Genomic DNA, 72,089 nt, shown 5'->3' with positions numbered 1-72,089 from the left:
ATGGGATTCTACATGATGCTGAATGTCCCTTTTGCATAGCGTGAGAACATCCAGTGTAAAGTGACCACAAGTCTCCTAACAACCTGGAAGTCCCTCTAGTGGTAGACAGCCACTAGTGATGGAGTCAACCCTCAAAGGTAATTATTGCAGTTTATTAAAAACTTCAATAATTACCTTTGCAGAGTTAAGGGACCTGGGACACTGCACCCAGACCACTTTAATGAGCGGAAGTGGTCTGGGTGCCCATAGTGTCCCTTTAAACTCTTTCAGTTCATTATGATTCAGTGTTTAGTGAATAAACCCCAAATTAGAGGCAGAGCTGCTCACCATCTGTAGGGAATGAGGACAGGTGAAAACCAAGGGGTGTTTATTTACTGATCACAGGTTTGTGAATGGAAAACCACATTGCAAAATTGAGGTTAAGATAACCAAGCTTTGAATAAAGATGAATTATATATATATATATATATATATATATATATGTGTATTTTTTTTATTATTATTTTACAAATCAGATATTTCAGCAAATATTTTGCAATTCAGGTTTCATTTTTCTATAGTATTGATTTGAGAATCAGCCTTAGTACTGAGAGAGCCCTGTCCACAGGCTTCCAATCTATGAAATAGAGACAGGTGAATGTATCAAACAGCCCTGCCCATAATCTTCCAATCCAGTGCTATGGAATCAGGTGAAACATGCATAGAGCCCTGTAAGAGATGAAGTCTAGAAGCAATTGGAGATTTATATACTCACAAAGTGAACAGAAACAGAGAAAGATATACACAAGGTATGTGTATTACAACATTAACTTACTTTATTCATTATATAAAACCAAATTCTATCCAATGGTGGTTTTTCTATGCAATTTAGGAATGTTTAAATAACACCAGTTACGTTGTGATGCAACAGTTTGCAATGTCGATAACATTGGACACACTAATTATATTCCATCTACCTATGTATCTGTATTGTGTGTGTGTATATATATATATATATATATATATAGTGTGTGTGTATATGTAAACCTTTCCCTCTTTGTACATTATGTAGATGGTACATTTAAATAATGTTTCTGCAGCGCTACTAGTTGCCATATCCACAGTTTGTTTTATTCACTAAACACTGTATTGCAGTAAAATGAAATCTCCATGGCAAGAGTCAGGCAAACATAGGTGATGTGCAGGTGGGGAAAAAAAACTTGACCAGGCTGTAGAGTCCTAGACTCGTCTAGATTGACCCTGCTTGGCTATTTTAGCCTCAGTGTTTGCTATTTGACTTTAGGCTTGTTAGAAGTCGTATTAAATTCCTTTACACCATCATGTTATAGTCTCACAATGAACTAGGAAGTCTTTGCTGTTTTTCCAAGATATTTTCCAGCAAGTCACAAGGTTTAACTCATAACATACCAAATACACAGAGCCACCTGATTTTATCTTGATACAGTGGAAAATCCTGTAACAACTCGCAGAAATTGTAAATCCATGTTTAACCTTATATCTCATAAAAAAGATAGAAAGTATATTTTGTGGATTTCTGGAAGGTAATTAAAGGCCTGATATATTCCCACTGCTCAGGCTGACTTTTGTCTTCCATGCTGAAACTACGAAGCCTGAAATAACCCCAGTTAAGGCTTTGTATTTATCTGATAAGAATTTCTGCTTACTGAAGAAAACCGCAGTCTTGGTCATATTCTATGATTATGCAATATTGCCGGTTTTAAGCCAAACATGGTGTGTCCTCAGCATACCCTTGTAGACGAGGAGATCTAACTTAAGACAGACATTGGCACTTCTTTAGGGCGCAATTCTGAGAAGCCATAGGCTCTTAAAGACACAGTATGCAGACGTGACAAAGGGCAAAATGAACTACAACTCCCAAAATACTTTGCCAAGGGTTCAACCCCAAAAAAGTGCTTAGAGGGAATTTTTTTTAGCAACACTCACCATGACTCCCTTATCCAGTTTTATTTATTTTTTGGAAGCTGTAATGGGTAGTACTCAAAACGCAACACAAAAGTAATCTGTAAAAACTGAAATTAAAACCCAGATGTGCCCAAATAGGTCCAGTCCAAGCTGATGATGAATTGCATTGATATTCCGTCTGGTGTCATCTTTGCTCACCAACGTCGAGCAATGTTGTTGTCATATTACCAATAATTACAGTTACTGGGAAAATAAAAGTGTAGATTGCTGCCAAATAATTGGCACCCGGGTCAAGGACAGGCAGTGTGAGGAGCGATGGGGACCTGATGCACATGCACGGTGAGTCCTGCATATGCATCCAAGCTTCCCCATAGGAAAACATTGCAACAATTTGGTCCTATTGATAAACCAGGTTATTCACGTTGGAAACTATGGCGTCCTCCAGATCACGTGAACATTTTAAGTGCCTCTATTTAATCCTGCAATATAAATATTGCAATTCCTTAAAAAAAATGTTTTACATGGCAGGGTTAAAAGGACAGTGGCCTGCATACCTACAACTGTCCTTTTAATAAACAAGGTTATTCACTTAAGTGTTAATTATTGGGAATTTAAAGTGATTTTCTGTTATAGTTGTAGCGACATTATTTAACAGACTTTCACAGTTTCCACCCATCATAATACAAACTGTGTGTTTATAGCTGCGAGAGCCATTCAAAGTTAAATTGAGTTATAGAAGGAAGGCTATTTTTAACATGTCCTGGGAATTTTCAGAAAGCGGCTTATTCTGTGCTAGGATTACCCACAAGACACTGCAGCTATTGGCAAGAAAAGCCTTTTTTGTTTGCCTTACAGTAGCTATAAATGGCATTATTACAATTAACATTTCTACGTTGGGTAAACACTGCCACCTTCCTTGTTTTGGAAGAGTATTAAATTAGCATTCCAGGTACCGAGATAGTTACATTGGGTGAGTTTATATTCTAAAATAGACCATTCAGGATCCCACACACCATAGATACAGTGTCGGTTATAGTTAATTATACTGGGTCCTTTTTTATTTTAGCTCTGTGAGTGCACCTGCTAAGAGACTCTTTACAACCTAACCACAAGTCTGTAGTAGTTATGGTGGAGCTTAAAAGTTTGCATAACCTTGGATAATTGGTGATAAATAAATAAAAAAAACGAGTGAGCAGGCAAAACACATTTTCTTTTATTTCTTATGGAATTTATATTCAACTGTAGGATTTAACAGATTAACACAATCACAAAACAAAACATGGCAGAAAAGAAAAATGAAATAAGGACCCCTGTTCAAAAATCTGCATACCCTTTGTTCCTAATACTGTGTCTTGTCCCCTTTTGCATCAATGACAGCGTGCAGTCTTTTGTTATAGTTGTCCTTGAGCCCCCAAATTCTTGCAGGTGGTATAGGTGCCCATTTGTCTTGGCAAAATGCCTCTAGGTCATGTAAAGTCTTTGGTCATCTTAAACCGCATGTTTTTTTTTTTGTTTTTTGTTTTGTTTTTTTTTATTCTTTATTTATTTTGTGCATAGTTTGACAACAGGCGTGCAGAGCCACGACCGCATCTACAAGCATTTTCTTAACATTTCAAATCGTGACAGTTTAGACGGCACAGTTTTATATTATATGAAGATAGCAAGCTATTAAACGTAATTTTTGTTTGGTATATCACGCTGAGCTAAACCTGCAAATATCAGTGCTAGGTGTGCTTAAGATATGGAACAGGTTAGTTGTTTAAGTGTATGCCTCTGTAGCGTATCAAAATTAATAAACGAAGAAATAAACCAATAAACAAACATTTACAGTACATGCTTATCTGGCCCCAGTGGCATCTACAAACTCAGTTAGAACAATTATTGGTGAGTACCAGTATGGCATTTCTAGTGACAATACATTTTTGTTTTTGTGAGGAAACATTGTGAAAAAACATGTTTAACATAAGAAGAAAACTTAGTCGTGCTGTAGGTGTCTTCTGAGTTAATGCCAGCACATACGTCAGATAGCATGGTATTGGCTGCGTCTCAAGTGTTGATGAAAGCATGATATAGGCAGCTTGCGTTGTACAAGACACAGTATAAACAGCAGTAAAAATACAATTACGAATTTGCCCTATTCTTTGAGCTAGGCCTGTATGTCTTCAGGTTAAGAGTAAACTAGTATTTGTAGGCGTAGGCGGCATGTAGTGTGTACGCAGAGTTTTAAATCAGTGGTTAACAACAAAATGTAGAGGTAGCTCCCACACGCTTCTGGGTATATTCCTGGGTTTGCAATCAGGGTTATATAAGCTTCCAGCAATTGGGCTATGTTTGTTTTTCACTATATAGTTATTTTTTAATTACTATATTGCAGTATACTGAGTATATAACATGTTGTATATTCAACATTATGCAGACTTATATGATTCGACTTACTGATTACTTAAGTTTTTGCTGGGATGTGTGAGTACTAGTCAGCTTGCTAAGGTCGTGGTGCGTCTGGCTAAACTTTCTTGACATAGATTATGTAGAGTAGAACTTGCCAGCTGCTAGACGCTTCTAATCTATCGGTATAATAAAAATGAACATGGTAAGGACAGGATGCCCCAACCTGACATTGGCTCTGCGTTAAAGATTATGGTTTGTCAGTGTTACGTTATCAGGATTGTAAGGTACAGGCTGTCCTGGTCGTTAGTAAATACAGTAGGCATCAAGATTCACTCTCAAATTACATGTTAAGTAGATGAGCATTACTCATTAGAAGATGCTACACAAAGTCATGTTAGGGGTGCGTATCGGGCAATACCAGATCATCAGTATCTGCAGGAAAGAGTCCCAGCTTGCGAGTATGTGGGGCTTGTGCGCCAATATTCCGCCCTGTCTGCATCTCGCAGTGTGGGGATGATTCCTCTATGGCGCGGTAATTTCAGACGATGCCCCGTTTGTGCAGGGGTGTTGGAGCTGGAAAGCGTGTCTGACTGGGAGCCGCTTTTAGCGTGTGATGCAGGTCAGTTTCGTGGATGGGTGTACGGCCCGGTTCCATTAGCTCCTTGTGTGGGTTCTCCACATGTCTTCCAGGGTGTGATGGGGTTGCAAAGGGGTAGCCCCCGATGGGGGGTAGGACGGCTCACCGCTTGTCTTGTACTGCGGTGTTGAGGGTTGCATCAAGTCGTCCGTCTCCTTCTTCCCGCCATTTTAGCTTTGCCGATACCCCGGACGGGGGCCGCCGGTCTCTGCTCGGCCGCTTCCCGGCACGCTGCTGGTGGAGTCTCCACTGTTGTGTCTCCCTGTTGGTATATTTTAGCCCAAAAGGCGGCGAACAGGCGATCCAGCCTTTCTTCCAGAGGGGGCAGTGGGGCGCTGTTCAGAGGGTTACTCTTGGTGCCCGCCATGATTGCTGGTGCTGTTCTGGCTGTGTGGGACAGTCACCGCTGTAATTTTGCCTATGTATCTCACGCTGTAGTTGCCGGGATATCCCTCACCAGTGGGGGGGGGGACCTCCAGATGAGTGGCTGCGGTTGGCGTAGGGATCAGCCGCCTCCCTCGCTTTGTCCGAGTAGGCCTCTGGTAGGCCTCAGGTCTATCCCCGGTTAGAAGCCCCTGATTTCGGTCGGGATGCTTGGTGCTTGGCTCTGCAGCTTAGGGCTTCCCTCTCCAGGTCGCTTAATCATATTTTGCTGTTTTTTTGCCCTGATTTGAGCTAATTTAGAGCTTTTTTGCATGGAGCTCGCTTCACGTGCGACCGCTCAGTATGGCAGCTTAGCTCCGCCCCCTTAAACCGCATGTTTGCGATCTCCCCAGAGTGACTAGATGATATTGGGGTCAGGAGACTGTGATGGCCACTCCAGAACCCTCACTTTTTTCTGCTGTAACCACTGGAGGGTCAACTTGGCCTTGTGCTTGGGGTCATTGTCATGCTGGAAAGTCCAAGAGCGACCTATGCGCAGCCTTCGTGCAGAAGAATGCAAATTGTCTGCCAGTATTTTCTGATAACATGTTGCATTCACTTTGCGATAAATTTTTGCAAGATTCCACGTGCCTTTAGAGCTCACCCCCACTCCCCCCCCCAAAAAAAAACCCATGAGTGAGCACCCAACATGCTTCACAGTGGGAATGGTATTCTTTTTACTCTAGATATTGTTGACCCTTCTCCAAATATAGCGCTTATGGTTGTGACCATAAAGCTCTATTTGGGTTTCGTCGCTCCAAATTACAATGTGCCAGAAGCTGTGTGTCAAGGTTTTTGTGGGGCAAATTGTAACCAGGCTTTTTTGTGGCATTGGTGCAGTAAATGCTTTTTTCTGGCAACTCGACCATGCAGCTTATTTTTGTTCAAGTATCGTCGTATTGTGCTCCTTGAAACAACCACACCGCCTCTTTCCAGAGCAGCCTGTATTTCTCCTAAGGTTACCCGTGGGTTTTTCTTTGTATCCCGAACAATTCTTCTGGCAGTTGTGGCTGAAATCTTTCTTGGTCTACCTAACCTTGGCTTGGTATCGAGAGATCCCCCAAATTTCCACTTCTTAAAGGGACACTCCAAGCATCCAGACCACTTCTGCCCATTGGAGTGGTCTGGGTGCCAACTCCCTCTACTCTTAACCCTGCAAGTGTAATTATTGCAGGTTTTTATAAACTGTAATAATTACCTTGCAGGGTTAACTCCACCTCTAGTGGCTGTCTACTAGACAGCCACTAGAGGGCACTTCCTGGATCATAGCACAGGTAACCTGTGCTAGAGCGTCGCTGGACGTCCTCACGCTGTGTGAGGACCTCCAGCGTCGCTCAATTCCCCATAGGAAAGCATTGAAAAGCATTTTCAATCCTTTCCTATGGAAAGCTGAATGAATGTGCATGCGTGGCATTTTCGTGCATGCGCATTAGGTTTCCTCAGCCGGCAGGCGGGATCAGTCTCACCCACCGGCTGACGTAATCACTGGGAGGAGCGGCGGCGAGCAGAAACCACCGGCGGGGTCTCCGGTTAGTGACCTGAAGGGGTTTTCACCCCTTCAGCTACCAGGGGATGGGTGGTGGGAGGTAGAGGTATGCAAACTTTTGAGCACAACTGGATGTTGCTTAGACTGTCCCTATTAAGGACCAACAGCAACACGAAAAGGTAGTAAATAATTGAAATAGCCATCCTTTGATGACCATAAAGGGTAGTATTTACATGGAGCAGCTTTCCAGGAGAAGCAGTTATCTGTGTGTGTTTATTACATACAAGGTTATTACTAAAGTAAGACTTCAAATTTGAGGCCAAATAGTGGAACTGGAAAAATATTCTTCAGTTAATTTTAGTCTAAAATTTCTAAATTCTCTTTTAAAATTTCACTTTAGTGAAATGCCCTGATGTATTTGCATAGATATCAGGAATAGCCTTTCAATAGACGTAAATAGGTGAAATTGTAGAGCTGTGTATTAGTCTATCTTAGAAGAATAGTAGAACCTTGTTCACAGAACAATTTAAAATAAATAAAAAAATCATTTTGGTTTTTTTCTGCTGTGGGAAGAGACACATTGCCTGCAAGAATCTCTCTCATCTGAGTTGCCACAGGCCCAGTGTGGCAGCGGCGGCTCGGGGACGGAACACGCCCACGTACCTCTCATACCGCGTAAGGATCATGAATATCTGAAGTACTCTTCATGCCATGGTTCACCAGCTGTAGTGGACTAAAATTCCCATCATGCTAGACAATAATATATATACAATTTAATTCTCATACACACAAATAATGTGGAGGGCACAGATCCTCTCTGGTTACACATTAATTTAGGCTTTTATAGAACGATAAATAAAGATTTGTTTTGCCCGCCCTGTACTCTTTTTTTATTTTTTTATTTTAGCAGAATGTCAATACTTTATTCATTTTTGATGTGCAGCAAGATAACATGGATATTGTACATATTCAAGATAATAAATCATATGGAAGGTTATCCACCTTACAGTACAAGGAAACTGCTTTTTTTTTTATTTTAATTTTTTAAAGTGAAAATAGTGACAAAAGTAATTCAATGCATAGAAATTGCCATAGAGAAAATGATTGATTTAGGGCAGGCTTCCCCAAACTCTGGCCCTCCAGATGTTGCTGAACTACAACTCCCATGATTCTCAGTCTATTTAATTCATAGAATCATGGGAGTTGTAGTTCAGCAGCATCTGGAGGGCCGGAGTTTGAGGAAGCCTGGTTTAGGGCATATGTTTTGGATGTTTAGACAGGTAATAGTAGTTTTAAACAGGCTAGTTAAACAGATTAAGATGGCGTTACTACACACAGGAGGCCCCTGCAATTAGGAAGCCAGACCACAAGCAAACAAGTTATTAGATGGAGGGAGTTAAATCTACAGAAAAGGTACAAATACGTTGCTTAAGACATACATAAAATGAATAAATACAATAAAAAAGGCTGCGCACAAATATAAAATCCAATGGTTAAACAAAAAAGGAGAGAATAAGTCCAGCTATTATGTCCTTACAAGTGTCCTTGGTTGTTGAGGTCTTCTACTTGTGTAGTGGTATCACTTAATATGAAAGATAAAAAGGAACAAGGAACAACCAATGGTGTAGTACGTAAAATTCAGATATAGACGTGAAAAATAATAGTATAAAACTCACATTTACCAGAGCTAATGTCCAGCTCTGGAGTGAAGTGCGTACAGCGGTTTAATCCCCGCTTATGGGATATAAAGCAGGTTCCTCTCCGTGAGTGGTTTTCAATTCTCGGGATAAAAAGAAGAAACAGCCAATAGTGCTCACTGTATGGCAATATAAATAAGAATAATAAAAAAATGTACTTACAAAATAAGAGCAGACACACTGCTCTTTGATGACAGCTTGGGTGGATTGATCCCCACCTAAGGATTTCTTTGGGTACAGGAAACTTCCAGGAGTATTCAAGGTTTCTTATAAAACCAGTAAAAAATGATAAAAATAACAATAAAAAGCCAGGGTAAAAAAGAAGTTATGTGTCTATAAAAAAGATAATTGGCACAAACAAATGTCCAAAAAATACTTTAATATATAAAACACAATATTTTAAATATCCATAACGCGTTTCGTCACACAAGGACTTTTTCAAATGGAATAACATGTTTTAACCTGGCAGGTAGATATTATATAGGAACATAATTACTTGAATTTTGGCGCCAAAACTTGGTCCATCCAATCAGAATTAAAAGCACGTTTAAAACTTAAAATACGTTAATAACTTAATAGAAGCTTTGTTTATAATATAGCAGCATGATTCTAATTAATATAAATCAAAAACGAGGGTGGGAAAGTATAAATTTAAACGTTTCAAAACGGTCACATGACCGGCGTCACTTCCGCATTTCGGAAGTGTAGCCGCAATGCTCAGTGGGAAATGTAGTTCAATTTGGCCGCGAGCAACGGCCGTTTCCAATCACATTAAAACTTAGACATATATTTACCCATATTCGTCTGATGTTAATTCAGGGATAAATTGTAGAAAACGAAAATGCCAAATATTAGTTATGGACAGTTGAAAATGGTCACGTGATTATCGGCAATAGAGGCCGAAATGGATTATGGGAGATGTAGTTAAAACGGAAGACTAAGAGGCAAATACCCAAAGGGAAATAGTAAAATAAGGGGAATAATATGGGAAGAAAACATAAATACATTTTGATAAAAGGAACAAATACACCTTATATTAAAAAGGGGCCAATACTAGTAAAATGGGCAGGATAAATAAAAGATTATAATAAAAAATTGGGTTATTAACAGGTAGCAATAAGACCATGATATATGTAAATAAAATAAATGACAGTAAAATCTTGCTTTAAAGGTACAGGCATCAAATTATATAAATATTTATAAAAAATTATGTAAATCAAAATCTGCATTGAGGCCATGGGGTATAAGAGTCTGAAGTTTATACACCCATTCCATCTCTGTTTTTCCAAGTAACTTTTTTATATCACCTCCACGCCAGGAGGTAGAGCATTTTTTTATACCGATACATTTTAATAGGCGTGGGTCTTTATTGTGCATAATAAAATGTTTGGATACTGTATGGTTTAGGTATCCATTTTTAATATTTCTGCAATGTTCGCTCAGTCTTATCTTTAGGCACCTTGTGGTCATCCCCACATATTGGAGGCCACATGGGCACTCGAGAAGATAGATAACATTTTTAGTATTGCAGCATATAAAATCATAAATATCATACACTTTTTTAGTTTGATTAGACATGAATTTTGTAACTTTAGATGAAATAACATGATCCACAGTTTTACACACAATACATAATTTGCATCTATAAAAACCTTTAGTCTGAGGGAAAAAGGATAGATTTTTTTGAAGGAGATTTTTTAGTAAAATTTGTAGTTAAAATTGATTTAAAATTGGGTGCTCCTCTAAAAACAATATTTGGGTGAGCGGGTATAATGGGATTGAGTACCTCATCGTGTTTTAATATGTGCCAGTGTTTTCTTATTATTTTTTTAACATCGTTGCTTTTATTATTAAAATTAAAAATAACTGGAAGTGATATATTTTCATTATTTTCTTTGTTTTTGTATATCAAAAGTTCATTTCGTTCCTTTTGTTTCACTGTATTAATTGTGGTATTTAGATCTGATTCTGAATATTTTTTTTCCATAAATTTGTTTTTTAAAACCTCTGCTTGTTCATTAAAATCTATGAGTTCTGAACAGTTTCTACGGAGGCGTAAAAACTGACTCTTAGGAGCACTCTCTAACCAAGGCTTGTAGTGGCAACTGGATTTGTCTATCACTGTGTTTACACATACTTTTTTGAAGAAAGTTTTTGTCTGGAGTTGTCCTTTATTAATAAAAATATTAAGATCTAAAAAATTGATGGATTGTTTGCTGAATTCATGTGTAAGGATAATGCCTCTATTGTTGGTGTTTAAATGATTGATAAAATCAATAAGATGTTTTTCTGGTCCATCCCAGATAAAAAAAAGGTCGTCTATGTATCTAAAATAAGAGACCAGGTTTGCCCGCCAGGTATGATTGCCCCAGATGGCTACATTTTCCCAGTCAGCCATGAACAAATTGGCATAACTGGGGGCAAACCTGGTCCCCATGGCAGTACCTCTCCTTTGTAGATAAAAAGAGTCTAAAAACCAGAAATAATTATTTTTTAAAATAATATTGATACCTTCTATTATAAAATCGATTTGAATACCAGGAATCCTAGCTTCTTGAGTTAAAATTACCTTTATAGCTTGGTAACCAATATCATGGGGGATAATGGTGTAAAGTGATTGAACATCACAAGTGACTAGTATAAAATTATTATTCCAGGTAAAATCATTTAAAAATTTTAAAAGTGACATGGAGTCTTTTAAGTACGATTTCATAAGTTTTACCGAAGGTTGGAGTAAGGTGTCAATATATTGTGAGAGGTTGCTTAAAAGTGAGCCTATCCCAGAGACGATAGGTCTACCTGGGGCATGTTCTTCATTTTTGTGAATTTTAGGAAGAAAATAAATAACAGGGGTAATAGGAAATTTATTATTTAAAAAGTTAAATTCATGTTTGTTTAAAATTTTTAAATCTAGACCCTTGTTTAAAAATTTAAGTAAAATAGTTTGGATATTCTTAATGGGATCAGTTAAAAGTTGCTCGTATACATTTTCGTCTTTTAATTGCCTATGAGCTTCATTTATGTACATTTCACTTGATTGGATAACTACTCCACCCCCTTTGTCAGCTGATTTAATGACAATATCTCGATCTTTTTGGAGTTCTCTGATTGCTTGTCTCTCAGTGTTTGTGAGATTATTTGGGTCGTATTTTTTGTATTTAATTTTTTCTAAATCTTTAAGAACAAGTTTTTCAAATAAAATCAAGGGGGCTGATTTGAAGTGGGATGGATAAAACTTAGATTTTTCTCTAAGATACGTATTTAGAAAAGGACTATTTGTTGTGTCAGAAGATGAGGGTAGCGTAGGTGGAGCATGTTCTTCATCATTTTTGCTTATAAAAAATCTTTTCAGTGTAGCCTTCCTAGTAAATTTATTTATATCAAGAAAAGCTTGAAATGAGTTAAAAGAAGAAGTGGGGGCAAATTTAAGACCCTTACTTAAAACAGACAGTTGTGCAGCTGATAAAACTTTTTGAGAGAGATTAAAAATGCCGTTACAGGAATTAGTGGAAGGTGTTAATATCTTTCCAGTCTTTCTCTTTTGTTCGCGTCTTCCACTTCGTCTTCCTCTAAATTTAGAGTTCTTTTTTGGGGACGTGGTGGATATGGTGTCTGAGCTAGTGCAGGTTGGTGAGTGCGTATCTCTAAAAAATGATCCTCACCATCAAAGTCAGAATCGACTGATAACAGCTGGTATCTATTGGTGTGATTAGGAATAGTAGGTGATTTTGAGTAATTAGAATATTCGTTGTGGTTGTTAGTATACCTAAATCTTTGTGGTTTTGGTGAGAAATTGAAGCCAGAAGTGTTTTGGTATCTGGGCGATTGGGGTATAGGGTTGTGGTTTTCGTGAGGAAATTTCCTTTGTTTATATGAGGGTAGTTGGTACGTGTTGTTATTATTTTGATAGGATACTTTGGAAGGGACGTGATTTTGATGAGAGGACGTGTATTGAGGCCTTATTGTGGAAGGGGACTGGTGATGGGGTCTCCGTGTGGCATAATTACAATATTTAGAGGGTGGTTGGTATGATACATTGTTGTGAGAGTGAGAGTAATTGTACATATGATTTTGGTGGTTAGATCTGGAGGGGTAGTTATCTGAAGTATACCTTTTTTTTTAAATGGTATGTTCGCACTTGCTTATTAGAGTAGTCGGTTTTGTCTCTGATATATTTTTTGATTTTTAGGTGTTTTTGATCGACTTCAACTTTTTCAATTTTGTTCTGAATTAGTACAGAGTTTTGTTTGTAAGCCTTAGTTTCGGTGAATGGTAAAAGTTTCTCTCTAAGGTCATTTATTTCAATATCTAAAATAGACAGTTTTTTGCTTTTTTTAACTATTAGAGTTTCCATTAAACCAAAAGTACATAATTCTAATTTATTATTCCACTCCTCCATGAACTCAAGGTCGTCTTGGTCAGAGGTGGGTAATTTTAGGAGCCTTAATCCACGGGGAGTAATTTGCTCATCTATGTATTTTTTTAAAAGTAGCAATTTCCCATTTGAGCTTGATTTCTGTGGATAGAGCTTTTTCTAATTTCATAAATAGATCTTGTTGGTTAGAGTGATGGGGAATTGTTGGTATAGAATTAATTACCTCTGTATTAAATACATTATTGACATCAATTGTATATTTATTCCTGAATTCAAAGATAGACATATCGTGAGAGTTAAAAAGCAGCTGTCCTAAAAGGGAATTCTGGGAGATGATAATAAATAAAAAGAATAAGACCGCGATAGATAACTTTTTGGCAGCAACCTTAAAAAAAGGGAATCCCTCAGACCCTTTAAAACAAGATAAATAAATACAATAAAAAAGGCTGCGCACAAATATAAAATCCAATGGTTAAACAAAAAAGGAGAGAATAAGTCCAGCTATTATGTCCTTACAAGTGTCCTTGGTTGTTGAGGTCTTCTACTTGTGTAGTGGTATCACTTAATATGAAAGATAAAAAGGAACAAGGAACAACCAATGGTGTAGTACGTAAAATTCAGATATCTCTCCTTTTTTGTTTAACCATTGGATTTTATATTTGTGCGCAGCCTTTTTTATTGTATTTATTTATCTTGTTTTAAAGGGTCTGAGGGATTCCCTTTTTTTAAGGTTGCTGCCAAAAAGTTATCTAGCGCTGTCTTATTCTTTTTATTTATTATACATAAAATGAACATGTGACAGGAAAGCTGGTGAGTCTGCCATCAGGAGTCTCCATTTCACATCAACCTATGCCCCTCTGTGGTAGGTCGCAGCCGAGCATTGGTTAATTGGTCACCAGATGAACGGTCATATTCTGCGGACTGTGTAGCAGGCTGCAGATGTATACGAGTGGGCTGGGTGACTGCTTCTTTCGCCCCTCCGAAGTGGCAGAGTGGTGTCTGCATTGGTGGAGGTCTGTTGCATGGTTGCGCCCTCTGTTTTCCACTCTGACACGCTGTCGGCGTCTCTTCTTTGTGCGGTCAGGACGTTGTGGGCTCCCCTTCCTCTGCTCCGCTGTAAGTGAAGGACCTTTGGGAGGCAGAGTAGTTGGTGCAGTGGGGGCCGCAGTTTGCACGCATGCCGTCAGCTTTTCTCAGATCACATCAAAAATCCTGGTGAGTCGATCCAGCACGTCTCACTCTACTCAAGTCGGAAGAGCCCGCAACAACCACCATGTTGATTGCTACACGGTGTCGGGTATGCGTTAGTGCTGCACGCACACAGCTTTCAAGGGGACCTCCAAGGTGTGGAACCAGGATTATCCCTGCCGGTCCAAAGTGGGGGTGGATGGGGCACTAAGTTGTGGAACTCTTGGCCTAGGCTTCTCCATATAGATCAGCCGCCTCTCCTTTCCTCGATACACGCTAGGCCGCAAGATGCTCAAAGCCCCCTTTAGGACCGTGCCGACTACGGACACTGCTCGTCGCTGACAGTCAAACCCCAGCTAGGGTAGCTTTTGTATTTCTTTAGTTTGCTTTAGGGTCCAGTAGTGACCCCAAGAGTCTTGGTTTTGCCTGTATTGGCCCAGAGCTCACAAAGCACACGGCATGGCAGTCAGGCCCCGTCCCCTTATTTTTATTTCATATTTCTTTTAAACCAAGTACTCTAAACTTGTAAAAAAAAAAGCATTTTCTGTACCATTTTACTGTTGGTCTTGTGCAAGTACCCCATGCTCTACATTTTGATCTTCAAAGACTAGGGGGAAAGCAATAAAAGTGAATTTTTACAGTTTTTCTGTAAACCGTGAATTGTAGAGAATTAACCAATACATTACCAATTTTATGGCACAGCTGGAGAAACATTTTGCAACTTGACTATTTTTGCTGGTCAATTAACTGTTTAGTGAATAACACTTATGAAATAATCTTTAAAATAAATGCGCAAACGCACATTTAAAGCACAGCAAAGAAAACATCCCTTTTTCACTTTTCCCTTTAAATACCTGCATTGACCTGAATCATGAAACATAATCGAGATGCCTTAAAGGCAAATTTATTTCTTTGATGTGGGATGTTATTTATCCAGTTCAAACTACACAGAAAATTAATTAGCCAGGAATGAATCTTGATTCTGCAGCTAAACTTTTTGATACAATAAATATATAACTGTATCCAGCATGGTACTTAAATATTGGAATATCTTGCTCCACGTATAGCTATGATGTCTTCAGAAGACAGATTAAAGGGAATGCACATGGTCACATGGTGCCAAAGCCAAATGTAAGCTGGGGGGTGCACTAATGAATGCAAATACCAAAGACATACTGGAATTGTGACGGCTGCTCACAGACGGTACATTTACACAGAGACACTGCATACAAACACACAAGTTACTGCTTAGGTGTGTCCTAATACATCAACACAGTAAGAACAGGGTTATTTAATACACATTACATTTTGGGGGTGGGGTGTGTGTATGTGTGTGCGTATGTGTATGTGTGTGTGTATATATATAATTTTTTTTCTTGAAAGCTGCTATTTTGACCTACATTTCGACATTCAGATATATATTACCCTCTGAGTTTTACTGCATTGCAGATTGATTGAATACTTCTAGTTTAAAGGGACCCCATAAGCACCCAGACCACTTCAACTCATGCAATTTGGTGCTATATAAATAATATAATAAGTGTTACATTACAGTGGCTTCAGAACTATTCAAATTAAGCCACACGTCCTTTCCCACCAGAGCAACATTTAGCTGCAGTGCTTCTGGTGATTAGAGTCATTTTTATTTAATAAAGCAGTAAATATAATCCTTGCAACACAAAAAGAGACATATTTTTTTTCTTCTTTTATTTACCTTATTTTTATTATTTGCATTGGGTGTGCACCATGCTGCCAAATACAACAAACAAAACAAGAAATAAACAAATTCAATAAATTCAACAATAATTTAGAGATTCCTATTAAGTTATGTTTTTCTTATTAATAGGGTAAGTTAAATTAATGAGTTTTAATCGTATTTAACAAAAACACAAGAAAGGCCTTTGCCAAATAAAACAGAATTAAAGAGGCACTAATGCTGTAAGATATGGGTTTGTGTGCACCAGAATCAGGTTCTAGTTATATTTTCGGAAATTAAACAAGATTGTATAGTACTCTACTCCGCATCCGCATCCAAAGATTCACTTTTTGAGATCTGGGGATATGGAGTTCTGGGATTTGATAAAGGGCTTGATTTGAACATGCCAACAGGCTAGTCGCACAGAATGTCCGAACTTTATAAATAAGCAAAACAGAAATCGCACTAAGGGCACTTTTACAGACAGGCTAGGAAGCTCCACGTAAAGTAACGCTCCTAAAACCAGAATATATTCATCAAAATGAGAGAAACCTGACTGGCTAAGCCACTTTCAGACGGAGCTCACTGCGGAAGCAAAAGAGCTTGGGCATTTACAGCAAATGCAGCAACATTAAAAGCATAGTGTGTTTTTTGTTTTTTTTATTTGTATTTATCAATGTCTTCCTCTCCCAGCCTGAAGTGTCTTGTTGTTGTCTCTGTTGGCAAAAGATATATTTGTTAACTATACACAATTCCAGGATGCTCATCTAGCCTTAAAATCAGCCGGGCATCAAGGGAAATGTACATCAATTATCTGTGATGGTAATTTAGCCATCGCTGCTTTAGACCAACCGAAGGGGAGTACAAATACCAGAGTGCAAGCTCATGTGAGCATCGTCTTTTATACGGTTTGTATTTTTTTATTTATTTATTTTTAAGTGCGGAGAAGTACCTACATTAAAGAATAAAAAAATGTAAAATGGGAGAAAAAGCAAGGAAAAGGCGATCTTTGAAATCCTTGATCACACATTTCACTGTTAAATGTAAAAGTAGTAATTAAAAAGATAAATATAAATATTAATGAAATGCCCATGTCCCTCCAGCATTATGCATTTGAGCATTTTAGATTATTTAAAACTACTTTGTTAATGTGTGTATTCTTTTTTTTTTTTTTTTTTTTACCCTCATGTCTGACTGTTACAGAAACATTTGCCATGGAAGTCTGGTCAATGTGATGAAGATTATTGTATTTAATAGGAAATCGGTACCATGAAAAATTAATGTCTCCTAATTAGTATGAAGCAGTTTCTTCATTTGTCAGAGATTCTCTGACTTAATTTAACTACATTAAAGGGACATTCCATCGCCAAAGTACTAAAAACACAATTTAGTAGACCTACCCCTAATTATTAGCAAAAATAAAAAACACACTATGTAAATGGGTATTCATTAAGAGAGATATTTTCCAAAGTGTGAATTTGACATATTAGGTCAAAGTAACAAGCTGAAAAATGTCTCCTATTTGGCTGTTTTTGGTTAATATGAAATAAAGTAAGAAATTCTGTTAAAGTTGATAATGCACACTTTGGTCAATAACCTTCTATATGTTGACCATACAGCTTATTCTGCAGTTAGGGGTCCATTTGTTTTGTGGTGGGTAACAAATTCTGTCAACGTTTAGTCAACAATATGTAAATTGTTAGGAATTGAAATTAACCTAAAATAGGCAAATTTCGAAATCACTATATAAGCATTTTATCTATTTCCAATTTGGTTAATTCGACCTAAAATTTAAAATTCACTTTGAATTCTTGAATAGTCACCTTGTGTCTAATATATTGAGCTGAGCGCAGGGAAACAAAAGCAATACCTAAAATGTATTCAGTTCTTTCAATGCCAGAGCATCAATACTAAAATAAAGGCTGGTATAATTTCCCGAATAGTAAGACGGAGAAACAACTTACAAAGTTGAACAATTATTTGTCTAAAAGACACCCCCACATATTCGATTCACCTTCACACACAGCGATTATGCCCGTGTGTGAAAATACTTTGGAAAAAAACGTACTTTTAAATGTGATAAGAATTCCAAAAAACCTAAACATTCTATTACGATCTTATATTTTGTTATCGATCAAACTGTATGGACATCATGAGATCCTGACTGCAATACTGTGAGGTTTATAAGCATTTTTTTTTTTCTGGAGTGGAAAAATGTAGTGGTGGTGGTGGTGGTGAAATCACATTTTCTATGTTAATGACAATCTGATTAAATAATGGTTTTTGCATTTTAGCAAAATAACAAGTGATGGTAAACCGTGGCACCCAAGTTGGTTTTAGCTATATTTCACATGATTCTTCCACAGCCTTAAAACTGGCTTAATGTATTTCACAAACCAGAGGCATGCCAGGGTTTGCCACAACCGGTATAGTTATTAGAAGGTTAATAAGATGTATTTTTAAATTAAGTCAAGAAATAAATATTTAAAATTCTGCAAAGATTGTGCAAGAGGTTTTTAAAGGGAACACAAAATGGTTCTGTGTGAAAGATGATCTGATGAATATAAAGATAATACGAACATAAATATCAAAGCTATTTTAAATTATTTTAAGGGACTCGGACAAAAGAAGTATCCTTTTGATACAAATTGCAAAATGCAAATTACTTTTTTTCCCCCTTCTTCTTCATGATTCTCTAATTCACGAGAAATTTTTGTTTTGTAAGCACTTGCCAGCTGTTGCTTTCTATTTTTCTAAACGTCAATTTCCCGTGCACAAGAGGATCATGGGGGAAAATGTAAATTGCTAATTTTTCATGAATTGCCCACTCTGTGCCTTTGACAACTTAATGCTGAAAAATTTTAGTTTTCAATATGTTAAAAAAAAAAGTCGCTCAACATAAAACAAAAACAACAAAACTTACTAATCCATGGGATAATTAAATTTTATGTATTGGGTCTTCTTTTTTTTTTTTTTTTTTTCTCAGAGTCTGATGTCCCTTGGAACAGGGACACAGTTCTGAGATTTTTAATCGCCATAGTGTATTTCATTAAAAACTGTTAAATTAAGTTAAATATTGTTAGGACTAGATCTAAGAAATCTTTCTATTCATTTTTTTTTTTTAAATGACATGTATATTTTACCTGCAAACTATACAGGAGTGCTAAGCATGGCCTGCAGATGTGAAGATAACAGGCCACATTTATAGATAATTTCTGAGCTCGGTTTGGTTGAGAATGAGTGTTTGCTGAAAAACTGTGGAAATCCTACAGGTTGACCATTACGGGGTCATTCTGAATGGTAGAAAAAGAAAAAAAAAAACGATGAAATCCTATTATACGTCGCCGTGTTGACCACAGTGGGAAACGGCCGATTGTCCTGAAGTCCCTAGACGATGTTAAGTTAAAGATCACACATCTTCAAATTCACCCAGTGGATATGAGCCATGTAAATTAAATAGTCAAGGTGTATTCACATAGTGCTTGTTTGTGACCTCACATACTGGATTGGATTTCATCATGATGACCGCATACACACACACAAAAATAAAAGCTGGCTCATAAAAGTACTGTGTCCAAAGATATGATGTATCATTCTTACAATTGCATCACAGAAGTGATCTATTTAAATGAAGAGTGCTTTAAAGGTACAAAAATTCCTTCACACATGCTGATAAAGCTGAAATTGCAATCATGAGTGTCTGCCATAATCAAGCGTTGGCTGCTTAACGAGAGAAGGCAATGGCAGGCAAAAAGTCTCTTATTGTCAAAAGTTCAGCTCTGCAACAAATACTTACATTGTGCTGAATGTTGCCAGTTAATAGAAGCTTATGAGAACATCTAAAAATTTAAGATTTCCGTGTGCTCTTCATGGAGCAACCTGCGAATTTGGATTTCAGACAAAGACACAAGCCGTTTTTGGTCCACCAAGCAGAATAAAATCCCCAGTGATAATCAAGTGCTGGTTGTGGTCAGCTGGTTCAACTCCAAAATAGCTGTTAAGTATGGCCCCAGAGTTGTCGAACAACAAAACCCACAGCCTTTACTTCTTGTATTTGTAGAATGGTCATGGATTGTCCTACGACTTGAAGGCAAGCTTAATGCTAGCACTGGAGTATCCTTCATCGCTGCCCAAACTCTGCATGCTGCTATGGTCATCTAAGTCGCTGATACTGGTACTGCTGTTGCTGTCCACTTCCAACGTGGAGAATTCTGTGCTTTCAACGTCCACCTCAATCTCCTCTGTAGGACAAACGTAAGTTAAGAATCCAGAATGACAATCACAAACCCACCCAAAAGCTTGCCCATAAAAATATAATCTTTATCATGTTGAAGGATATAGCAAATTAAAGGGAAAAACTATAGGCTAGAAATACAAAATTGTACTCCTAACCTATACTGCCCCTCTTGCTCGTGCCCCACCCAGCATAGAAAGGTTTAAAAAACATTTTGTTACTTACCTGAATTCAGTGCCAATGTCAATCTCTGCCTTCGATGTCGTGGACCTAATGCCCATGCGCAGCGAGATCGCGTTCGGACAACTCCATAGGAAAGCATTGTTTCAATGCTTTCCTATGGAGATTTAGCTGACACTGGATGTCCTCATGCATAGTGTGAGGACGTCCAGCATTGGTTATGCAACCAAAAGTCGCCTAACCACCCGGAAGCGCCTCTAGTGGCTGTCTGGTAGACCACAACTAGAGGTGGAGTTAACCCTGCAAGGTAATTATTACAGTATCTCAATACGTGCAATAATTACCATTGCGCGGTTAAACGGACAGAGAAATTGCACTAAGACCTCTTTAATGAGCTGAAGTGGTCTGGGTGCCTATAGTGTCCTCTTATCTAAAGGGATTTATCCTGGTCAAAACCTAGAAAAATAAAAACACTTTAACTTGAATCCTTATCTCGGACACCGGTGTGATTACCCCAGACACTATAAAACGTATCTCTGTTTCTTATGCTGGCAGACATTACCCGACATGTTCAATCACTGGTACATACCTTGTTCTGAGTCAGATCGGTCAGAGGAATGGCTTGACCCAATGCTATCTACTCGTGTTCTCTCTGATTCCGGGCACCCTTGGAGCTGCTCGAGCCTTCTCTTTAGGAACCTCTGTTCTCTTTCTAGCATATCAAGCTGGTGTTGTCCCTTTCGCGACGAGTCTTCAAGTTTCTGTCAGAGAATAATTACATTTTAACAAAGATTTCCCTCAAAAGTCTCTTCTATACATTAACAATCTTGGATGGAGACTTGCAATGAATTGGTTCCAAAATTTTGTAAAGGACTAGCTTTTTTTCTTCCTTTAACTGCTACTTGTTTTAGAAAGTATGAGCCATCTGCATTTTAATGTTTGGAAAGTAAAGAGGTCTGGCCATCCAGTTGTTTTTAGTTAAGGGCACAGCTGGTCAAATGTTGAGTCTTCTAAAAAGGCTGAACTTTGGCAGAAGAGGTTAGTGCCTGGATACGGGGGACCAAATGGTGAAGAGTCAGGCTGTTACCTTGATGTGCATCTTTGCCTTGTTAAGAAGCCCTAAGGTAGTATGGCGTGTGCTGTCAGATTCCAAAGGTATAAGGTCTTTTAAACGTTCCAAGCAAAGTCGAAGGTGAGCTCTCCTGAAAAATAAACCGTGACAAAAATTCAAAAAGACTTTAAGAGCAATCACTAAACCAAGCACAAAGAAATTAAAATTGTGGCAAATTTGCATGTAATGCCATTATATGCTGCCAATATATTTAAAATTATTGAAAGCCCTGCCTTGGCCAGTCTGAACCAGGACTTAAACCTGCCGTATTACATTACGTTACCACTGCTCAAACTACCCATATTACATTAAAAGGAAAGTTGCAATTCCCCCTTTTTTTGGTTGGAATTCAGCCTGGTGATGAGTACCGGTATTTAACAGATTACAATTGTTAAAAAGCAGCTTAGTGTGCTTACATTAACCTGTCCTTATCAAACCAAAGAGAAACACAGCATAAAGCTTTAGGAGGGGTGGTAGCCTTGATTGGACTGGGAACAAGAGGAAAATTAATTGACTGTCTGCGCGGGGACCCATTGCTGTACCTATACTGGCTGGGTTCTGGATGGAATCCATGTAAGCATCTGTCTGCGCAGATGGCACAGGCGAATGCTTTGGTACCTATGTCACAGAATACCGGAGACCTGAGTAACATATGATATGTTACTAAGACTCCATATAATACCACTAGCTGTTCAAAAAACGAATTTGGTTGAAGGATTATTTTTTAATGCTTTTTATTCTAGTCATCACTGTAGCTGGAGTATATAGATAAAAAGCCAGCATGAAGTGGTTCAGGGCCTGAGCACTGCCCTAGAACGACCTTATCTTTGCAGAACACACTTGGTGTAATGCCCATTTATTGCCTCAGGTTTTTATCCTCCCTCTTGTGAAAAATACTTTTGCTGCTAAATATCCAGCTATCTTTCTACTGTGAATACAAATTAAAAAAAAAAAATCTATTCAAAGAAATTCGTAAAAATTGAAAAATAAGCCCACATTGATTATGTTAATCTAACAGCGAGACAAGCAAGTGTTTACCTACTATAATGCATTTCAAGACACGGTCATAATATACAATTAATACCTATGCTGTAGGAATCCTAGCACACTGATAAAAAAAATACCCAGTTAATAATAGATTCCTGTATAAAAATAACTGATTTCAGCTGCCAGCAGTATAGCTTTGAGCATTCCTCCCTTATTCTTGGAGCCGGTCCAGCACTAATTTGAGAATAAAATCTGCTATACCCTTGTCAATTCTCCACTATTCCTAATTTACTGTATAACCCCCTCTGTAAAATGAATCCTGTTCTAACAAATGCCAGAGAATACTCTTGCATTTGTTTTGCTATATTTTTATATCTGGCCTTCCCAGTTATTAGGACTCTATGCATACCACTTAATGTAGAATATGCAACCGTGTCTGACCCACAGAGCTTGCAATCATAGTATTATTAATATACCAAAACAATGCCACTCAATATACTCTGTCAAACAATCCTAAAAACAAGTGTGGTTATAAATGGTACATTAAAAAAGGAAAGGGAATGAGGGGCATGCATTTCTCAGCAGTGGTGCTGCCGTACAGACCAAAATAAACACAAAATACAGATTAAGGGATAGCGCACACAGAAATAGCTTTTTACATTTTACAAGGCTACTTAAAATCGCCAATCTTGGCAAACAAACATGGCGATTCAGTTTGGTCATATTGTCTTAAAGGGACACTAGAGGGACTTCCGTGTCAATGGGCGACTTTTGGTCGCCTGATGCTGGACATCCTCACGTTATGCATGGGGACATCCAGCCTCACCTGAAACCCCGTGGGAAAGTATTGTATAATGCTTTCCTATGGGCAAGTACTAATGCAAGTGCACCTATTAAAGCAGAGCCAGCGTCGAGGGACATCGGCATTGGACTCAGGTAAGTGACAGAAGGGGGGGCACTGTAGGGAGCTGTAATGTCCACTACTACGCCACAGTACCCCAATATTGATGGGCCCTACACTAATTTCAATATGTGAGACAACTACTAAAATAGTGACAGTGCTTCGTGAATATAAATTAAAGTGCATTAAATTGACCCATTGTAAGTGCATTGTTAATATATAGTTACTCAGAATGTGAGCCAAAAAAATGAAAGTGCCATAACTAACCAAAGTGACAGTTTGGAAGTATATATTAACAATGTATCGTGACAAATCTGCTTAAAAAAAAACAAAACAAAATCTGAATCCCCATACAATATTTGTTTGCAGATCGGTAATTATAAATGGCCTTGTTAAATTAAAAACTACATTTGTGTGTGTGTGTGTATACGCACACTGTACACCGATACACTGTAATCTGTATTTTGTATAAATGGTACAGACACGCACACAAAACAAGTGTGACCTAACTTGCTTCTCTTCCCATGCTGATGGGGTAGAACTTTTTTGCTGTGTTTTTTTTTTTTTTTTTTTTTAAATCTAACCACATATTTCTATTTTAACTTGGATCACACAAAACCGCAGAGCGTGGGGTGGGGGTGAGACTGACGAGGCTTTTGCTGAACATAGGAGCATGTGATTTCACAGCAAGTCTAAAAAGAGACTGTCTACTTTGGTAACTCTGAGTGACCTCTAGAATACAAGTGATAAAAACAAAATAACTTGCAGTTATTTTGCAACGCTTACTGAAATTTATGGATTGTTAAATGCTGACTTTCAGATGTAACACCTCACATGACTCCGCTGCCTTAATCACGTCTATATTAAATGGAGCGTCCTGGAGTTAGCAATAATGCTACTTGGTATAGTATCTATTTTCTGATCTAAGACTAGTTGAGAGAGTGTGTGTTTTCTAATCTTGCATCCTTCCCTCCATATCAGTTAGCAATATTTATACACATTATAAGGACCATTTGAGTGTCTACCAATTCAGTGTATATCAACTACAGGTTTAGAGCGATTTATCAATATGTCCAGAGTCACTTTAATGGCACCACTGTCTAGTATCACATAGTATCACCATTTTGCCTTGAGCTCTAGAAGAATTCTTCAAAATCAAGAATTCAACAAAGTTCGAAAGATGTTAAAGGGACACTATAGTCACCTGAACAACTTTAGCTTAATGAAGCAGTTTTGGTGTATAGAACATGCCCCTGCAGCCTCACTGCTCAATCCTCTGCCATTTAGGAGTTAAATCCCTTTGTTTATGAACCCTAGTCACACCTCCCTGCATGTGACTTGCACAGCCTTCCATAAACACTTCCTGTAAAGAGAGCCCTATTTAGGCTTTCTTTATTGCAAGTTCTGTTTAATTAAGATTTTCTTATCCCCTGCTATGTTAATAGCTTGCTAGACCCTGCAAGAGCCTCCTGTATGTGATTAAAGTTCAATTTAGAGATTGAGATACAATTATTTAAGGTAAATTACATCTGTTTGAAAGTGAAACCAGGTTTTTTTTTCATGCAGGCTCTGTCAATCATAGCCAGGGGAGGTGTGGCTAGGGCTGCATAAACAGAAACAAAGTGATTTAACTCCTAAATGACAGTGAATTGAGCAGTGAAATTGCAGGGGAATGATCTATACACTGAAACTGCTTTATTTAGCAAAAGTAATTTAGGTGACTATAGTGTTCCTTTAAGTTGGTATTAGGAGCCTAATGCATGGCTCTACCATTGCCACTGACACTAGGCAGGCTAGGTTCATAGATTTGGTTAATTCAAGCAAAATTCTGACTCCTCTGTACCCATGTATGAAATAAATTTTGTCAGTTTAGGAAACTTCCCCCTTTCCTCACCTAACCCCTTTTCTGTTCAGTTTTGTTGATCATGTGTCCACCCCTGACAGTCCCATTCATAGCTTACATATAGTTCCATATCTTCTGGCTCTTAGATCAGGGATTTATAAACTAAATCCGTGTGTGTGTGTGTGTGTGTACCAACTTGAGCCACTTTTACTATGGTATTACAGGTCATTAAGGAACAAACACTTTGTGGAAAAAATATCTATTGCGTAAAATGTTTTGGTTTTGTGGCTTTGTTGGGTAATCACTATAGACAGCTGCAGAGCTTCCGCTTGTTCAGTAACACTCCCACAAGAATGAGCAAGTAAGTGATGAAAAAATCCCATTTCTGCCACCACTACCTTAATCAAAGAACAATAAAAAGAAATACTGCAAATGTAAAAGACCTTCACAACAGGGCACCATTAACAGAGAATCTTGCACCATTAACAGAGAATCTTGCACTGGCCTTTCCACTGATCCAACAACTAAAGACACCAAAGTGGCTGCCTATTAACCAGGTAAAGCTGGCATTGGCTCTTAAAGGGATACTATAGTAAAAGAAAGGTTAAAAAAAAAGGGGGGGGGACACGGAGGACAGGGGGGACTTCTCCATCTATTACAGAGTGCCATTTATGTATGGAATACACACGCCAGTAACTTAAACTGGTCACCATAAATGTCTAAAAAAAAAAAATACTTTGGAAAAATAAAAAAGTGTGTGTGTGTGTCCACGCAATTCCTTTCTACAGGATACCGATGGATACATTCTGCTTCACTGACATAAAAGCCCAGTTTATTGGGATCAAATATAATTTTCCTTGGCATGTACCTGGGTCCAATGTTCTGAAAGTACTGGGAATGGTTGGGGAAATTATCTGGTTATCCTATATCTGTAATGAATATTGAATGTTTCACCAGATCTCTTTTCCCCACCGGTTGACTGTAGCATACTGATATTTTTTTACATTTTTTTTTTGTGTGTATAATTTCTCATGACAGTATTGTGTGTGTGTGTGACTTATTGAGCGTAATCTCAATAAAATCACAATTCAACACAATCTGCTACGCTGCCCCTGAGCAACTAGATTATGGCAACTTCCCTGAAAAATTATTAGGCCCAGAAGAATTCTAGACTAAAAGAGTAGAGGCATCCTTGAGGTCATTTTAAGAACACATTTAACACTACCCTCTAGATAACCTGGAGGCCCAAAATAACCAAGGGTCATCTGGATAAAGGGTTGGTCAGATGGCTCGTCTTTCATTGAACCTAATCTACATTTGCATGTAATTTCCTGCATTTATACATAGTGTATAGTAATTACAGAGATCGATAAAGGAATTGCATATTTTAACCCCGTAGCTGAATTTGATGATGGAACGGGGTGACAATATCCCCGTTTTCCCAGCTGGACTTTTTCATCTTAAATTGTGTACGTCACTGTTTTTATAAATTATACTGAACAATGGCAACTGTCTGCTCAGCGGATCTCACAGGCTTAGATTTGCAAATGACGGCCAGCTATTTAGGATAATTAACTTACACACCGAAAATAAATAAAAATTGGCCACATAGTAATGAGCTATTATAGTAAACTCAATTGATCACAGAAGGTCAGACTCAGGTCTTAAACACAGGGTTCCGCACTCCTACATCTTGCCTGATCACCTCCCTTTCATTAACTCCCACATTCACACTGCAGTAAGCAGGTCAGCTGCTGACCCTTGGAAGGGTAGGATTCAGGTCACGAGACTTGGTTTATTCCTTAAAATAAAGGATTTTGAATGGTTTCTATATAATTTAACCTTTACATCCAGCTTGAGTAACTATGAGACAGCCAAGTCTAAAGAGGACAACATTTCTCTATTTTACTCTGTGGAGTTCACAAATACAGACGTTCAGATGCAAACATTAATAAACAGATTATCTTCTAATGTGTTAAAGGAAGAGAACTCTTCTGGTATTCGGTTAATACAGTTTGTAAGCAATAATTTTTTCAGGAATTTATTAGAAAGAAGCATGGAAAGGGGTACAGAGGCAAACATAAATTCTGTATTACTGAATACCTAACCATACCAACACAACTTGATCAATATACTAAAGTTCCCTTTTTTTGTTAAAATAATTTATTATTAAGGGCACTTACCGGTTCTTCTCCAGCTCGTTGTGTGTTGATCTGAAATGACAAAAATGAAAGCCGTGAGGTTTAACCCTGGTGTACATTATTGTTCCATCACATAGCGTGGTGCATTGCACAGTGTGCAGATTTGGAAAATTAAGTCACAGTTGAAGGGGTTAATTTCGGTTCAGCTGAAATCCTAAGACTAACCGCTTTGTACATTGCAAGGACGTCCACATCGCCATACATAGTTTTGCATGTGACCATTCTTGTTCCCCCTCTAAGAAGACAATACCCCTACATCCTCCTATTCCAAGAAGACCCCATGTTGCTTGCACGAGCTGTCCATGGTATTACTTAATAGTTGTCAATATTTGATTTGTAAATTTTAGATACTCCCATTATATTATGTATTATTATAAAACCCCTTTCCTGTTTAATAGAGATTGGACACTTTCTAAAACGGACTCCCCTGTGTATCTATCAAGACAGTACTTGAAGGGCATGGCTTGTTCTGGATACAACTGTAAGACCATGGAAGAAAATTCTGGTGATCACCAAGGACAGGACAATATGTTCCAACAAAAGTAAACAGATATATTGTAACCAAGGGTAGTCCTCCACTTCCCAGGTCACACACTATATCTACATATCTGCTCGTAAACAAGTGAATAGATCCTTAGGTTTGACATTATAACACGTTGTTTTGTGTTACACACATTGTGACACAAGGCACAATCACACAGCCTGAATCATTTGTAGCCTTGTATCTGTAGTTATTGGGTTTTTCACAACATGTCCACCCTTCATCAATGATCGAACATAAAATGTGAATGGTTTGAGGTTCACTCCCAGTTCACTTTGAATTGCTCACGGAGCACACTGAATGACCACAACAGTTGATGTCTGCTTGATTTAAACTTTAATGGATTGTCTCCTCCCACACATGGAGGCGTTCGTGGTGGGGTAAAAAAACAAATCTGGTTTTTGATAGCTGAAATGGGTGTGGTCCTCTTTCAAGTACCACAGCCGTTACAGAGCGCTTCCTGTCTTTTCTGGTGCTGGCTGAGAGTCTTCAGCTCATGCTCTCATCCAATAAGCTAGCCCTTCACTGCAAAGCTTAGATCAGGTTTAACGCCTGCTCAGAGCTTTTTTTTTTTTTTTCTCTCAACACCAGAAAGAGACCAGCAGGCCCCAAGTAAAAAGTAAAGCCAAACCGCAATGCGGTGGTGCCAGGGCACTGTAAAATAGCGTGATGTAGTGGTTATGGTGCATGGAAGCAAAAAAGACAATACTAAACACCATGCTCGCTGCATGTTCGAAGCTACACACACCACCAAACAACACAAGCATTTAATAAACTGGAATTGTTAACCTTTCCTATTGTCGTTCAGGGAAGGCGGTTGAGCGATACTGAGAGAAACAATAGTAGATTCCAAAGACGCACTAAAATTTATTCTGAAAAACAAATTGGCCTCCATCCATTTTTAATTTTTTTTTATTATTATTTATTTTTGGGTAGCGATGAACGTAGGATATAGACTTACCTACTGTAGCTCAGTCTCCCCAAAACAAACAATAAAATGTTAAACTATCATGGTCCTCGCTTTCCTAGTGGAGTAGAGACGCCTATTCAAGATATTCTGAAATGCACACGTAACTTTTGTTTTTTTCTAAATACATTTTGTTCGTTACATAGACGATATTTTTTTAATCTGGAGGGGAGACGAAGAGTCCTTACTATCCTTCTTGTCAGAACTTAATGACAACACATGGGGTATTAAATTGGAGAGTAACTACAGCCGTCAGTCCGTTGATTTTTTGGACCTTCAAATATACATAGATGACGGAGAAATTAAAACTAGGACACATTTCAAAAAGGTAGATGTCAATAGTTATATTGAGGAGACAAGTTGCCATTTTTCACCCTGGCTTACCAACGCACCTAAAGCACAATTGATGAGGATCAGGCGAAACTGTACTGATAATGAAGTTTTTAATATCCAATCTTGCAAAATTCTTAATGATTTTAAACAAAAAGGCTATAAAGCCCAATTATTTGACAAAGCCCAACTTGAAGTTGCTCTAAAGGATAGAGAGTCACTCCTACAGTATAAAACACCGCCCACTGAGACAGAGGAACGGAATCTAGCGTTCATTTGTGATTTCAGCTGCCAGAGTTATAAATTAAAAAGAATTTTCCAGAAATACTGGCCAATTCTACAAAATGATACTTCCTGAATAAGGTCTTACCAAATAAACCTATTTTCACCTATAGAGGAGTTCCCAGTTTAAGGACCAATTTAGTACGTAATTATATAAATGAACGTGCAACGATTAAAAATGTCTTTAACCAAAAGAATGGCTTCTATGGCTGTGGCACATGTGGTGCTTGCAGAAATAGCGGCCAAAAAAAGAGACATATAACTTCATTCTCTACCTGCGAGTCTCAATTTCAAAGCAAACAGCCTAACAACTATAAAATAAATCAACTTATAACTTGCTATTCGAAACGAGTCATCTATCTTATCACATGTCAATGTGGTTTAAGTTATGTAGGTAGGACCACTAGATCCCTCTATATAAGAATACAGGAGCATATCCGTAATATTAGGAAGGGTTTTGATAAACACAGCCTTTCAGCACATTTTAAACATAAGCACAATTGTGACCCAACCCAATTGACATTTATGGGTATTCAAATTGTTAACATCAATTGGAGGGGTGAGGATCCAATAAGGAAGATGGGACAACAAGAGATGAGATGGATTTTCAATCTCAACACTATGATTCCCACCGGCCTTAATGGCGATTTTGAAATGTGTCATTTTTTATGATATTATCCCGAACAGCATGTATTAATCCTCTATGTTTATTATGTATTTGGAGTGATCCATTTTCCTTTATAAGATGCTTATCACATCTACTTTAAGATTCAAGTGAAACTTTAATCACAGGGGATTTAAAATTACTATTACTAACTAAGTTGAATCTTATCTCACTACTTAATATATGTATGTAGCTACTGCTTTAAAGCTTTAAAATGATTTATATACATGCTGTGGGAATGTCAATTTTCATTGTATTTAAATTTAATGCACAGTTTATTGATATATGTATTTTCATTTTTTTTCATTTATGCCCCAATCATTTTTTCTGCATGCTTGACACAAATGAGGACATCTTTACAATATACAAGATATATGTACATCCTTCTACTTGCCTAATACAAATTGTAAAAAAATATGGGTTAAAGAGCATAAGGGAAGTGACAGGCACGAATATAGGATACTCTGCTACTTTCCCTACTTATTGCCCACAAGTAAAATGGCTACCGCAACACCAGAAGTGATGTCACTTCCTGTTACAAACAGAAAAAAAAAAAAAAACGATTTTGACAAGCCACACTACACTCCCCCCAAACGAGTGATGTGATTGGCTAACCAATGAGGAAATCTACCAATGAAGAACCGGACCAGGATATTTAAACCAGAATGAGGAGGAGAGCAGTGAACACCGATTGAGAAAGCCCTCAAGTAGGGTGAAACGCGTCTCGGAAGTGAAGGATATTTATGGGACATTTTTTACTCTGTTTTATTTGTTTGTATTTTACTGCCTGCTGGCAAAATAAATTTTTACATTTTTATTTTTAATTCAAGTCTCCTCTGATCTTCACCAAACCTGCTCCAAGAAGGGAAAGTGTCTCCCTTATTGACACTCAAGCTGGTAAACTCAGAGCCGAGTACCTGGCTCTGAATAAGGTGAGCACCTATTTAAAGATACAGTATACTCACCTTTATAACCTAAGTTACTACACTATATTATCTCCTATTACGTTTTCTTTGTATCTCTTATCTCTGAGGGATTCCACCAACGCTTCAAAAAAAGGGGACAAGTACCACCAGACGGTACTAAAGCGCAAGTGATTTGAGCCTATCCCATCTTAGGCTCTAAAAAATGTGAGTTAGCATTCTGTTTTGATCACTGCACAACGGTTATTTACCATACAGATTTGCACTATTATTTCCCTGTATATGTTTTTCTTTCTATGTATATATACGCTGAATTTAAAGTGATACTGCTACAATATCAGGACTAGACGACCCTTGTTATAGGGTAGGTATCCATTATTATCACTGTATGCTCCACTCATATAGGTGAACTGCCTCTGGCTTTTCTACCTTTCTTCTAGTTTCTACATTTTGTTTGTTTACTAAATGTTTGTGGTTGACTGCACGGTGCTTATCTTCAGTATAGAATACTATGAACCCGTGCGTGACCATGAATTTAATAAGCACATTGAGCAGCCCTATATTCCAAGAAAGGGGCCTTCAGCATTTGGAAGAGAATCCCACTTAAGCTTGTGGTATGTCATCAATAGATCTGTTTTAACGCCGGGAATTTCAAGAGGGTACCAACTGCCGAACTACACCAGCGTTTTCAGAGATAAGTCATTAAACAGCTGTTGGTAAAATCCGGCTGTACTACATTTCCAAAATATCAATTTCTGCGCGGCCAGCTGCATTCGGAATTAGTGTCCTGCATTTATAGGCTTCCATTCACTTTCTATAATCAAATTAAACATTCAACATTTTATAAACCGAGCACGGCTTAAATATTTAACTACACTATGAACACACACTCGGGAGCAATGTCTGTTATACCATAACGAATACATACAGGTTCCGATAGTCTTTCTGGACTGCATAATGATAGAGAGGGCACAGATTGGCTGAAAGCTTGTTGCCATTGCTATAAACTAGCAGCTTAAAAGGCTTCTGTTTTTTTTATCAATCTATATTTAAAAACAAAGCGTGTGTGTGTTTACACACACACACGCAGATCTACTTTCTTGGGAGAGGCGGTGTAAAGAGAAAGACACGTAAATATGTCTGTGTAACTCCTAAGTTGTTTTAAAAGGTACTCTAAAAATGTTTGGTTTTTTTTTCCCCATGTAAAAAATTAGTGTTTACTCAAAACATCAGTTTTTTTTTTTCTCAAAACTTGAAACAACTTTCAAGACCGTTGAATTGGTAGGAGTAAGACTTGTGTACGTTGTACGATGCGCGCACACACAAGAACGACTTGAGAAAGAGTGTTTATTTTACCTATAAAATGCTGACTGGGAGAAAAGGGTTCTAGTTACATGTCTGGTTATTTGGTGTTTTAAGGAGAAGAAAAGTGTGCATTTGAAATTCTAATATTTGTGTTTATTTTTTTATTTATTTTTTTTACACACAATAAAACTTTTAAATCAATGTTAAAACATTTTTTTGTAGAATAGAAGGTCTCTTACAGGATACAGTTATCTGAATGTATAAGTGTATTTTGATGTGTTAATTTCTTAGGGGGTTCACTTCAGGATATGCCGGGTTTCTTCATAACACAAAGGAAATAGAAGATAGCTGTTGGTGGGATCCAAAGATTGTATTGGGTAAAGGGAGAGAAAGCAAGATTTATAACCAAACGTTTCTTTGTAAGTAGGGCAGACATCTACTAATTGTACACAGAAAAAAAACGCAAACATATTGGGGGCTTGCTATTGGGTTAAAATAAAATGTCTTTTGGGACCTATGCCTCTGAAAGGGTGTTCAGAAATAAATCCAATTGAAGTACGGTTACAGTATACCAACAATAACATGCTTTTCTGTGTCACTACCTTAAACCACCCTGTGATCCAAAGACAACCCAATCAAGGGCAGGATATCCTTTTCCTATGGTTGTGTAGACACAGACTTTCATCTCCCAAAATAAAACAGGTTTTCAAAGAAACAGCTGATTATAGGATTTTCGCAAAATACTGGCAGAGGCGTGTTGGATTCCCACGTTTGGCAGTAGAGCAGAGTTCTGCCTATATTGGAGGAGGTGTAGCAGACTAGACTTCCTAAAATATAATAAGTATATTAACCGCAATGAAGACCTAATACTATTTAATAGCTTGATGTCAGGACTGTAAATCTACCTATTAGTTGACAAATCGCTTTCACACCCATGTGGCTAATAACTCAGGTTTAAAATACACAACGTAAAGGGACACTATAGTCACCAAAACAACTTTAGCTTAATGAAGCAGTTTTGGTGTATAAATCATGCCGCTGCATTCTCACTGTTAAACTATCTGCCATTTAGGAGTTAAAGTGCTTTTTTTCTGTTTATGCAGCTCTAGTCACACCTGCCCTGGCTGTGACTGACACAGCCTGCATGAAAATAAAATGACTTCGCTTTCAATCAGATGTTACGTACTTTAGTTTTTTTTGTATCTCCTGCTTTATAAATTGAACTTTGCTCACACACCGGAATCGCCTGCATGGTCTAGCAAGCTATTAACAGATAATAAATTCAAAATTAAACAGAATTTGTTTAAGGAAGTGTAAACATTAGATGACTAATACAGGAAGTGTTTAGTAAGGCTGTGTAAGTCACATTAAGGGAGGTGTGACTAGGACTGCATTAATAAAGTGACAACTCCTAAATGGCATAGAATTGAGCAGTGAGGCCGCATGAGCAGGATCTATACACCAAAACTGCTTCATTAAGCTAACCTTGTTTTGCTGACTGTAGTGTCCCTTTGACAAAAAAAAAAATATTTAAATAAAATAGATATTTAGATTTAAAATAGTGCTGCATTTAATCACACTACACAGTGAACACTTTGAAATCGAGGGGCTGATTACATTGCATTCCTGGAAAATGGCACAGAATCATTATTTGCCAGATTGCATTATTTTTTTCTCATTTTTGTCTCTACTTGTCATGTGATAAAAACAAGTCCCAGCGAAACGTTCACATGGCTTTCAGAGTGCAATGGATGTCAGCAGACCATCGGTGAATGTGCAGAAATACAGTCAGCATTCCACATCTGCATGTTGCTTTCAGTGATAGATAGGATGGGGAGAATTGGATTTTTTTAAAAAAAGACTTTAAAGGTTGCATGGATCTTTAAAAAAAAAGAAAAGGAAAATTTAGGAGAAAAAACTTCTTTGTGGGATTTTATTATTTACATATCGTACATAGCTGGAACCTCGTCATGTGGCCAGTCCATCCGAGTTTACACACATTCAGTTATGCCTTTATTAGAAAAGGGGGGGGGGGAGGGCTTGATGGCAGCTAGACATGTTTACACTGAGCTCCTCATATATGCCTTGATTTGGTCCAGTCACCCTTGCCATCTACACTTCACCCTGGGCAATCTGAGACGCTTTACTATTCTGCATTGTTGACCAGCTCGGGGTTGCTTCCAGCGGTCATTGTCAACGGCTCTTCACAAATTGAGTGTGAGGACTGGCAAGCCCAGCATTAGGGAGAGGCGGCCAATCTCCCGGCCTGACACGTGCCAACCTGAAGCACCAAGGAGCTGATGCCCCGCTTCCCCCATCTGGACCGGTGGGGGTAATCCCGGTCCCCACCTTGTTGTTCCCTACACTCCATGGGAGACTGGTGGCCCTGCTAAATTCCGCGACTCAACCCCAGGCTTACCTAACATGGCGGAGGCTGCATGTCCCCTGACGCACCACAGTGAGCAGTCTGCACTGGAGTCCAGGTTGGACGCCATCATTCACAGGTTCTAGAGGGAACTGCATGCGAGGTGTCTCCAGCTTGATACACAAGCCCCATCAACCCACTTACCTGCAAGGGTAGGCCGGCAGCCCTGAGGCAGACTAGCAGCTTTGGGCCCAATAGCGGCCTGTTCCTGATGGCACAGACCGCGCCGGCAGCACCAGAAGCGAACATCACATGGCACAACAAAGAAGTGGGTCAACCGCAAACCACGAGAGGTGTTCAGTGTGTGATCTGCAGAGCAATGGGAAGCACTGTGCATACCGCATGAACTGACCGCTCATTCTACCAATTTGTCACAAGTGAAGCACACAGATGTCTCCACAGCATCATACTATGGGACTGTATCCGGCCCAGAGCAGGCATCGGCTGAAGTGTGATCGGGGGGCCTTGACGCGGCTCTCTCTGGGCCATGCAAGCCTACCAACCCTGCAGAGAACTGCTGACGTACAAGCTACTCCTTTAATCGTGGGCAAATTACCGCTTTCTGTGCTATAATGCCTTTCCATCAATCTATTATACCTTTCTTCCATCCATATAGAGGGGCCTACGGGGTGGTAACCTTGTGATGCTGAACAGATCAGCTAGTCTAGCTTGTCTCACCAATTACTTATTACTAACTAGGCATTTAATGCAATTGTTATGCTCCATTGTTTTGTTTTTCCTTAGTACTCTCGTTGCATAGTGCTCTTATCTTACTTTACTAAAAAAAAAAAAGTGTGCGGACCATTGTATTACCTGCTGGATATAACTTTTTACACTGCCTTCCTTACCGTATATGAGCAATATCCATGTATTCATGCACATCAGAAATAAAGAATATTAAAAAAAGAAAATGAGTGATCAAAGGATCTAGATTTCCTTAGAGAAATGTATAAATGTGTGAGTCAATTAAAGAACATTACATACATTTACTTAATCCAGCAAACACAGGCATTTATCAGGTTTTAATTTGTGTTACCGCATAGCATAAAAACAAACCACATAGCTATGACTTCGGGGGCACCCCAGGTGGTCGCACATGATGCAAACTTTGGTTCCATTACCAAAATCCAACAAAAACCTAGCTGAAGGCGAGGAACATTTAAATATGTAGGATTCTCTGGAATGAGATTTTGCTATTTTTAACCATTCAAATTTTAGGGAAATTCCAGAACGAAGCGTAGTCTAGTAATAGCCAGACTTAGTTTTTTGTTTTTCTGGAATTGTGATGCAGACCAGAGTCTGGACATATTTAGTCTTTGTGGTGGAAGAATTGTTTGAAGAGCAATTAAACGAACACTCTAGTATAGTATATCTATGCTGCATGCCCAATAATCAACACGATCCACCATCCAGTGCTTCAAAAATACTGAATTCATTATTTCTCTGTAAGACGCATTAGGTGTGCGTGGGGACGCCAGACACACAAACCTTTAAAAAATTGAAGGTCTTAAGGGGGAAAGTGCTTTAGTGACTTTTTGTCCTGCAGCCACTAAAGTTGTGTTCTCAAATCTAAACATCGCCATTTCTCTAGAATTGCAATATTTTATGTTACCAGAGAAAAACGAGCACATCGATGCACCACAATCGTTAAGATGCAGTGGTTTTGGTGCTTGGTGTCCCTTTAAAACAAAAATTTTTAGAAACGCATTTAAAACATCATTAGAGTCAACTAGGTTTAATGAAGGGCAGATCATGCCAAACTAACTTAATTGCATATTATAATGAGGCACAGAAATCATGGATGAGGTCTTTCATGGGATCTGAAATTTGCTAAACCATTTGACACAAAAGGTTATTGTGCAGATTGAAAGATTCAGAAGAGAATGCTTGTATGGATGAGCTACATGTCACTGCCGCTGATGAGGTTAAACATCTTAAAGCAAAATTAACTTTTTATTTTTCAATTATAGCCTTTCAATGATATGTTTTCCTGTATAACTTTTAAGAGCTGCAAAGTTTTGCTAGCACTACATAAAATGATTATCGCCGTAATTTAGTTTATGTGTTGACGTTTGGGACCCATAATTCAAGCTCCTTGATTGTTTCCCGCAAAAAAAATAATAAATAAATAAAACTAAAAAGCCTAATTGTAAATACAATGTATTTGCAGGATATATCCAGCAGCCATAAAACTGTAATGGAAGCTTTAAATTTTTTTTTATTTAATTTCAGAATTGTAACACCATGCAGAATGCCTTCTTTGGTAGAAATAGAAAACACAATTAGACGCTTGTTACTGTCTCTAAATATGTAAATGCTGAGAGCCTCGTACTGTGTGATTTAACAGCCAAATGTCTTCCTTACAAAGAATCGTATGGCAGAACTGCCAGACCTTTCAGGGTAATTCCTGTGCAAACTGGAAAAATGTTTGGCAACAGAATATTTAATGACTATAAAAAACTGTATACAGAGAGTTAACATTGTCAAACAATGCACCGTTGCTTCAGCAACTTTAGCATATCACAATAGCTAAACTAAGTTGTTCTTTTTTTTTTTTTACTTTTTTTTTTAAGGGGGCGGGGGTGATTTGTAAACTCCCATGGTGCTGTGCGTTTAGATCCGGTGATAACGTATGCATAAGTCTGTCGCTATGAAAGGAAAAGCTGAGGAATGGTCATACAGAGCTTTACTTATATCCACTGTGCTCCTTGCTCCAGTGAATGCTTTTATTGGGGTAAAGGGATTTAAAGGAAAACGCCACGCACCATAACCACTAAAGCCCACAGTCAAAGTAAGATGTGAAGCTATTTTAGCACAGTCTGACGACTTACCAGGGTCCCCTGGGTGCCCATGCCACAGCAGAAGCTGGAAGTCTCTGTGGAGTACTGCATAGCCATCCAATGAGCACAGACCTGTATTGTTTTATAGCACACTCCAGCCTTTTTTGCATAAGAAGGCCAGATGTAATGGATGCAGTGTGGGCCCCCTGTGGGACATAAGTTGTCAAACTGTGCTAAAATGGTTTGACATCACCAGAACACTCCAGGCACCATAACCCACAATGTTATAATTACGGTCCTTAGCGTGTTTCTTTAAGGAACTGTCACTTTCGGAGATATGACCGCTCTTTAAATAGAATCACTAGGCTGGACCCAGCAGAGTGCAGGCATCAATATGGACCATGTCAAGGTGGTATCTAAGTATGGTGAATGCAATTCGGCTTAATCAGCAGAAATCCTACTAAGATTGGTTTTGCTGGTTTCTGGAATAATTGGCAAATGGGAAGCTACCTGTTGGCGTTATTTCCAAGACTGTTGCTACATCGTTTAGATTTTATCCTTCGGGATTTTAGCCCAAGTAGATCGCAGCTCTCAGGGGCCGGGAATGTAGAAGCATATCCGTGTTCGCATTCTGAAAGGACAGAAATCAGAATTAGAGAGTCAGCACATTGGGCAAGGCACTGGAAATGGAAGATAAATGCCACACTAAAAATTATAACAAAATACAAATCATGACAACAGACAATGGCCAGTTGGCCCATCTAGTCTTCCCACTACCTAAACATGTACAACTTATTGCTAGCATTGCCGTAGGCATATACCAGGCAGCTTGTCCAAGAAGTTTCAGGTAGCCATTTCCCTCCCCAACCACTTCTGTTAAAAGGCAGTTCCCGTCCTCTACTACTCTTTCAGCAAAATTGTACTCTTGATGAAATAGCTGGCCCTGCATAATAACAATACAAAAAAATAAGTAAATGAAAATACATATTCAGGCAAACACATTTTAGAATACCATTCATATAAAACAAATTTTAAACACTCTCACAATCAACCGCATTCAAAACACAAACAAACACACACACAAAATGTGCGTTTCTCATTAAATAGTCACAGTGAATCATTGCATTTATTTCACGGGAGTCTGTCTCGTGGGAGTAAATGTCTTTATTTTTTTTATCATGCAGGACAAAGATTACAATGTAATATCTAATATTGGGGAGTGGGGAAGAGCAGAAGTTGGTTAACCAGGCAGAATATGGAGTTTTGGGGGGGGGGGGGTCCTTTCTGTATAAGACTCTGAAAATACTGGTTGTGACTAAAAGAAAATCATAGTGTATTCATGGGATCACTTAATAAAACCAGTGCGGCGGATCGTGAGACTCCATGTGCATACACAACCAATTTCTCCGGCCACGACTGTCCGGAGCGGAAAAGTTAGCAGACTTTTTTTTTTTTTTTTTACACACCTGGCAGGATCTGGCACACCTGGCAGGCTAGCGATGAGTACCCATGGACCACTGTAGTAGATGGATCACGGAGGTAAGTGGTCTGTGGGTACGCATCGCTAGTCTGCATAGGCACCTTTGGGCTTACTATACAGAGCCTGTAAAGGCTCTGAAATTCGTGAGTAACAATTTATCCTCACTTTTATCCTACATTACACACTATGTATTCTATTATTGTTTTTTAGGCACTGCTGAGACTCACTTGCCACCGCTTGTGTTGTGTCAAAACTATTTGACCATATATCTGTATTTCTCTCGAAGGGTGCACTTCTACTCTGTGTTTTATAAATACGTTGTTGTTGTTGTTTATTTTGTATTTTTGCTCAATAAGCACAGGGACCAGCATGAAACCTCTTTCATATTTAGGTTTATAATCATTTTATTCACTATAACTATTATAAATATATATTATTTTATTTATTTTTTCCTCTCAATGTTGTTGCCTTGATCTTTTTATTATCTTTTAGTATTCTGCGTATAATTGTTAAAGTATCTATGGTTCTATTTCTCTTTTGTACATTTTTTTGCATGGTAACCAAGGAGGAACGTAGAGATGCTTGATTGTATAATATCCTCGCACTCTATTTCTGGTAAATTCAGATTAAAAATAAACATTGTCAAAAAACAAACCAATATGCACCATTTAATTAAGGGTGTCTATATACGATGAACTGTTTGTGACAGCAATGTCGTCAGAGCAGACCTACCAAACATTATCTAAAACGGTCTTAAGAAAACAATGAATTCTAGCTTCCTGGTTAATATATCCCCCCCCTGCTCCCCCACCCCAGTTTAATCTCCAAAACCCCCAGAACCTCGCCCACTACTTTTTATGGTCCAGATGTGTAAGTGTATGTTTCTATAGTACATGGGTTGTACAGAATAACAAGATTATTTAGCATTTTAGCATTACGTAAATATTGCAAAATACGCGTGTAATCGTAGAAATCGCCAATCAGAATTTAGAACACACAATTTATCGCCTATTTAAAACGTTCTTCCATTTAAATCATTGTGCCCAAAATTCCCCTTGCTGCTTTAATTACTAAAACTACAAAACTGTAATATCTTACTAGTCCCAACACATATTTCAGAAATAAGTTAATGTGACAAAAGACATTAATGCGAACAAATATTTTCATTAATTGATGCCTTTAATTCCATGTTTATGGTTTTGCGCTAATACTTTTATTTAAATTGTAACTATAGTCTGTAAGAGGCATGATTTGCAGTATGAACGCTGGTCACCAGAGCGAGATCTACACAGCCATCACAAAGAAAAATGAGTTAACCCATTCAATGCTCTGCAAGAAGCCGTAACAGATTTAACTAAATTACTATATACTGTAATAAATTATAGGCCTACATAAAATCCAAGTGCTTAATTAAATGGGTTGGCTATAATTACCACTAAAAATAAACATCACAAAATAGTTATTATTTACCTCGGTCTCGCCTTTCCAAAAATTCAGCCGCTTCTAAAAGCCTCTGGATATTCAACATTTGCACGCAGTCCATATTCGCCCCAAAATATTTTTATATTTCAAACCAAAAAAAAAAACGAACAAAATGCACTAATTTTATTTTGTTGCTTGATTTTTCTTTAAAAAAAAAAAAAAAAAAAATTAGAAATAAAAAAGCTGTTTATGATACGGAATAAAATTCTTGATTTGAATGAAGGAAAAACGGTGGGGAAAAAAAAAAGGACTTTAAAAGGGTGGTATAAGTTTTTCAGATATGCAAGGCCCTTGAAGAGATTTAGTTCAGGGAGGGGGTTATGTTGCCAAAAGCGAAAGTATTAGCAGCTGATCTCCAGAGAAGAAATATAATATATATATATATAAATATTTTTTTTTTTTTTACATGTAAGGAGTTGGTTAATTAAGAGAAAAAGTAATGCAGGTGATATTTAGAGAAGAGGCTGAGAGTGAGCAGGCAGCACTGAGAGTCAGTCTCACTTTGTTTACCTCTTGCAGCAAACAGAGAGGGCTGGTCACACATTGGCAGAGGTGCAAGGGATGCAGGGAAATGTAGTCTTTGTAACTATCAGCAATGCTTTCTTTTTTTAAAGGGACATACTCCAGTCTGTTTACCGACCCTGCTGGGCTGCTTTATGCCTATATTGAATATGTATTTAAATAAGAAAATACTGGGGGGGCGGGGGGATCGGATTACTGTCCTCGAAATGTCCTTCTTTTTTGCATGTTTCCAAATACATCTCTTCTGGCAACAGTGCTGTCTGAGAAATACCTTTTCCTTAAGGGGAACCAACACTTCTAGGATTTTTAATATTACGTTAACGTCTTCCATAGATTTTATAAAATGTGATTTGAAGAATAAAATTTAAATGTAGAAATCTACTTTGCTCTACAGTAGAACTACGTACTCTGCGCCATATTATAAACTCTGCCCTTTGCTTACGGAAGCAACAGTTCTTTAATTTTTCTTCCAATGTAATGTGCGAAGGCCGAAACTAGATTGTAATTTCAGTCGATAAATCTTAAAAAAAAAAAAAAAAACACAGCATTACATAAACAAGGCTATCACAAGTTAGAGTTGTTTTTTCGATGTTCTGTTCACTTTAAAGATTTCACCAATTTAAAGTGGTCATGGTGCCTGGAGTCTGTATGTGCAATGTTTAACTTTGCAACGCTGCAAATAGTTTAACTGGAGGTTCCCGCTAGTCTAGCATGTGAGCTCATTGAGCACGGCACTTGCCACTTCTGTTGCTGCGCGTCAAACTTGTCTGGTTACATATATACCTGTTTTTGGTCTACCCATTGTATAGCGCTGCGGAATTTGTTGGCGCTATGTGAATAATAATATATAAATCTAGAATCCTACTAACTGGTGACATTACAAGTTTAATTAAAAAGAAATAAGAATGTTCGTTTTGTCTGGTGACAAGATCGTTATAGTAATGCCAACCAATCAGAGGTCTGCAGGTCAGATGTTGCTCTTGGTATATGTTTTTTTGGGTCCAAATTCCGATCGGAGAAAATCTCTTCTAAACTACAAGATGGCAAAGCCTTGACTGAGTGGTCATTCTGCTGGAGGGCTACGGTTCTCTATCCGTAGATTTGTATTGCAGAATGAAATACTGCTTCAACCTAAACTTGTAACAGGGAGCGAGGCACATTCACCATGTTTTCCTATAAATAAAAATCGCTTTAATGTTAAATGTCAGAAATGGAAAATTCTGCAAAAATAGCTGAAAATGTGAAAACCAGTTTGAATTCACTCTGAATGCCGGTTAATACAGACTTTAGTGTATATCTCTCCCTGTGTTGATGGGCAGTACATGAAAAGTGCTCCCCAGCAGCATGTGCAAACCTTCCTGCAGTATTCAATTCTACATCTTGCAAGTCAGCATTTTTCATGCACTGCCCATCAAGTACACTTTTTTTACTGCGCTATGGACCATGTTGGTGCTATATACAAACCCTTCACCAATTTATCCATAAGCATATACGCCTGTTATTACATTACTTATTATTTCTACTCACAATATTAATAATATAATTCTATGTATAACTAATCATAAGTCTTTAGTATTTTATTCTAAATTGTATTATTCTGGCACATATCCACCTCTTGGATTGTTGTATTAACATAATAACAGGTTAGTGGGTTAAAGCTATAATTAAACATATCAGAAAGGCAGGTTAACCAACTATGGCATTTAAAGGGTTACTATCTGAAGAATTGGACACTGTAGCTTTAACAGTAACTGATGACATCACCAGCCCTGCGTTCCCAGACCCGCAATGACACGCCCCCCGGCCTCTGGGCTCAGCAACGCGTGACGTTGCAGTCTCCTGGTCTCTGATTGGTAGATAAGGAGAACTTGTCGCCCTGCCCCTTTGTAGGGAGCCAATAGGAAAGGAGGAATTGTCTCCATGTGGAAACCACGTGTGAGCTCAGGAAGTGCAAGTCAGGTGATGTTACAGCTCTGGGAGAGAGAGGCTCTGCACATGCACCATAACCACTGTGTGTGAGAGGCTCTGCACATACACTATAACCACTGTGTGAGAGGGGCTCTGCACATACACTATAAACACTGTCAGAGAGAGAGAGGTTCTGCACATACACTATAAACACTGAGAGAGGCTCTGCACATACACTATAAACACTGTGAGAGAGGCTCTGCACATACACTATATACACTGTGTGTCACAGAGAGAGGCTCTGCATATACACTATATACACTGTGTGTCACAGAGAGAGGCTCTGCATATACACTATATACACTGTGTGTCACAGAGAGAAAGGCTCTGCATATACACTATATACACTATGTCACAGAGAGAAAGGCTCTGCATATACACTATAAACACTGTCACAGAGAGAGGCTCTGCATATACACTGTGTGTCACAGAGAGAGAGGCTCTGCATATACACCATAAACACTGTGTGTCACAGAGAAAGGCTCTGCATATACACCATAAACACTGTGTCACAGAGAGAGGCTCTGCATATACACCATAAACACTGTGTCACAGAGAGAGGCTCTGCACATACACCATAAATAGTGTCACAGAGAGGCTCTGCACATACACTATAAACACTGTCACAGACAGGCTCTGCACATACACTATAAACACTGTCACAGACAGAGAGGCTCTGCACATACACTATAAACACTGTCACAGACAGAGAGGCTCTGCACATACACTATAAACACTGTCACAGACAGAGAGATGCTCTGCACATACACTATAAACACTCACAGACAGAGAGGCTCTGCACATACACTATAAACACTGTCACAGACAGAGAGGCTCTGCACATACACTATAAACCCTGTCACAGAGAGAGAGGTTCTGCACACACTGTAACTGGGTACATGTAGAGAGCAGCTCTGCACACACATTGAGTACGTTATATTGTGTGTAACTGTGTACACGTGCTCACACAGCACTGCTACAGACGTGTACATGCTGATATATTGAATCTTAGTACTTTAATGTACCAGATCTTGCACATCAAGCTTTCACATATATGTACCTGACCACTCACGGTAACATTCTACCTGCAGGTACCAAGCCACAAATAACTTTTTAGATGCATGTACCCAGCCACACATATAAACCATCGATACATGCATGTACCCAGCCACACATATAAACCATCGATACATGCATGTACCCAGCCACACATATAAACCATCGATACATGCATGTACCCAGCCACACATATAAACCATCGATACATGCATGTGCCCAGCCACACATATAAACCATCGATACATGCATGTGCCCAGCCACACATATAAATCATCGATACATGCATGTACCCAGCCACACATATAAACCTTCTATACTTGCATGCACCCAGCCACACACACAAACCTACATGCATGTACCTGGTGACTGATTTGACTGATCTGGTGGGCAGCTTTTTACATGCATGTACCAAGCATACATAAGGATTAGCCTCTACAATACATGTACCTAGCCCACGTGTGTCTGATCTAGCAGAGAACCCCATTCCATGCATGTACCTGGGCACACTCTGCAGCCTATTCCATGATTTACATGTATTACATGCCTGTATCTGGAGCCACGTGTTTCTTTGTTCCTGCCAGCCCCCTAATATAATGTATTAAATATTCAGATTTCTCATTTCTTCTCAGGAGGTTGATTTCCCTCATCTGACTCTGAAACTGTTTAGTAGATGTTTGTTTAGTAGTAGCCAGAATCAGTCTGGGTTAGTTACAGGGATACATTGTTTTATTATAGGTAAATATTTACTGTAAACAGCCAGGGTTTAACAAACAGTGGAAATCGGATCCCTCATTCCATGCATGTTTAGCAATAAATAGTCACCATGGAAACCCATGGACTCTGATTGTCCCTCTTTTGACACTTTGTATTAGACTTGTTCCATAGTCCCCGATCTCTGCAACATCTTGTGATAGCAGCTCTGCACGAGCTCCTCGCCCGGCAGATCTAATGTCCCACAGGGGGCACCAGCTGGGCATCCCACTCACAACTCCCATCACCAGCAGGCAGCATGGGCTGGTTGAAGCTGCCCCACAGGTGTAGGTTACTAATATTTAATTTAACATTTTCGTTAATCAGATAGAGGAGGAATCCTGTCAATCACTTCCTCAATGTAATGTATAAATCGCATCTGTGGAGTGAAGTAGTAAAAGTGAAGCAGTCACCATGGAAACCAATAGAATGTTCCTGCTGGTTGCTCCTCTTTCAGAACTTTGCCCCAGATCTTGATGTGACTCTGTGCAAACTCAGTCACACATAGAAACACAAACACATTCCCCACCCTGTTAGTTATTGGCATCTTACAGTAACTAGGAGCCACCTCATCTGGTGGGCGGATCCAGGCCCTCACTACTCCCCAGGGGATCACTGCAGCTCTACATCTACCACTAACCGTGTCATTGCATGTTCAAGGATCCCATACACGAACCAGAAATGTGTGTGTGTGCCCGTGTTAGTGAGTTAGAACTAGTTAGTTAACCTTGGGAAATGAACTTAGCCCAGTATGTAATAACTAGCTAGCCTGTGTTGGCTCGAGTTGATAATCTCTAGTTAGTGTGAGTTATGCCTGGCTAGTATGCATTATACCTAGTTAGTGTGTTACAGCTAGTTAGTGTGAGCTTAGCAAGTTATCCCTGGTTAGTGTGAGCTTAGCAAGTTATCCCTGGTTAGTGTGAGCTTAGCAAGTTATCCCTGGTTAGTGTGAGCTTAGCAAGTTATCCCTGGTTAGTGTGAGCTTAGTTAGTTATCCCTGGTTAGTGTGAGCTTAGTTCGTTATCCCTGGTTAGTGTGAGCTTAGTTCGTTATCCCTGGTTAGTGTGAGCTTAGTTAGTTATCACTGGTTAGTGTGAGTTTTGCAAGTTATCCCTGTTTACTGTGAGTTTAGCGATTTATCCCTGTTTACTGTGAGTTTAGCGATTTATCCCTGTTTACTGTGAGTTTAGCGAGTTATCACTGGTTAGTGTAAGTTTAGCGAGATATCCCTGGTTAGTGTGAGTTTGGTCAGTTATCCCTGGTTAGTGTGAGCTTAGTGAGTTATCACTGGTTAGTGTGAGCTTAGTGAGTTATCACTGGTTAGTGTGAGCTTAGCGAGATATCCCTGGTTAGTGTGAGTTTGGTCAGTTATCCCTGGTTAGTGTGAGCTTAGGGAGTTATCCCTGGTTAATGTGAGTTTGGTCAGTTATCCCTGGTTAGTGTGAGTTTAGCAAGTTATCCCTAGTTAGTGTGAGTTTAGCAAGTTGTCCCTAGTTAGTGTGAGTTTAGCAAGTTGTCCCTAGTTAGTGTGAGTTTAGCAAGTTATCCCTGGTTAGTGTGAGCTTAGTGAGTTATCCTTGGTTAGTGTGTAAGCATGGTACCCCACACTGTCTGGTTAAGGCTATTGGTGTATGTAGCCCCTACCAAGGATAAGCCAGTCCAGGCTCCCAGTGCAGGTGGCTGGCAGCAGGCACAGCCCAGGGGGTACACCCACCCCCTTCCTACACTCCGAGCCCATTGTGTCCCAGCCCAGCCCTGACATTGTAGAAATTGCCATATTGTGCAGCTATCAGACCTGCTGCCAGTGTGACCAGCCTGAATCACAAATGGCTAATCCTTTGTTACACAAAAAGCAGCTACCAGAAAAAAAAACTCTTAACAAAGAGCCATCCTCACTTCAAAATGGATCACCCCCAAATATCAGTAACACAGAAACATGGCTCCCCTAAACCTCCCATCAGCAACACAGAAACAGGGCTCCTCTAAACCCCCCATCTGCCAGAAACAGGGCTCCCCTAAACCTCTCATGACCCAGAAACAGGGCTCCCCTAAATCTCCCATGACCCAGAAAGAAAAATATAAAAAATATATTAAACATATTTTAAATCCCACAACTCCTGATTCATGTAGAATACATTCCCATCTCAGTGCATCCACACTTGTGCTCAGTGCTGAACAATAGATGCTCAGCATTAAACTTGAGTAACCCTTGTATTTAACCATTTCAGTAACAAACTGGTGCCAATAAACAGCCCAGTGTTCGCATGTCACATTCCCAGCGCCTTCTCTCTGGAGTGGATTGTGTGCCCCCCACAGCCAGATGGCAGGGTGCCCTCTCCTAGCCCTGTCTGGCTGCTGGCACTGACTGACAATAGCTGAGTGTGCACCATGCAGACTCCTTTGTTTAGCTGTGTGCCCAGGAGTCTGTGTACCCCTTATCCCCCATCACACACCCCAAACTTACTTTTTCTGTCCTGGTCCAGCCTGTCCAGGTAGCTGGCAGCCTCCAGCAGGACTTGCACATTGTCCAGGAAAGTGGTGATCTGTCCCATGGCATCAGCTTGAGAGCTCAGGATGGCAGTGAGTGGGCACCTGGGCATCTGTGAGTGATCAGAGCAGGCAGCCATGAGTTCTCTCTTCAGCTGACCCTTCACCATGCCTGCCTGTGTCTAGGATGGATAAGGGGGTCTCTGAGACCCTCTGTGCACTTTATCTGCTGCTGTTGAATGAATGGGAGCAGACAGGTCGCCGGGGGATGTCGGGCAGGTCCTAACGCCGCCTGATTCTTGCACTTTGTGTGTGTTAGCATGAGAGTGCTCTCATTTACCGCCAGGGAACTGGTTTAACCGCCTGTATAGCCCATTGGAGGGAGGACCACAGATAGCTACACCTAGCAACCCACTGGGGATTTAATTAAAGCAATTACTCATTGTTCCAGATATTGCCTTCTGGACTTTAATTCATGCAAACTCCATGCTGCTAGTATACTTTGTATACAGTTTCACACATTACCCTGTTTTATATTTAAATATCACTGTCCATTTACTGTCAACATTCAGCAATACAGTTTAACCAGTTAGTTTCCAGGGGGCAGACATGGCTGGCAGAGATTTAGCCCTTTGCCCAAGAGTTATAGATCAGTCTGTACAAAGTATTTAGTGCAACTCCTTGCACTAAAATAAAAATATACTGTCCCCTATGTATGGTGAGTAGGTGGAAGAAAGGCCAGAGGATTTGCAAATGTTAATTTCTTTCTTTGAATTTTTGTAAATTTGAATACAATGCAATCAAGTTTTTTTTGTTTTGTTTTTTGTATGTAAATATTCCAAATATCTAAATTTCATGTGTATGCACTAAAACAAAGGATCGCATGTTTTTTTTTGTTTGTGTTTTTTTTTTGCCAAAATAGTCACATTTGTAAAAATAAAATTGGCCACACCGATTTTATTATTTTGTTATTTTGACCGAAATGTAGCATTTTCCACCAATCTCCAACTTGGTTAATACCACCGATACCTGGCCTCTGAAAATGACCGAAAATGTGTCAATTTGGTTTTCCCATGATTCTTTGTTTTTTTGATAATCCATAAAGTCTTATGACTGAGAGTTTTCTAGAATTTACATAAACAGGGAAGTGGACAGAATTTGGGTTCACAAGGTGAATTCTCATTAAAATGTTAATCTTCCTCTCAGACTCCTCCTACAGCGCACATCCTGGCCTGCTATACCTGGTCTATTTCTCAAACATTTTTTTTTTCTTACAGGCTCCAAATGAACAAAAGCTGGTTTATACACAATATAACTATATCAATCCACACTGCACTTCACAACCTTCGTGGAGGGCCAGGAACTATGGGAACTTGAAGATCTTCTTCAATATGGCGTCTCTTGATGCACAAGATCCAGAATGCAAGTAAGCCTTTCATTCCCATGTTAAATGTAACTTTTGGGGTGAATATATATTCTTATTTCTATTAATTATATACCAGTATTATAAACACCTGTTGACACATTATCTGCTAATGTTGTGGGAGATGCCGGTATATTAGAGACAGGTCTATTAAGCATTCAAGGTTCATGCAGGTTATCGAAGATTCATTAATTATTGTTTATAAGGCTTAATGTTAGCGTCTAAGCATGGAAATTGAAAAAATATATATTTTTAAAAACATTCCTGTACAAAGCACCAACAAAGTCTGCAGCGGTGTACAATGTGTGAGAGAACACCTTTTCGGACAGGGCCTAAGCTGTGCAGAAACTTGCTCACAATACCATACAGTGTAAACCAACTGCACAGCGGGCCTCAAACAATGCTCATCGCACACGGACAGGCAAAACCCCCTTGGGTATTACATAGAATATTGTGCTAACACAACAACTGAACACACAAAGACTTCGTAACCTTAATAACAATTTTATTGATTCAAACTTTTTTTTTCTTCTTCCTTAAATTTTTCGTTTTATTGATGTGCAGTTTTCTTTATAGCTTCCCTTTTTTATATTGTTTGCAGTTTACTATAAAGGGGGTAAGGTTCAGTTTAAAAGACAACTTTTATTCTAAAATCCGTAAAAGTACAAAATATAGATTATTTAGGACATTGTATCACAATCACCCTCTGAGTTACAATAAGCATCTCACTTTATCTATTTCTCAAACTCTGTTAACAGCAGCACATCCTGTTACACCCCAGCTAACTGGGCCTTTCGTAACAAGGCGTGTGAAATCTAACTGTTACAGATCTGGAGAAATCGGCGGACAAAATCAGTGACATCCTGACCTGGAAAATCAAATTGAGGTTAATGGCCGTACTATTAGCCATTATTACAGGGCCAGATGCATTAGAAATTTGTGATCAATATCTGCATAGAGAAAACGCACAATCAGATTAGAAACTATTCGGAAATCCTTTAATTGTTTTTGTTGTTTTTGTTTTATGTAAGTGTCAACATATTCTGCAGTGTTGTACAATTGGAAAACAAAACATACAAGTTCTTGTCACTAAACAGGTGCCTGGAGAAATCAGTCCCTAATGGGTTAACAGTTAACTTTTCCTCCATAATACTGGAGTTTGGGGAAAAAAGGACGGGATTAGCTGCCCTCTGGGTTTTTTTTTATCCTTCGAAGTGCCAAAGATTGAAGGTGCTTTTAAATTAAATGCAGGTCATTTAGTTCCTTTAATATGAACATACAAGTGTGCTGCAGAACGTCTCGGTACGAAGGGGTTAAATATGTCATTTACACAGAATAAACCCTCATTACTAATCCTTTTGTGGCAGGCCCACTAAACTCAGGCCTGTCTGTTCCTTCTGTCCTGATCATGCCGGCTCTTGCTGGGTCGCCCTGTGTCTGAGCTACTAATGACAATACACAATGCAGCGCGTCCATACAATCTGCCGGAATCCCCTCCTAATCAGACAGACTGCAGCTGTGTGCCTGGGCTTAGCATAGATACTTCTCATGCTCCTCCCCCAGAATGAGACACAGACGGACAGACACCTTTGTTTAGGAGATTCTATTATTAGATCTTTCTGTGGCCTAGTTTGTACACACAGGCTACCTGTAGGTACAGAAGGTGGTGTGTTTGGGTCTCTTAACCCAGAATATCTACAGGTGTAGGAGGTGGTGTGTTCCAGACTATCTCTAGGTGTAGGAGGTGGTGTGTTCCAGACTATCTCTAGGTGTAGGAGGTGGTGTGTTCCAGACTATCTCTAGGTGTAGGAGGTGGTGTGTTCCAGACTATCTCTAGGTGTAGGAGGTGGTGTGTTCCAGACTATCTCTAGGTGTAGGAGGTGGTGTGTTCCAGACTATCTCTAGGTGTAGGAGGTGGTGTGTTCCAGACTATCTCTAGGTGTAGGAGGTGGTGTGTTCCAGACTATCTCTAGGTGTAGGAGGTGGTGTGTTCCAGACTATCTCTAGGTGTAGGAGGTGGTGTGCAGTACAGAACATCTAACTCAGTCTTCTGGTTTGTAAACCCAGATTATCTGCTGGTGTCTGACACGGATATTACTATGTTAAAGGAACACTCTAGGCACTAGCACCTACCGTGCTCCTGCTGGGGCCTTATCTAGTCTTCAGAAGGAGAAGCCAGATGTCCCTGTAGAGCAAAAAGCTCAGCTGATGCACTGAGCTAACTATTAGGGTTTAGTGATGCTCTAAAGGGACATTCAGCTTCTCCTGCCAGAGAAGATGGACATGGCAGGTCCAGCAGAAGGCCCATGGCAAGACCCAGGTCATTTGTCAAGCCATACTAATACAGTTTGACATCTTACCCTATGCGTCTGCAGTAGTTATGGTGTTTGGAGTGTTCCTTTTAAGTTTGCCTTTTGTCACTACAGTCTTTATGCTAAAAGCAGGAGTAGCATGGGTGACTAATTTCTCTCTCCCATGGAGTTTTGTGATAGAATAAATTAACGTCCATCAGCAAATATTCAGCTTCGTTAACACTTGTTGAACGAACTCACTGAATCGGGTGAGTGTTGCTCGTTCCACCGTCGGCCAGTTTTATTGCTGAAATGTGGAGTAAAATCCTTAGTAGATGCCTTTTCCAATCCTTTAAACCCAATGTATCCAATAATGTCTGACTTTTCTCTGGTTTCAGAATTCAGGGCAGCTAAACGAAATGACCTGCATTTAATTTATAGCACCTTTAATCTTTGGCACTTCACAGGATAAAAAAAAAAAAAAAAAGACAGACAATTAGCTTAAACTTGTACAAAACAGCCAAGTAGGAACTTATCAGAAAGGTTTGAATTTCCTTCCATCGATGTGAGAGCCCACAAGTCAAGGAATATGGGATAAAGTCCCTGGCAGCTGTAGGACGTAGAAATACCCACAATACAATGCTTCAGCGCACTCCTCAATCTCTGTAACCCCTCATTTAGGAACTTCGCTCTGTTTCTGCCTCCAAGAAGGAAGGTGGATTCAATGAGGTCCTTTCCTTCTTTTTAGGTCGAAATTTGAGTTTTTTGATCTTCTTGTTCCCTCTGATCCGTTTGCTGCTTTGGTTGACAGCTAGGAATCGGCTCCAGGGCTTCGGGTAGAAATGTGCAAAAAAACCTTGCATCTCTTGTCTATGGCAGCAGGACTTTCATTTCTAAACATGCTGAGCCCAGTCTTGTTACTAACAGGCCAAGATGGTTGAGGATAAATAGTTGAATTAAAGGGACACTATAGTCACCAAAATAACTCTAGCTTCATGAAGTAGTTTTGGTGTATAGAACATGCTCCTGCAGTCTCACTGCTCAATCCTCTGCCATTTAGGAGTTAAAGGACCACTATAGGCACCCAGACCACTTCAGCGCAATGAAATGGTCTGGGTGCCAGGTCCAGCTAGGATTAACCCTGCCTGCTGTAAACCTTCAGAGAAACTATGTTTACATATGGGTTAATCCAGCCTCTAGTGGCGGTCTCATTGACAGCCGCTAGAGGCGCTTCCGCGCTTCTCACTGTGATTTTCACAGTGAGAAGACGCCAGCGTCCATAGGAAAGCATTGAGAATGCTTTCCTATGGACTGACTGAATGCGCGCGCAGCTCTTGCCGCGCATGCGCATTCTAGAGCCCGGCGGGAGGGGGGCCATGAGGGTGGGGGGGACCTATTAATACTATAGTGCCAGGAAAACAAGTTTGTTTTCCTGGCACTATAGTGGTCATTTAAATCACTTTGCTTATGCAGCCCTAGGAACACCTCCCTACATGTGACTTACACAGCCTTCCTAAACACTTCCTGTAAAGAGTCATCTCATGTTTACACTTCCTTTATTGCTAATTCTTTTTAATTTAGAATTTCTGATCTCCTGCTCTGTTAATTGTTAGCAAGATCCTGCATGAGCCTCCTGTATGTATTTAAAGTTCAATTTACAGAGCTGGAGATACAAACTTTTAAAGTAAGTTACATCTGATTGAAAATGAAACCATTTTGTTTTCATGCAGGCTGTGTGAGTCACCGCCAGGGGAGGTGTGGCTAGGGCTGCATAAGCAGAAACAAAGTGTTTTAACTCTTAAATGGCAGAGAATTGAGCTGTGAAACTTCAGAGGCATGATTTACACACAAAAACTGCTTCATTCATTTAATTTTGTTTTTCTTAGTCTAGCCAAATCTATAATCTTCAATTCCCTTGTAAATTCCATGTTTATTGAAAAAACAACAAATACATAATTCTAGTGTATAATTCATGTTTTCACTATCTTGGAGATCAGGAAAAAACATTTACTTCATAATCGTAGCACGTGAAAAATAACCTTAAATTTTCTTTTTCAGTGTATAGTAAAAAAAAAAAAAAAGATTTGTTATTTTTTTTAATAGTGTGTATCTTTTCATTATGCTTTGTCAGAGGAGGTTGTGTAATGAAGACACAATAATTTGTGTCACTTTGCGTCCCATTCACAGGTTTATATGATGCAACCATCCTCTTGCAGTACCGTACTTTCCCGGACCGGTCGGTATGTCCAAGTACACCCTGCCTCTTTCCTGTAGCTTGCTGCCCATTGATGTCAACTTGGAGACCCTAGATCTAAAAAAATTAGCATTGACCTACGTCTAAAATGTAATTTGTTTTCCTTCCCTCTATTAGATTGCAGGCCTTGGCCTACTGCCTACGTGAGCTTTATGGTATATGTGCAGGATGTTATTGTATTTTGGGGTGATTTACCACATGCTCCATTCTTTCTGTATACAGAGACGCGTAGAACAAGCTTGTAACACTTCCACAAAGGGCTTTAGCCAGTATATAAATTACAGGTTACTGGTCTCCAGTAAAAATTCTCAATGTCTCAATATGAATAGGCTATTAGTTACTTTATCTGCCGTATGTGAAGTCATACCCTGTCCTCCTCCTCTAGTGGAGGCTGAAAATGTTTGTAGATAGTTTGTTGCTAAGTTTGGAAAAAACAACTACTTTAAAGAGGTTCAGCTCCGCCATACTTTTACCCAAAAACCGCAATAGAAGAGAGGACATAATGTAGGCCTGTCTTTTAGGGTGTCCAGGATCTGACAGCCCAATGCAGAGTGAATGGCTAATCTTAATTAGTGCAGAGTATGTCTGAGCGGTCTATAGAGAAAATAACAAAAAATATAATTCTTCTTGCACTACAATTGGCCAGCTGGGCCGATTAGTCTAATTCTTACAGTATTGCTGTTGGTGCCACTGGGCTGCACGTAACTGATGGATTTACAATTATTGTAATTGCCATAGTCAATATCGAACTAGCGCTGGACATGAGCTGTGTGCCTTGGCTTATGGCGAGCCTAATTGGCTAAATGGTGGATCCTGAAGGTGTGTGTATGTGTGTTTATACTGGTTTCCTAGTAACGGCCATGATGCATCACGTGACCATGGGTCATAGGTCAGAGAATTGCAAAACGGCGGCCGACACCAGAAGCAAGCCCCTTTTCTGGACAACAAACTGGGGGTGAGTTAGGGCGTGATTAACCCTGTATTTACTTGTATATTGGTGATGTTTCTCAGGACATGATGCACTGAGAATGGGCTTGTGGCCCAAAACGTATCTCTGTTCTTTAATAAATGTGGTAGCACTTGTTGCACAGCACATTGGAGCGCTTCCCTCCTTTTTTCATTTCTGATTTTGTTTACCCACTGATGGAGCCACAGTGTGGCGGGGGGGGGGGGGGGGGGGGGGGAAGGGGGGATAGCAGAACCTCAGAGACTTTTCTGAATATTGCATTGTTTAAAATGTTTATTGGCACCTAGGTTTAAGCCTCAGCCTCATGTCTAGTATATGTGGTTACAGTGTTGCCGTTGGCGTCACTGGGCTGAACGTTACTGATGGGTTTACAAATATTGTAATTGCCATTGTCAATATAGAACTGGTGCTGGACATCATGCGCTGCGTGCCTTGGCGTATGGCGAGCCTAAGATGTCTCCCTAATTAACAAAATGGTGGATTCTGGGTCTGATCAGGTTTTTGAGCCAGCAGCATTTTCTGCACCTGTTCCCTTATTCCTTGGGATAAGTCACTCATAATCCCTTTACTCCTATCACCTGCTGTCTCTCCTGTCTGCCCCCTATTTGAAGCTCGAACCTGCTTGGCGGCTAATAATCGTGCTCGCCATCTGTTCTCCAGGGATTTGTGGTCCATTCGACAATTTCAGTTTCAAAGGATAAATATTTAAAGAGACATTACGAGCTTTTCATAGTGAGGCCTAGTGCAGTGCGGACTAGCATTGGCAAACCACTTGTTTGTGAATTATACTTCCCATGATGCACAGCCAGCCTGAAGACTAGTTAAACCTCTTTAGAAGCATCGGGTTGGCCATAACTGCACCCCTAAGATATGAACCCCAGTAGGGAAGACACCAGACAGTGAACTCCAGGATCGGGCTGAATGTGCGTGAGGGTCCGAGGATTTGGAGTTTTTAGACTCCGTTATCACCTTGCCAGGTGAATGGGTATTTCTCACACCATAAGGACCATACAATTAAACCGTGTCTTCTGATGACGAGAGGCACATATCTGTACAATGTAGAGCAGTATTTACTTTGTGGTCTTAGGTCTCGAGTACTGAATGCAAAAACACCCAAATCTCTTCTAGAAACACAGAAAGGGTCACAGTTATGTATAATAAATATGAAAATGAAAGTATCATGGATATTGTAGAATGGATCCAGAATCTTTCATTCCTGTGCCGCCAACATGGTCTTCAGCAACCGTGACATACTGATACCGGAGAAACTGACGGAAGCCAAGCACAGAGAGATGGACACAGGTTTCTTCAGGAAGGAAGAGATTCTTTATTGGATCACCGATCGGGACTCAGAGGGACTAGCGTCACCAAAATACAGCAAATTCTGAGCCCCGGACAATAGTGCAGGCTCCTTATATAGGCATATAACTCCTCCCATATTAAGCTCCACCCGCACATTCTCTTAACCAATCAATACAAATAAGAATTAACTTCCTGTTTGACCGCATGGCTTGTCCAGCACAATGGAGGAGGGGGAATACTATATCCTGTATTCTTGCACATGCTCCGTACACTACTGATCGTATCTTGCCTCGTGCAACCAACTGATCGATACGTCAGCATATGCACGTACACATGCCACGTGGTAATCTCGGCCTACTAAATTTATTTTTACCGAGATTCCACCACATTCCCCCCTTTGATGCCTCTTGATATTTTACAATTACTTGAGGCATCACATAACCTTGGTTTTGCTTACACCGCAAGTTACCTTGAACCAGACCAGACTTATCTTATGATGTGAATCTTCAACATTCATCTTCCTGCATTGGTTCTCCCTGATCTAGAGCCTTATATTTATATATCGCCATTATCTGTGCAGCAGCCTTCCTCTCTGCTATACTTCCTATCAGGCTTTGCACCGACCTAACTACTAAGGGTATAAGACACGGCAGGAGTAGACACAACAGTAAAATCAGTAGGACTCCACTTACCACTGCCTTAAGCCCTCCAAACCACTCATACCAGCTACCAAACCAACTACTTGGATTGTACCCTTTCCATACCTGAGTAGGCACATGCGCTAGTTTAACCATATGGCTAGTAAGCTCAGCTATTGCTTGCCCTTCGTCATCTATTTGAAGACAGCAATTGCTTAGGTTAAACTTCCCACATACACCTCCCTCTACTGCCAAAAGGTAATCCAAGGCTAATCTATTCTGGTATACTGCTGTCCTCATCCTGGTATTATGTTTCACTAGAAGATTGAGCGCTTGTGATGTCTCATTTGTGATAATCTCAACCACCGCCTGTAATCTTATAATACGGTTGAGCATATAAATAGGGGTTCTATAACCAAAGGTACCATCCTCAGCCCACGTGGCTGGCCCATAATAATCTATGATACGCTGGGGAGGCCATTCATTATCTTCCCAGGTACCTATCTCTAAGGGCCCCCTTTTCTTCCTATGATTCACATCATACACTTTAACACCTAAAGTCTCACCTGTTTCAATCGGTAACAAGAAGAAGGATGGTTTGAGCATACCCAACACACATGCCCCTTCCCAGTCCTGTGGCAGCTCCGAATAGGCTTTCTTACCACAGATCCAGTACAAATTTGCTGGGGCTCTCCAGGTAGATGTGATGGATAAATCAAACCACACATCCTTTAAATTGGCATATCTAGCAAACGGGTTAGATGGTTCTGAGACATTTGAAGCCGACCACCAAGTTGTATTCTTTGTATCATCATCATAAGCTTTTTGCCCTAGACAAGTTAATTCTCCTACAGAAGTATTATACATTATTCCTTTCCTTGCTATGCAAACATAACCTATGATGGAGGTCTTTAATCTCCACTCAGATTTACCTCTAACACTCAAATGATAATCGGCTGGTGCAGATATTAGTTGGTCAACTGCCTCAGAACCGGACATTACCTCCTTTGCTTCCCAAGGCCATTGGTCTCCCATGTTAGTACCTCCACACACATAGCAGTTGGTAACATTAAGACTACCGGCAATACTTTCAGCTAGGTCAATGAACAGGTTCTTAGCGTTATGGGGGATCTTATTATCTATACTCATCTCTTCATAAAAGGAATGGTATACTTGATGAGTCTGGGAGGATACCGTATCAGTCTCTATCCCTATAAACAATAATGTCCCAGGATCTAAACCCGTCCCGTATATCTGAAACCCAAATAAATTGCCATACTTATCTAGGAACTTGTCGGGGTTATTAATAAGTATATGGACTGGGTTGCATTCCATAGACTTACAATATGGGCTAGTCGGCAACTTAGTCACTATCATGTCTTTATCTACTGTCTGTCCCCAAGTCGCCCACCCCACACAAGACCAATATGGACAGAAGTTATAGTCTTTATTTGGGCATCTAGGACTCACATATTTATTTTTGCTACTGGGACAAATGTATTTATCGTTAGACCCATACGTCCTCTCCCATCTAAGATCCCCACATACATTCCACGGCTTTCTACCACTTGATATCGCCTTACATGCATCAAATAGCAGAACACCCGAAGAATATACGGATTCTAACACCGTCTTATTAATTAGGGTCCCCTGAGGATCTCCATTCCTGAGAGTCAACCAAATTATACGAGGCTGATACTCCGGACTGAAGCACTTAGGTTCTCCTACTCCTAAATGGCATACACTATAGTCTATATTTAAGTATCTACATCTTGATACATCTCCTTTACACTCGTATTGTGAATGCCAAATTAGGGTTTGGGAAATATGGTTACCTGTTCTCGTAGTCTTAATGCATACCTCACAGCTAGGAGTGTCGGTACCTCTACCTTCCTGAATATAAAAACACATGTAAATAGACACAATCAAAAGCACATCTTTCGCCGTCATCCTCAGTCTTCGTCCGTGCGATGGAACCTCAGCTTCCAGGATGTGAGGGCTGCAGGGAATGGAGTTCTGCTCGTCTTCACAGGTGTCCCTTCGGGACTTTCCTGGCTTATACACTATGTGATGGTAAGAGGACAGGCTTTATTATGGCCTTCTCACTTACACCTGTAACAATAAAATTTGTAATCCACAATAATTCCTCGTTACTCCGACTGAGTAGTGCGTTTCAACCGGATCTTGCAGGGATTCTCTGGATCTGCTGTAACTTGCCAAGAATCGACTGCTGCTGGTTTAACCCTGGAGTGATGTATCCACGGAGTCACTTCTGCTACTTTTATCGCTGTAGGGGTAGACAAAAGAACAACATAAGGACCTCTCCACTTGGGCCCTAACGGTACATTATTCCACTCTTTAATCCACACTTGGTCTCCTGGATGATAATTATGAACAGGGGGATAAATATTCACAGGTAATCTATCTTGTACCCATTTCTGTACCTCCTCCATAGTCTTACCCAACTCTACAACCTGCTGCCGGGTAATTCCTTCTCCCAACTGACTCAAATCCCCCCTTAAGTTACCAAGTACGGGAGGTGGTCGCCCATACATAATTTCAAAAGGAGAGAGGCCCATCCTTCTGGTAGGGGTACTGCGGATTCGCAATAGAGCTATAGGTAAGAGAACGTTCCACTTAAGTTGGGTTTCCTGACACATTTTAGCCAACTGGTTCTTTATAGTTCTATTCATTCTCTCTACCTTACCAGAACTCTGGGGTCTATATGCAGTATGAAGTCTCCACTTTATACCAAGCATATGAGTCAGTTGTTGTAGGCACTGGTGAACAAAAGCTGGACCATTGTCCGATCCTATAGAACAGGGTAGTCCATATCGGGGTATTATTTCTCGTAGCAGGAATCTCACAACTTCTCCTGCTTTCTCGGTACGAGTAGGACATGCTTCTACCCAGCCTGAATAGGTGCACACAATTACCAGCAGGTAACGATGTCCACCCGATTTAGGCATCACTGTAAAGTCTATTTGTAGATCGGACATGGGGAGTCCCCCCATAAACTGGACTCCTGGTGGCTTTACTGGTCCTTGTCTTGCATTATTCTTAGCACACGTTACACATCTACGTACAATGGCCTGAGTCAAGTTGGACAATCTTGGTATGTAGAAATGTTTCCGGAGAGATTCTTCAGTACTGTCTCTCCCAGAATGTGTCCCGTTATGATAATTTTGGACAATTTCTACCGCTAGCGATGCTGGTATAACTATTCTTCCATCTTCTAGCTGATACCACTTGTTCTCCAGATACTTTCCCGGTTCAGTCTTTAACCACTCCTCTTCTTGAGTTGTATAAACTGGAGTCCATTGAGACAGTGGGGTTGGTATTAGAGCAGCTATATGCCCCACATACTCCTGTCTTCCTGATTCAGCAGCACGCTTAGCTGCACTATCTGCCATCCGATTTCCCTTAGTTACATCACCATCTCCTCTCAGATGCGCTCGACAATGTATGATACCGACTTCTTTCGGCTCCCACACTGCTTCCAATAGTTGTAGGATTTCAGCTGCGTATTTGATTTCTTTGCCTTCTGAATTCAGTAGTCCTCTTTCTTTATACAGAGCTCCGTGGGCATGAGTGGTTAAAAACGCATACTTAGAGTCCGTATAGATGTTTACTTTTAAACCTTCAGCCAATTGTAACGCTCGTGTTAGTGCTATTAATTCTGCCTTTTGTGCTGATGTTCCTTTCGCCAGTGGCCGGGCTTCTATCACCTTGTCTATTGTTGTCACTGCATATCCTGCATAGCGGATCCCTTCTTTTACATAACTACTGCCGTCGGTATAATATTGAACATCGGGGTTCTGGATGGGAAAATCACGAAGATCTGGTCTACTTGAGAATACTTCATCCATTACTTCCAAACAATCATGTTGACTTTCAGTAGGTTGTGGCAAAAGGGTAGCTGGATTTAAGGTGTTTACAGTCTCTAAATGCACTCTTGGGTTTTCACACAACATTGCTTGATACTTGGTCATACGGCTGTTACTAAACCAATGATTTCCTTTGTAATCCAACAACGTCTGTACTGCATGTGGAACTCGTACATAAAGTTCTTGACCCACAGTGAGTTTATCGGCTTCAGCTACTAGCAGGGCGGCTGCAGCTACGGCTCTTAGACAAGGTGGAAGTCCGCTGGCCACTGCATCCAATTGCTTAGACATGTAGGCAACAGGTCTTTGCCATGATCCCAAGTACTGTGTCAATACTCCCACAGCCATTCTTCTTTGCTCGTGTACATATAAGTAGAATGGTCGTGTGTGATCAGGTAGACCTAATGCTGGGGCACTCATCAAAGCCTTCTTCACATCTTCAAATGCCGTTTGCTGTTCTTGGGTCCATAAGAAGGGGTCGTGCTCTGTACCTTTGATGGCTGCGTACAGAGGTTTTGCTAGTATCGCATAGCTGGGAATCCATATCCTACAGAAGCCTGCTGCCCCCAAGAATTCTCGCACTTGTCTTCTATTCTTGGGTATTGGTATTTGGCAGACAGCTTCTTTTCTCTCTGGCCCCATAATCCTTTGACCTTCAGAGATATGGAATCCCAGATACTTGACAGTTGGCAAACACAACTGAGCCTTCTTTCTAGACACCTTGTATCCTGCCTTCCAGAGAATATGTAGTAGATCGTGCGTTGCTTGCTGACAGATTTCTTTTGTAACTGCTGCTATCAACAAGTCATCTACATATTGTAACAATACACATTCTCCTGGGATAGACTCGAAATCCAATAAATCTTGACTTAGGGCTGAACCAAATAGGGTAGGTGAATTTTTAAACCCTTGGGGCAGTCTTGTCCAAGTCATTTGGCGTTTTGAGCCCGTTACAGCGTTCTCCCATTGGAAAGCGAAAATACATTGACTTTCTGCGGCAATTCGGAGGCAAAAGAAGGCATCTTTGAGATCTAAGACTGTGAAGTAAGTAGCCCCGCCCGGAATTAAAGCAAGCAGGTTATATGGATTGGGTACAACTGGATGTATACTAACAACCGCATCATTGACTGCTCTTAAGTCCTGTACAGGTCGATACTCATCTGTACCGGGCTTTTGAACAGGCAGCAATGGGGTGTTCCAGGGGGAAGTACAGAATTTTAGGATACCATACCGTATGAACTTATCCAGATAGGATTGGATGTTCTTCTTAGCCTTCTGCGGAATGTGATATTGTCTTAGGCTCACTGGATAAACCCCATGTTTCAGTTCAATTTTTATAGGTGGAATATTACGGGCCAGTCCTGGTGGGTTGTTCTCTGCCCAAACTCCTGGTATGTTAAACAATGTCTCATCACTCCTAGGGTTTTGGCTAGTCAACACTGTATAAAGTCGCCACTCTTCTTCCTTTGGTACGGATAAAGTCATAATACCTGAAGGTCCATTAAACTTTAAAGATGTTGTTCCATTTGGTAGGAACGTAATCTGCGCTTGTAATTTTGATAGCATATCACGTCCCAGCAATTGGACTGGACATTCAGGCATATAAAGGAATTGGTGTTTTACTACGTGGCCTCCCAATGTACAGAGTCGACTTTTAAGAACCGGTTTTTCAGCACTTCTTCCAGTTGCTCCTATCACAGTAATAGTCCTTCCAGATGGAGGAGCAACTAGATTAGTCACCACTGAATGTTCGGCACCAGTGTCGATCATGAACGCACTCCTTTTCCCCCCTATTGATACATCGACCATAGGCTCCGCTCGACCAAGGGGGATGGAGCCCGGTCGGTATCAATAGTCCTCCATGACCGTGTCAGCCAATCCTACGAAGTCCCTACCTTCTCTATCGCGGGACCTTTGCGCTGCTGGAATATATCTATCTTCCCTAACACTTCCTCTGTTCCCATTACTCCCTCTATAACCATTACTCCCTCCGGGGCCTCCTCTACCTCTCGCTCTGCCTCTAAAGTTTCCGTAGCCTGCCCTGGGTTGGTCTCTCTCGTACTGCTCTCTTTGCGGACATTCGTTCCTCCAATGCCCTTCTTCCTTGCAATACGCGCACTGATCCCTACTCAAAGGCTCCCTACTCCATCTATTATTGCCTCTATCTGGGCCCCGTTTATCTACGCCTGCGATTGCTACCGCTAGCATATCAGCCTTTTTACGCATCTTGCGCTCCTCCTCTTTCTTACTTTCTGTATCCCTGTTCATATAGACCTTATTTGCTACCTCCATTAGTTGGGTGATGGACATACCTGCAAACCCTTCTAACTTTTGTAGCTTGCGCTTAATATCTCCGTAAGCTTGGCTGACAAAGGCGGAGTTAACCATTCGGGAATTGTCTGCGTCTTCCGGATTAAAGGGGGTGTACAAGCGGTACGCCTCCAATAATCGGTCATAAAAGACACTGGGCGCTTCATCGCTTTTCTGAATCACCTCAACTGTCTTCGACATGTTAATGGCTTTCTTTCCTCCTGCTTTCATGCCAGCAATTATAGCGTCTCTATAGGCTCTGAGTTGAACCATATCAGCACCATTTACGTTCCAATCGGGATCGGTATTGGGATAGTGTGTTGCGGCCCATGCTGCTGGATTAGCTTGGTTCAAAGCACGGGCTCTATCTTCTAATGCTTTAATGGCTGCTTGATTTATTCTTGTCCTTTCCTCATTGTTAAATAAAGTCATTAGTAACTGCTGGCAATCAGCCCATGTCGGATTATGCGTCTGTACTATTGAGGTGAACAGATCAGTCATGGCTTGTGGTTTCTCAGTATACGAGGAATTATGGGTCTTCCAGTTTAAAAGGTCGGTAGTGGTAAATGGGACATATACGAAGACTGGGTCAGCGTGTGCCATTTGACCTGCGGCATCGATATAAGCTGACCCGGGATTTAGGCGAAGAGGCATCTGATAGTGCTTTAATTGTTGGGCACCAGTCAACTGTCGGGTTTGGATGGGGCTACGTAGGGAGGCGTCAGTCATGGGTTCCGGTCGGGGAGAGATAGGGTATGGGGATGTGGGAGGTTGGTTTTGGGAAAAGGTCGTAAATAGAACACTTCGAGCCGAGCTAGATGAAGCTTGACCGGAAGTCTGAAGTGGCGCCAAATCAGGATATTCGTTTCTAATGGGGGTGGGTTCTGGTTCCGGAAGGGGAGATTTAGTACGAGGGGGGGTGGATCCTGTACTGGAGGAGGAAGCGGAAGTGGATGAGGGTAATGAGGGGAGGGGTGCAGGGCTTCCTGCGTTTGCGTCACTTCCTCTTAACGGAAAGTAAGGGGGCGGCAAAGGGATCTCGGACTCAGGGGGCGTGTCCAAAATGGGCCTAACACCAGTCCTAGTGGACGAACAAGTCCTAGCTACCATGAGGCGACACTGCTCCTCGTGGCATGTCTGGAGCCATTTTGGCGAGTCATTTACGGCCTGTCTCCAACAGTCAATATAAGGAAACTGGCCGTAAAGTTCAGGCCTACCTGATACAGCCACGTGTAAGCGCTGTACCAGAGTTGGATCCAAACTGCCACGTGGCGGCCATGCCGCAACCAAAGTAGGCCACTCCCTAGTGCACAAAGTAACTAAACGCACAGAAGACATCTTAACCCCAAAATCACAAACCTTGAATCCCTTTTTAAAATTCTTAACCATACATCCTAAGGGATCCGGAATCGTTGACTGCGACGCACCCATATTTAACAATGGAACGTCGTCGACAACGATTACTATACACGCGTACTATTCAACAGTCACACCCGTTTCCTTTGGCAACAGCACCACGTGGTACGGTTACCAAGTGAAACGTACACAATAACACAATAAACACTCAGGGAATTCCCGTACACACACAGCTGCTACACCAGTCACTATATAATCAATATTATGCCCTTTGGCGTAACTATACAGTCACCCACGCTATAATTCTCTATATACGAATTACCCGTCTATAACACACCCCAGTAACATCGTCTTTTACAAATAGCGGTTACAGTACGGTTAGCATAGGTCAAAGTACAAGTTAAGGTCACAATACAATTATTAGTGGTTATGGTGTTAAAACATGCAATTGACGACAATGATTAGTACTTATTATACAATGTCAGTAAATATACAGGGTTATGGTACCGTGCACTATAATACAGCAACACACTATTAACACTCTCGCTAGACGGCTGAGCTCGCGCTATCTAACAAGATATACACTTTACTAAAACAATCGTTAACACATTTACAATTCCCAACTAAACTATTGGCCAGTACCTTGAATGGACTACCTAAAACTATATACACCCGTTTTGGTTAGCCACACTGCCCAATCACCACATATATATAGCGAGCTAGAGAACCGAATTTACACAGGCGCCTCTTAGTCGCACTATACAACGAGCTAGAGAACCGAATTTACACAGGCGCCTCTTAGTCGTACTATCAAAAGTCTAGTGGGTTCCAAATTTACACGCCTTCCCACTTAGCCCAGATAGGATGAGAACTAGCGAACCGAATTTACACAGGCGCCGCTTAGTCTCCCGGTCCCTCCGACCTAGCGAACGTAATATACACCCTAGAACGCTAGTCTAGACAAGACACCGGTGTCCGGCTAGGGCTTATTTTACACCAGAGCGCCCTGCCTGACTAACCAAATCAAACGGTCTGACTAAAGAGCGTTCGATCGAGCGGTGCGCCTTCGCTCCTTCCCTCCGACAGAGGGGGCAGATACAGATTCAAAAACCCCTTTGGGCCTACCGCACAATCGGTATACCCCTAGCGGGTCCTGCCGTCTAAAACAGCAGTTGTCTTACCTCCTCGTTCCTGAACCTGAGTTCACACTCATCGACGGGGACACCCCAGCACTTCTCACGTAGAGGCCGATGATCTCCTGGACAACAGACCAGTGGCGCCGAGACGAAGGGAGGTCCACGCAGAAGTTCAGGGGTGCAGCCGTAGAGAACGTGGGCAAAGATAGACCGTCTCACGCCTCTGCCTCTCAGCTACCGTTGAACGATGAGCTTCCCGGCCAATGCACCAAATGATACCGGAGAAACTGACGGAAGCCAAGCACAGAGAGATGGACACAGGTTTCTTCAGGAAGGAAGAGATTCTTTATTGGATCACCGATCGGGACTCAGAGGGACTAGCGTCACCAAAATACAGCAAATTCTGAGCCCCGGACAATAGTGCAGGCTCCTTATATAGGCATATAACTCCTCCCATATTAAGCTCCACCCGCACATTCTCTTAACCAATCAATACAAATAAGAATTAACTTCCTGTTTGACCGCATGGCTTGTCCAGCACAATGGAGGAGGGGGAATACTATATCCTGTATTCTTGCACATGCTCCGTACACTACTGATCGTATCTTGCCTCGTGCAACCAACTGATCGATACGTCAGCATATGCACGTACACATGCCACGTGGTAATCTCGGCCTACTAAATTTATTTTTACCGAGATTCCACCACAATACCAGGTCCATGCCACTTACCCCAAATTTTGGCTATTATGTATTTTAAAAGTGAAATATTTTAAATTAACTTTTTTTTTTCTTTCTTGTAAAAACCAAAGCACAAACTAGTGCATTCTCACAGATTTAGTTTGAGAGTGGCATTACCAGCCTACTGTGGGATGGCATGCTGTAGTGGTTATGGTGCTTAGAGTTTCACTTTAAACGTACTTCCAATGGTGGTGTGTGATTGCTGAGTTCTCGTATCACGACTGCTTATACAGACATTTACTCTATCAAGGCAAATACCATTTGTGCCAAACAATCAAACCGTAGAGGGTTTTCAATTAAACTGATCATTTTGGGGAAATATTAAATTTTAGGCTCAAGAATAAACAAATTGAAAAGATTTCTATTTTTCCTATTGTCTACAGTTCACAGTTTAGTACATAACCGTGTCTATGGTCTGTTACTGTTTTCAGTAAAAAGGGAATTGGCAAGGCTTTCCCGCTTGTAATATTTTATCAGTTACATTCGATTTTATTTATTTATTTTTTCTTCTGAGTTGCTTTGTTACTATGTCTGCAAACACTTGTTTAGATTGCAAGCTTTGAGGGTTCTGTGTTTTAAACACTCTTTTTGAATCTTTACTCTGAATAAATAAACCTAATTTGTAAAGTTGTAATTGAAAATCCAGGAAGGGTTTCTTATATTCTCCCCAGCAGTAAGGCAGACAGGTGATAACATAAATTCTCCCCAGCAGTAGGGTAGACAGGTGATCACATAATTACTGAAGAGTTCTTATCAGATAAGCAGAAGATACAGTTCTAGAAAGAGAGGCAATTATAGAAAGCCTTGTAATGTGTTCTGTTAAAAGCCTTTCATCTCCTGAATATTTCCTCTATAGATAAGTCACTCTATAGAAAGTCGATCTTTAGACACCTGCCGTATGTCTGCAAACCCTCTCCACAGTCAGTAACTGCATTTCACTTAGTCACCTCCCCCCCCCCCGTTTTTTTTGTTTTTTTTCTATTTAAAAAAATATATATATATATATCTGCAAAGTATTAGACTACCATCGAGAGAGAGTGTTTTGTTTGTTTGTTTTGTTTACAAATCCTAAAGAGAATTCAATGTGGGGAGGAAAAAATACAGCAATGAATAGGAGGCCAAAACCAATTCAAATTCTCTTCAGTTGTGTTGGTGCCGAGAGTGTCCCTTTAAAAGATTAAAAATTAGAGGGGGGCGTGGCCTGGACGCAGAGCCGAGCGGGTGCAGGACAGAGCTGCTCCCGCTCTAAACGACAAATCCGCCAGGAAAAACGTAGAAAATCAGTCTCGGAACCCGACAAATGGGCCACCTACAGAAGGCTGCTGATAAGGGCTACGCATTGGTACCACACATCAGGTACCGATTGCAGAACACCCGACAAAGCGACCCGAGGCCTACAAGCATGGCCGGCGTGGAGGAGGCGGCTGCTCCTCCGTCGCCAGCGACGGCTTCCAGACGGAGACTAATCCCACGTTCCCCCCCCTATGGACCGGTGGGGGTTATCCCGGTCCCAGCTCACCCTTACCTGCTGCCAAACGACGATGGGGCAACCCGAAAACGACAGCCACCCTGTGCAGCTGCTGCCAAGATGGCGGACTCCACACGGACCCCCACCACATGGGACCTAATGGAGCCGCTGGAGGTCCGCATCGACAAGCTACTCACTGCCTTCTGGGCGAGGCTTGAGAGCGGACTACGAAACGTGCAACCACCGCCCGGCCCACCGCACTCTCCCCACCATGCACCAAGCCTGTTCTGCCGGACAGCTCCCGAGTCACACACCGACAAGCGGCAGAGAAGACGGGTGAAGCCAATCACGCACTCCAAACCACCTCACCACGGCGGCGGAGTCTCTACCAGGCCCAAAGCTGTGCCTCAAAGCCCAAAACTCGACCAACGACAGAGACGCGGTCCTGAGAGCCGCCCACGATGCCTTCCCAGGCTGAAGACCACATGGAGTCAGACTCCAAAACACCGACCACACCGTCGGAGGCTCACCCGCCGCTGGCGGCGGCAGAACACCGGAGCCCCACATGACGCCCGCAGAAGGGATGACCCGGCCTCCTCGAGTAACCGTGTCAGTGGACCACAGGTGAGGGCCTTCACAGAGGCCTGGGGCTGGCAGTCGGCAGCCATCGGTCCGCACCGAGCCGCACCCCTATGGATCTCGCAAGCTGCTGGAGACATCTTTCCCGCTCCTCAGACGTGCGCGGCTGCACCACCCAGCAGCGGTATAGGCTGAACTAACCTCTCTAGCAGTCAGTCTCACTACCATATTTGGCTATGGACTGTTGGGACATTACCTGCTCGGCTACACGACCTCTTTCTGCTGGACTTCTGTTTGTAACTTAACCTCCAAGTTGAATGTTAATTCCCATGTTTAAATATGTCACACGTACAATTACAACGGTTAGGCCACGCATACTGTCGTACACCCTCACACGCATAGATGAGCTTAGAGGATTGCAATATACCTGCTTGTCTCCCTAAACGGTATATGAGAGTAAGCCCCAACACGGAGATCTACCACCAACATACACGGTACATGTATCTTTCATGATGTCGCTAACTACTGTCTCCCACCAAACCTTACACACGCCAAGCGATCTAGATACAACAATTAATGTTTGAAGCTATTGCATACACAAGATTTCCTGCTGATTGAAACTAACCATAATGAACATACTCTATGTGTACCTCAATAACTTAAAGCCTATCTATTGATCATAGTCACTAATCTTATACCTGCATCTATCTTGACTCATATGTCGCCTTACGCAGCAATTTAGATTAAGCAACTTACTCGAACATACAATAAAGCTGTCCAGCATGGGGGAAAATGTTATGCTATTGTACCCGCCCTAACTACGCTAGCAGATAAGGTTCTGTAAGCAATAAACCTGTTTACACGACGTTCTAAAAAACAAAAATATGGCAGTCTTTCTTGGAGGTGTCTTGCCCACCACCTTGCTACCGCAAACTTGTGTTACCCCGCAATGCCTCCTTTTTCTCTTCTGTACCCCATAACGCATATGCCATAATAAAAGAAAGATTTACAAAAAAAAAAAAAAAAAAATTAGAAATCCGCCCCCGTAGCATCGCTTTAACAAACACATACTGTACTGTGCAGTAAGGCGATATGTGCTGGAAACATGGCTCAATATCAAATAACAAGATAACACATGACTGTGTTCTGAGAAAACAAAAAACATATTTAAAGAAACTACAAGGAATGGAACCATGTTCTTTCCAAGCGTTTCCGCACTCTATTCAGTGCCCTGACAATGGTTTCTATTTCCTTTGTTCTTTTTTTGGGAGTATGTAGGATACACAAAGCCTGTCGCAGGTAACCTAATCCCCCCGGCAAGGTGGAATCGGAGGCTTCTGGTGTGTTGAGGCCCTGCAGCTAGGTCTAAACAGTCCCAGACAATAATTCATGCTGGACTTATTAAAGGGCTGGATTTGGGTCCTTGCCAGCTCATAGTAAGCACAGACAAAGACCGTTTTTAAGCTCAGTCAAGAGAGGGCCATCCCCTCCACTACCAGAGAAACCTCTGAATTTCAGAGCCTGCCTCTGAGAACTGATCCCTGGGGGTAAGGGTGAGATGAGGACATGGCAGTTGTGTAGTACGACGATGCAATCTATTCTTTTTTTTTTTGTGTTCCTATGTACAATAGCTTTTTTTTTTTTTTATTATTATTTTTTTTTATCAAAAACATTGTTTATCACTACACTTTACAGATGCATAGATACCTCTTTGTATCATTAATGTACAGTTAATATCCCAAAGAGTAATACGGGAACAGACTTGAATGTTTTTAAAAGATTCTGCATAAAACAGAACATCTCCCCTCCCCCCAAAAAAACAAAAAGTTCAGCATAATGCTCACCCTTTTTTAAATAATTAGAGCACCTGTTTTAAGGATCTCTTGCGTCTGTTCATTAAAGAGTTACTCGAAGTATCTTGGCAGCGACAGCACACAGTAGTATCCGGGCATTGTATGCGGGTAATGGGGCAAACCGTTAGAGGCTTTCCCTGTTACCTGTGACCTCCTGGGCGCTGAGCCTCCTATGAGGTGGGTGACTGGAATCTGTCAGAAGCCGGATGCTAATCCCGCTGCTCATTCATTGGCTGAGAGCATCACCGCAGCTCTGCCAGTCAATGATTCTCTGTGTGTTGAAATATGTACAAAATTTACATTAGCCAGCCTGGAAACCATGCACAGGGCGGGATAAAGGTGTGCAAATGACTGACAGACGTGGAGTTACAGCAATCTCTGTGCGTGCAGCTTTTCAGTGTGACACGCACATGCAAGCTCCAAGTACCATAACAACTTTCATACACTGAAGTGATAATGGTGCTTGGAGTGACTCTTTAACAAAATGATAGTAATGTTAGTCGGGGTCAGAACATGCATGATTTAGTTTAGCAAATTAGGGAGCGAATACATCATTTTAAAGGAATCCTATAGTGCAAAAAATAACAATTGTTCTTGCCATGTGCGCACAGTTCACCCCCTTTACAATGTGAAAATGACTTAAAAAAATATATATTACTCTCCTTGTTTCCCGCGCCAGAATTCCTCTGCTGCAGCTCCGCCTCCGGTGACGTCCGCAAGCATGCTCACGTCACCCCCGATATTGTCCAATCCAATACTACATTTTGTGATCTGTGACTTACAGTCTTACATTTTGTGGCCTAAATTGATTAACTTTGTTAATCTGGGTTGATATAATATGTTGTGAAAGGATTCTGATACAGGATATTGAAATCTAGGGTTTTTGTCTTTTCCCTCCCCAGAGGTTTCTTCTTAAAATCAGCCACAACAAAACTTTACTATATAAGGAGGAGATCCTGTGATGGCTAGTCAAAACACTAACATGAACTAGGACTTTAAAGAGTCGGAATCAGCATTTGGAACTTCAAAAAGTCAGTCTCTCATTCCGTTTGTCTTTGAAGTGGGATTCAGGAAGAGAGAGGCCAGCAAGAACATCGTGTTCTTACAGATGACTTTGTGACTGTGGAAAAACACGTCCTATGACGCCCCCCCCCCCCCTTCCCCAACCAACGTCTTCTTATTTATTTATTAAAAAAATATTTTACCAGGAAGGATACATTGAGATTTCTCTCGTTCTCTGGGTCCCCCAGACAGCACTGTGTCATCAGGAAACTATATGCTCAGCGAAATCATTCCTGCTGTCTGTGGCTGAAAAAAACTCCAAAACATATAAGTTGAAACGAAGATGTTGATTTCAGTAAGGGTGGGGGATTGAGAAGCTGTGCGGCAGTGACAGAGTTAAACCACTTCCTTTTTAGACATGGCTGAAGGGCTCCGATAGAAATCATTAGTTTGTTAAATGTTAGAATGTGTTTATTTTTTGGGGTATTGAATTGTAACGTATATTGCAATTAACCCCACTGCGCTCTTCTGGTCTGTTTTCTGCTTTGTGCGAAGGGATTCCAATAGCGTCTTGCTCATCTGCACTGTATCGTATTCTGTAAGGTGCGCGTCGCTTGTGTGGCACCTGTAATGCAGTTGAGTTGTTTTAAGTCCCCCCCCCCTTTCTTTATTTTTTTTAAATCAAAGAAAAAAAAAAAACCAACCCAAAACAAAGTACTAAATGATGCACTTGGTATTAGCTTGGCAATCCATTCTTCTACTGTAATATATTACATATTCTATGTTCTAATTCAGTATTGGATATGGATGTCTAATAGGTCAAAGCGTATGGTGGTTATGGTGCCTGGTGGCTGAGAGCACTCAGCTGACGTTCTCAGCCTATCTCCGTCGCTACCCATGTTAAGATATGAAGTGCAGCATATCTCTGCCGGAGTCCGAGCATCTTTGCTAAACCGTGAGTTAGCATTGATACAGGGCCCAACATCTGTGGACTACAGCCACCATAACCACTTCAATCAGATCAAGTGGTTTAAGTGCCTACAGTGTCTCTTTAAACCTGTAAATGATTAGATTCTTCCTAGTGTCAGATGAGTCTCCACTGCATTTGGGAAGGTAGTGTTGATCAGTATCATGTGTCCACTCCTACCATTGAGGGGACCCACTGATATAGCATGGTGACAAGATTTGGATCCTCACCCACGGATAACCATCCGCTGCTCACTCACAATTATATTTTGATCCATTTCCCACAAAATGTTTTGTATTGTTTTGTTGCAATAACTAACGAACAGATAAGGAATGCTTCAATGTACCATCTGTTGGTAAATCGGTTCCGTAACAGTTTTCTATTGTTTACTGTTGATGTTTCCTGTAACAGAGCTTAAAATCTACAGTTATCTACCTTAAATGGCGACTGAAGCAGGGGTGTGGGGGGGGGGGATTGAAATTCCAGTGTCTCCCCATCTTTATAGAAGCAAACACTTAAACAGTCCGGTACCTGTAGGAGGGTAAAGCATGGTTATTTAGGGTGTAATACAGGCAGTTATTAGGGTGTCATTTAAACAAGATGTTACCAGGTTGTTAAGCAAACAGGTAGTTATTGGGGTGTACCATAGGCGGATGGCTATTTTATCGACCCATTGTACAG

The 72,089-nt window shown here is 40.5% G+C and overlaps 1 protein-coding gene across 2 annotated transcripts; it reads right to left on the bottom strand.

The window, feature by feature from the left end:
• Positions 1-17,576: 17,576 nt before the first annotated feature.
• MXI1 (MAX interactor 1, dimerization protein) lies at positions 17,577-47,506 on the bottom strand. 2 transcript variants are annotated; one of them, XM_063435317.1, is made up of 6 exons: positions 47,213-47,506; positions 37,998-38,118; positions 27,253-27,282; positions 21,315-21,429; positions 20,817-20,988; positions 17,577-20,054 (listed from the first exon to the last, which is right to left on the bottom strand). In XM_063435317.1, exons 1-6 carry the CDS (start codon positions 47,403-47,405, stop codon positions 19,891-19,893), a joined length of 795 nt encoding a protein of 264 aa, XP_063291387.1. In that variant the 5' UTR covers positions 47,406-47,506; the 3' UTR covers positions 17,577-19,890. The 2 variants fall into 2 exon arrangements, with proteins under 2 accessions (XP_063291387.1, XP_063291388.1); XM_063435318.1 differs by lacking the exon at positions 47,213-47,506 and adding an exon at positions 40,438-40,976.
• Between the last annotated feature and the right edge of the window lie 24,583 nt (positions 47,507-72,089).

This window comes from Pelobates fuscus, chromosome 10 (genome assembly GCF_036172605.1).
Source record: "Pelobates fuscus isolate aPelFus1 chromosome 10, aPelFus1.pri, whole genome shotgun sequence".
Lineage (NCBI taxonomy): Eukaryota > Metazoa > Chordata > Amphibia > Anura > Pelobatidae > Pelobates > Pelobates fuscus.
Note: the sequence above shows the minus strand (reverse complement) of the source record. Positions and strands in the feature narration are given on the sequence as shown.

What these genes read in the sequence shown, in the direction of transcription:
- MXI1 (XM_063435317.1), bottom strand. Translation starts at nt 47,405, where the DNA reads ATGGTGAAGGGTCAGCTGAAGAGAGAACTCATGGCTGCCTGCTCTGAT. An exon ending in CTTGGAAATAACGCCAACAG is followed by an intron (nt 27,283 to 37,997) that starts GTAGCTTCCCAT and finishes TTGTCATTTCAG; the next exon opens with ATCAACACACAACGAGCTGG. An exon ending in CCGATCTGACTCAGAACAAG is followed by an intron (nt 20,055 to 20,816) that starts GTATGTACCAGT and finishes TTTGTCCTACAG; the next exon opens with AGGAGATTGAGGTGGACGTT.